This window comes from Dasypus novemcinctus, chromosome 24 (genome assembly GCF_030445035.2).
Source record: "Dasypus novemcinctus isolate mDasNov1 chromosome 24, mDasNov1.1.hap2, whole genome shotgun sequence".
NCBI lineage: Eukaryota > Metazoa > Chordata > Mammalia > Cingulata > Dasypodidae > Dasypus > Dasypus novemcinctus.
Window position 1 is genome coordinate 61,126,819 of NC_080696.1, and position 67,743 is coordinate 61,194,561.

Below are 67,743 nucleotides of genomic sequence, written 5' to 3' on the forward strand. Positions count from 1 at the left end.
AAATAGTGAGACACCCCATGGTTTATCCATGGGGTGGGGGGAGATGAGAGAAAGGAAGAGAGCGTGTGTGTTTCACCTTGAAAGCCTAATACCTGATTTTTAACATCATTCTTTCTTTTAGTAAATGTCCTGCTTCTAGGTGCTAAGTCCCTAGCATGTCACACCAAGGCCACCACAGGCCCTTCCTTCCTCCCTCCCTCCCTTCCTCCTTCCCTCTCTCTCTCTTTTACCTTTCATACCGGGGCCGGGGATTGAACCTGGGACTCCGTAAGTGGGAAGCCGACACTCAACCACTGAGCCACATCGGCTCCCCCGAGTTGCGTTTCTCACTGTTGGCCTGTTGCTTGTTTTGTTTTTAGGAGTCACCAGGGACCTGAACCTGGGACCTCCCAACTTGGAAGCAGGAGCTCAACAGCTTGAGCCACATCTGCTCCCCCGTCTTCTTTCTTAACAAGTGTTTCCCCTGAAAATTCTACCCCAGCATCTCCCTGCCAATACATCCATGAAAATAACTTATTTTCTGTGACTCTGTTCATAGTAAATGCTCAACTTAATTTATTATATAACTTTGAATGTTTCACCTATTAGGAACAAGAAGTTCCTAATTATTCTTACACTATCTGGTATGATTATAAAAATACCTAACCCCATGAATGCACTGGCTGAATTATGAACTTTGACTTACGATTATGTAACCTTTCTGATGACTCCTTTTTCCAAGCAGTCAGGTTCAAGTAAAAAGAAGTGTGTCTTGACTTCTGTCTCGGGTCCAGTATCTGCCTGTAGGACAAGTTTATCACCTTGTCTCTCTTGTTCTCAGCTTTGAAGGAACTGGGAAACACTGAGCACAACAGTTCATTTGATTAAATTGATTGATCTGACTGAAAAACAAGGCTGTACACTGGGAGCCAAGGATAAGACTGTTTTCCTGTCCTGTGCCACAAAAGGGAATTGTGACAATGGGCTTTAGCTGAAACTTACACCTGAAAGTTAAGGAACTGAGGAACTTGGTAAGGCAGAAAGAGAGAAGGGCAAAGGAGTTCCGTTACCATCAGTAAAGGTTAGGCATGAATCACGAGATCAGGTAGGAAACGAAGTAATAAAATAAGTGCATAATAGTGGGTTGCCAGGCAGACGGTGGGTAAAGCTGAAGTGACAATTGAAAGCAGCGTGGAGCCTGAGCAACAGAACAGAGTGGGTGAGACGGAAAAATAAAGAACGAAATAATGAAAGCCGACACAGAGGGGGAGAGCAAAGGAGCCTGTCACTTTGTCTTAGAAGAAATTAAGAAGCCAGACGAATTATAAGTGCACTTCCATTTGGAAATAGGATCAGACAGTCTGAGCCGGGTGCTCCTGGGTGGGCACGAGTGGGTTCTGGGGTCTGGTGAGTTGCCCACTCCAGCTCCTCGTGGAAACCATTGGAACCTGCCCGAGTTTGCAGGTGTCAATGAAATGTGGGGTGAGGTAAAGCCTAGGCTCCCACTGGGTCTCTGTGCCTGTCCTGTTTTGAAAGGGGGGATGTGGGCAGGTAAGGTGAAGCTAGCTGGGGTGTGCTGAGGGTCTGCGTCTGCCCGGCCCAGGGCTAACACGGGTGGTTCTCTTCTCAACCCTCTAGTACAGGCGAGGAAACCGAGGCCAGCAGCTTGGCCTTGGTCACACCCCCAGCAAGACCCCCGTGCTTCTACCCTCCCTGCGACTCCCTCCCCAGGGGCCCTGCCAGAACTACTGCAGAAATGGCTAACCTCCCAGGGAGGGCTGGGGGGCGGTTCCCAGGGGCAGCCAGGGCTTTTAGTGGACCCCTGGGCTCAGAGGCCCTCCGTTCCACTTGCCCGCTCATGCAGAAGAGGGACAGCCACTCTGGGCTTTTGTCTTCCCTGGCCTCTGCTCGCCTTTTTCTCTCCGTTGGCAAAGCCTCCACCAGGCTGTTAGTGCCCAGCCCGTGTATGGGCCTCCGGGTGGTGAGGGGCCAAACAGCACAGAGAACTCAGCCATGCTCAAACGCTGGCAGGGCCGGGCTGGTGCAGAGCTGGAGCTCAGAGGAGCTCAGCGTTCTTGAGGCAGCTCAGCAGAAAGAGCCGGGTATGGAGGGAGGCATGTGACCGTGCTGGGCCTCCGTGGCCTCTGCAAGGCGAGGCGAGATTCTGTCTCCTCTGGAAGGTTCTAGAAAGGAACCGTCCTTGAAAACGGATGCAAGCCTTGGGCCAGCACACTCAGAGCACATGGCTCTGCTTCATCTTGTAGAGGACCAGTTCAGAGACACACATTCCTTTTTCCTTCTGGCCTGAAACAAGACCTTGGGAAATGTCTTCAGGCTGAACACATGATGAGGGGTACTTTGCAAAACAAAGAAAATTTGTGTTTACGGTGCAGTCCTAGACATAGTTAAAATGTCATGAGAGTAATAGAAGGCATAATTTGTTTTCAGAAAATAATTTGATTATATCTTAATGCAAACCAAGTCAGATGAATTTCCTATTATTTTATAACCATATCATTTTTATAATACCATACCATTATAAAAATCATTTCACTGCAAGTGATGAACATGTCATTTCATTTTTATATATTAGCATATTATAATTTACCGCCATAAACTTTGTTCTTTGTTTCCCTTAATTTTTATCCTTTCAATATTGAAAAACTTTCCAGTATTTTCTAAAGTTTAGTGGCCCATTCAAGCTTCTATCATAGGCATTCTGCACTATAGCCATCTTTCTGCTGTCGTCTCTCTTCTTTGATGGTAAATTACCCTTGGATATCTAATGAATAAATGAATAAGTTAGTTAATAATGTCCAGAGGGGGCTTCCATTAAAGCAGGGTGCATTTGGGGTGCTCAACTGGCATTTGGGGACTGATGACCAACTACTCTAGGAGAAAAGACAAACTCAACCCCCCTGCCCCTCTCCTTCCTGACTCCTAAGAGTTTCATTGGCATGGCTATATAAGGGAGCAGAGCACGAGAAATTACTGTTTAACTTCCAAAAAATATCACTAATAGAAAATAACATTTTGGCCTCATGCTTTTATGCCCGTGATGACTCTTTGCATAGCACTGTGTTTTCAAAGAGACAAAGGGCAAAACAACTTTGCATACCTGCTGAGGCTACTGAGTCCCTCCCGAGTGCCACGCAGAAGCCGAGGCTATACCTGCCAGCAGATTTCACCCTGCAGACCCTCCCTAAGATGCACGTACAGGTCAGCAATCTGCAGCCAGGGGTGCTCTGGCATTTGGGACAGGACAGTGGTGTGCTGTTGTCCAACATTTTGCAGGACTTTGATGACCCTGATCACCACCTGTTAGAAGACAGTAGCACCCCCCTTCCAAAGAAGCCTACCCCAAATATCCAAAGGCAGCCCCTGGAGGTGGTGGTGAGAGTTCTACCCCTGCTTGAAAACATGGACAAGAAAGCAAGATTCTGCCAAGCGCTGAAGGTGATACCACCTGTCTATGTAGCTAAATGCCCACTTACATCTCTTGCATGGGTCACTGGTGAACTTATAAGCCACCTAATTTAGTGCTCTTCTGAGGCCTGGCAAGGCACCTGTTGGTTTGTTTGTTTTGTGTTTTAAATGAAGGATTTTTACAGAAATAGATTCCCAGTCTCAGGAAAAGAGAGAGGTAAAATACCGCAGACAGATAAATCACGCAACTAAATCCCGGAACCTTCTAGATGGTTTCTCTTCCACTGTCCTCAAGGTGACGTTTATTCCTAGGGAACGTTTCCATCCCCAGGGCTATGGCCCTGAGCTTGGTACATCCCGAAATCTGACACTGAGAGCACCCCGGGAGCCGGTCACTGCGGAGATGGGCTCACCTTACCCAAACCCACAAGTCTGACGTTGCGAACGGGAAAGCCAGCACCTTGGTTTGCGGGGAAGCCAGAGCTGTTCCGGGGACGAGCTCCCAGGTCCCTGCAGGGCCTTCGGAGACCACAGCGCGATCAGCTGGTGGCTCGAGACCCTGGGCTCGGAGCTCAGGGGTTGCTGAAACGGAACGTGCTTGTTCCCTAGGCAGTTTCCTGAGCGCCTGCTGTGGTCTAAGAACCGTTTTCAGTGCTAGGGATGTTGCTGTGACCAAGACAGACAAGGTTTTTGTCCAGCACAGAGCTCGCATTCTAGCCTGGGAGTCTGGCATTAAACAAGTGGACGAGTGAATAGGTTAATGTCAAATAGCAATCAGTGTCAGGTTGGACACGCGGCAGGGTGACAGTGTCAGTGGGCACTGGGAAATGCTGACAGCTGAATGACAACAGGGCTCAGTCCCTCCAGAAAGCAGGAAGAGAGCACGGGAAGGAGGCAGCAGGGGTAAAGGCCCTGAGGTGAGGCCAGCTGTGGCTCAAAGACAGGGCCAAGTTTAACTCTCAAAAGGGAAACTTGCTTTGAAGTTCTGAGGGGCTCCTGGTAGCCCCCATGTGCCGACCACAACATGGAGGCTGAGGGTGAAGGTGCAGCAAGTGGGATAAGTTTAAAAGACAAGAGTGGCCTAGATTTTTCAGGATTCTCCTGATTGCTCTACGTCCCTTCCCACTTGTACCTCATGCCCTGCAAGCAGTCGGTGCAAAGTCTGGCCTCCTGGATTGTACTTCAGGTACCTGTAAATCAAGGTCCAAGGCGTGGCAGAAAGAGGAGCAGAGCAGCGGCAGTCAAACCTGCAACAAATAAACTGCTGTTTTAAAATGCAGATTTCTGCAGCCAGACACCACAGGCCTCCAAGGTCTCTAATTTGCCAGGATGGCCTGTTCAGGCCTCAATTTCCCAGAGAGAGTTAGATTTCATCTTTGACTTTTGCTATTTTTTTTAAGAAACAACATATGTCACATGAAACTTTTTTTGACTTGACAATACCTGGAATAATTAGATACATAAAGAACAATGAAAAGCGAAGTGTTGCTAAGTATATTTTGAGCAGTTATTATCCACCATCAGTGCCTTTCAAATGTCACCAGAGCCTTTGTGGAGTGTTCGTCTGTTTGTAGTGAAGGAAAAACTTTCTTGCTGCTCTTCTCCAAAGTAGTTGGGAACATTTTAAATCTCTGTATTGAACTATGGCAAGTCACTCCGAAATTAAAGTGTTCAAAACCTTTATTTTGAGAAGCCTGAGCCGTGTCCATCAAAGCAGCTGCTGAGAACACGCGTCGTTTTCCAGTACTTACTGAGAGCTCTCGTCTGCAAATGTCAGATGTGCTCTCATTTAAATAATTTGACAGCTCACAAGAAGACACCTGATGAGTGTTGCGTTCAGTTGTTAAAAGTACAACAAAGAAAAGTCCAAAAAGTTTTTCCCAAAGACTTTATTAATAATTTTCAGAGGTACTTTACATGTGGTTGCCTGCTGAGTGCACTTACTTCATTCCCCCTTCTCTTCTCCTCCTCTCTCTCTTCAATATAAATGGAGGCTGTGAAGATAATTTTAGCCTAAAGGACACTTAGGATTTTCACCCAAAAGGGAAAAAAGCAAAGCCCAAGAGTGCACAGATAGCCTTCACACAATGAATATGTATGAAGAAACATCTGAACACAGAACTACTTGATAGAAATGTTCAAATTCATGTTTTATTATTATTATTTTCGGCATCAGGGGCTGCACCTGGAACCTCAGATGTGGGAAGCTGGTGCTCAACCACTGAGCCACAGCTGCTTCCTGAATTCGTGTATTTTTAAAACCAGTTTTGACCCAAAGCACCTGAACTTTTAATTTACCACTATCCCGCAGCTCATTGAAAAGTCCGGTGGCCCTTTTTGTGGCTTATCCCATTTTGTAAAGAAGCATGTCACGCTTGGGTGCTCCCAGACTTTATCCTGGGGCTAGAAGTTGGGTTTTGCCCAATAGAAATGAGCAGGGATCCTTGAAGGGCCGCTCCCGGCCTGTCATCTTTTTCTCCTTGACAGGACTTTGCAGGTGCAGTGAGATCGCCAGTGGCCTTTTTCATTTTGCAGGGTTCAGGCTGGGCAAGTGCAGAGGGTCGGGAAAGGCCGCCAGGGACAGGAGGGGTGAGAATCCTCGCAGACTGCCTGGTGGACACTGGAACGTGGGCATCTGCTGCTCGTGACCCCAGCTGCCCCCCAGCCTGAGATTCAGCCCGTCTGCCTCGGCTTCCCCTTTGAGCCCCTGTGGCTTTACCTTTCATTAGCTCTACCCCTGGGCGAAGAGGAGGGGCCCGACTTCCATGAATAGCCCAGGGAGCGGAAGCCCCACCAAAGTGTCCGGAAAGGATCCGTGTGACATTCTCACTGAGGACCGGCCCCCAGCCCCGTAGGATCAGGGGCTCCAGCCGCCTCCCCTCCTCTTGTGAATGGGGTGGGGGTCTAAGGAAACACTTTGGAAACTTGACTGGCCCCTCCCCTGGCTTCAGGGCCTGCGTCTCAGAGCGGGAGGCCGCCTCGGCTGGACAAAGTGGAGCCCAGACGGATGAGTCACCTCACACGTCAGCGACGGAGCTGCGGAGCGCAGTGGGGTTGGGGGGGGGGGGGGGAAGGCGTCACGGGCTGCCCTGTCTCCTCCCGCCAGGTTTAAATGAACTTCTTTAGATGTTCCCTTTAGTTAACAGTGATGGATGGAGCGAAGATCTTATTAATAAAAATTAGGTCCCCCGCTCGGGAATGGACTTTTGTTCGTGCCTCAGCACTTAGCACAGAGCAAATGAAAAAAGGATATTTTCAGCGGCTTGAAATTGGAATGAGCGGGGCCAGGTGGAAAATGAGTCCAGCCATTTATCACAGCTGTCAAGGCGAGTCTCCCCCCGGAAGCGTTTACCAATATTCACAAGGAGCCTGGAGGCCTCCTTCCACCGTAACTCAGAGGATTCCAGAAGGGCTCGGGCTGGGTGGTGGACCTGTTTCATTGAACCTGCGTGCGTCTTGTGGCTCTTGATGCGCACGATTATGAGGATGCGCTGCGGGACTTCCAGAAAACTCATCCACGCAGCTCCCAGAAATGCCTGCTTGGGCCGGCTTCGAGCGAGCCCGACGCGTGCTCTGGGTGGCTGATGAGGGCGGGGGATGACAGTGTCAGGCGTGAAAAATGAGCCGGCCGCTCCACGCTCGTCGTCGCATAAATCTGAGTCAAGGAAATGAGAGAGAAGAGTAGACAGGAAAGCGCGTGGAAAAAGTTAAATAAAAGCCTGCAGGGAGAGGGCTGTTGCCGGGACCTCGGGGGCTTCTTAGCGGGAGGTGCATCTCGGCCCAGGGCTGGCTCTGGGCAGAACTGGTCTTCCTAGCTAGGATTATTTAGCAGACACCTCCTGTGCCCCTACTATGTGCTGAGCATGCCAGGAGGCCCTTGACCCTGACTCTGGCTATGCCTTCTCTGCCTCTTCTCACCCCTGCCCAGCGCCCTGGGGGAGCCAGTGGTTAAATAAATAAATAAAAGAATGTGCACCCACGAAGAGCTGTGCTCTTCTCTCCCTCCGAGCATTCGTGAGTGTTTCCTCAATTGTGCCGGGCGCTCTTTTAAGTATGTTCTCTTGGGTTACCCAGGCTAATTGCCATAACGAGCCTCTGGAGCAGGTCCTGTGATTATCCTCGCTTTACAGGCGAGGACACTGAGGAAGAGGAGAGGGTTTGTCTAAGGCCGAGATACCAACTGGAGTCTGCCACCAGCGTCCGTGCCTGGAGCTCCTTCCTGCCCCCAAAAAGCCTACTGCGGGCCCAGTCTGTGGATCAAAGTATTGAGCCAATCCTATATTTCTGAGCACCTGGCTGGCCCGATAGGATCGCCTGCTCAGGGAGCTGATTGCCCAAACGCCGCAACCTCGCTCCATCAGTCGGCGGTGTTACTTAGAGAGAGAGTCCCAAAGGGCTGGTGAGCTGGGTCCTGCCGGGTCAGCTCGGGATAAGGAAGAGAGGAACTCAGAAAGGGGCCTCTTGCATCACAGCTCCTGAGCCATGCCAGGGAAAGACGCTTGCATAACCTGGACGGCTTTAGACACAACAGTTCCACGTAGGACCTGCTGCCCAGAACTCCCCTTGGCGAAACGTACAGACTTAGCCTCCCGCGTTTGCGAAGGCAGAGCCCCCTCTCCTGCACTTCCCACTGTCCTTTCTGAAACGCCGACTTCCTACAGAGATGGTGGCTGGCCATTCCCGGCAGCCAGTGCAGTTTTCTCACCCCCGCGACAACTGTCCTCTTTCTTTTAGCATCCAACACCAATATGAAAGCTCCTTTCCTCCTCTACGTTTATCTGGCTTGCTTGCCCCCAGAGAGCAATGCAGGCCAGTTCTGGGGTGGGGGCTCGTTGGCTGGCATCTCTTTTTATCAGAATTGGTGATCGTTTCTGAGAAAAATATGTTTTTCTGTGTGCTGAGACTGGCTTTCCTTCTGCGTCAGGGTATGAGAGAACAGCACTCCAGAGTGGCTCAATTTTCACATATTCCAACTTAGGAAGCTTTCAGGTTTCCAGCTAACCGAGATGTTCCGGTTCCTGACAAGATTTGCTTGCCGGATCCTCACCCTTGGTGATCTGTCCCCGAATCTCGAAAGTGTGAAGTCTGCCCCCCACCCCCCACCGAAGAGGAGCTGGCCAAGTGAGTTAGGCTTACTGAGTTTTAGGAATTATCCCCAGCATGGACCAGCGAAGATATTTTTGTTCTGAGCCACAACATTACAACAGCGAATGGAACAATTTGCACAATTACCTGGGAGCACAGGGGAAAGGATTGCAAGCGCTTGGTTCCCTAGCAATTATCGTCATTTCCAATAGCGTTAACTGCGCCCCAAAGTGAATCCATTTTCTCCCTGCAAAATGGTGCGTTGGTTTGTTTTTGTGGTAACTATGCAATTAGTTCTTTTTGCCTGACTTGCCTGGTGTTGCTGTCTCTTCTCAGCAAATGTGTTCAGCAGCACATTTGTTCTCACTCCGTCTGCTGCAAACTCTCGGAAAATGGACCCATTCCTCTGTCGCATCTGAAGTCACGGGTGCTTTGAGTTGAAAGGGCTGTCGTGGCTGAGCGATGAGGAACCGAGGTGAAAACAAGTAACTCACCCAAGTACACTCGGTGATGGGCAGCTTCAGCATAGAGCCATCTGTCCCTCTGCCAGTTCTTCCGTGGGTCTGTCCAGAGTCCCACAGAGATGGCACCAGCATTTTAAGAGACCAGATGGAGCCACGTCATGTGACTAGAGCCCTCAACCCTCAAAGTCAGAGACAAACAAGGTTTCAGATTCAGTGGGAATGGTGGAAGCTGCGAGATTTCAGTAAAAATCCTGGTATGCTACCCGAAGGAGAGAATTGGGGCAGGATTGTAAGATGTGGGGAAAAGCTGGGTTTTTACTTGTGTTTTCTCTTCTGTTGAGTCACTGTCCCCGTCCACCTATCGGAGCTGTCGGCCTGCATTCGCAGCCTTATTCCTTCAACTGTCCATTTTAACATGCATGTGCAGCCTAAAAGCAAAGGCCTTCTGAACCGCCAACAAGAATAGGGCTTAGCAAAGGCGGTGCCGTCACCCATCCAAACTAGATGCGCAGGAAGGAAGGCGACCCCAGACCCACCTGGACTTCGGAATCGATGGTGGCAAACGTGCCCAGTGATAAAGCAACTGGACTTGACAGATGGAAAGTGCCTTAGAGCATAGCTCACCCCCAAAGTACAGGTGAGGAGAGGAGACCCAGATGGGCTCTGGTGGGGCTGGGACCAGACCGAGCCAGGTCCCCGGCTTCTTAGGTTGGTGTGGGCCGGGTACTTAGGATGCTCTTCAGCTGCAAACCACCGCCAACCCAACTCAGATGGCTTAGGCAAGCAGGAGCTTCGCTATTGCCCATTGCAAGAAGGATGCCCTGACTCTGAGGGCGATTCTTCATCTTTGCCCTGTGCCGCAGCCCCCGTGTAAGTTCACTGTCAGGACCACGTGGGCGGTAGAGGTGACACTGCTCTCTGAAGGACAAAATCATTCACAGAGATGGATGTGGCCTGGAGCCGCTGGGGCGTGGAATGTCGAACTCCAAGTCCTGCTTATTTCTCCAAGGCCAGAGCAGCTTTATGCTTCTTCGTGAACTGATGGAGAAAACTCCCAAGAAAATAGACGAGAGTTTATGGATTCGCTGTTTGCATGGGTCAGTGATGACTGAAGCGGGAGATAATTAGCCCTCTAAAAGGTTCTAACACCTGGATATTAGCAATTATTCAACGTCTTGTGCGTAAATCTTTGCAGCAAAAATCATGCTTCATTAACATGCACCAAACAAAGCGGTTTGAATCTACATTCGTTTTTATTTCTTCATTGTGGAAAAAAATAAGCAAATAAATAAAATCATACCCCTCCTGGGGAAGGAGGATATACACTGGAGTGTCCGCTGCTCCGTGGACTTTCAGCCCCAGATTATTGCCCTAAGGCCCTGTGAGGCTGAGCTGGGAAGTAGAAAGGATTCTGTTGGGTAGTAGGGGCTGGGGGTAGATCGGGGTCCTGCCTGGACCTTAGATTGGGCTCTGCCCCAACCGCGTGACCTTGGAGAAGCCCCCCTCCCCTGCCTGGCACTCACACAGAGCTGTTGCGCCTGCATCTTCAAAGCTAAAAGGCCGGACAACATCATCCCTTAGAACCCTTTCAATAATATGTTTCTAAGGCGCCAAAATATTCAACTGTGTGAAAATACCTTCCAGACTGTGCACTGGGATTTCCCCATAGATTGTAGAATGTCTAAATATTTGTCCCTAACAAACACAGTCGGGGCGGATGACCTGGAAGGCCTGGGCCGATGCTTCCGTGTGGTCCCAGCACGGCCGGGCGGTGTTTCCTTGCTGCTGGACACTTCCACGTGGGGCCAATCGGGTGTCTGTGGAGGAGCGTCTCTGGCCATCGAGACCCGGTTTGACTTGGCGCTTGTAACTTTGACCAAGACTGGGGGTTCACACTGTTTGTCACTTCTAGAAAAACCACGGTTCCTTTTTCATTTGCCTGGTGATTTCCACCCTCACCGAGGGGTGTCTCTGTAGCCCCTTCCCGGGGGAGGGGGAGGAGGCACCGTTCCCATCACTCCAATCAGTGGCCGAGGAGTGGGGAGAGCAGGGCCTCACAGCCAAGAGGCTTGCTTGGGAAATGGCATCCTTGCCCTCTTTGGGCCTTAGTTGTTTTCATCTCTACAATGAAAGGATAGGGCAGGGCTGGTGGATTTCCAACATTTTCGGGCTGTGCAAATTCCTTAGACAGACAGAACTCCCCTGTGGAACCCTCCTGTGCACAGGAGTGAAGCCAGAGGGGCAGTGGCTGCAGAGGGCCCTGTGCACCCTTGTCCACCTTCCCCAGCCCTTCCCTACCAGGAGACTCAGCATCCCTTGGGCCCTCGGAGCAGGCTTGGGAGCCAGTGGTCCTGACGCTAGATGCCCTCCAAGCACTAATGCTGGTGGCCTTTGGAACTTGGGATCTTTTATTGGCCTCCAGGTAAACAAGAAACACAATGTACACTGCAGCCGCGGCTCCTCAGGATCCTCCTGCTCCGTGGGCCCCACCCAGGTTCATGACTTTCTCTTCCATTGCTCACCTGGAATAGAGCCAGTCCCCATTCCCGTGCCTTACCTGTTCACACTTTTTTTTTTAGGCGGTACCGGGTATTGAACCCAGGACCTTGTACATGGAAAAGAGGCACTCAGCCACTGAGCTACACTGCTTTCCAGTGAGAATTTGTGTTTTCGTTTATTTTGGGGAGGTATCTGGGACCAAATCCGGGACCTCGTACATGGGAAACAGGCGCTCAACCTGCTTTTTAAAAGATTTATTTATTTATTTGTTTGTTTATCCCCCATCCCCATTGTCCATTCTCTGTATGTTCTTCTGTGTCTGCTTGTATTTTCATTAGGGAGCTTTGGGAACCGATCCTCGGACCTTCCAGAGTCGGAGAGAGGTGATCATTCTCTTGTGCCACCTCAGCTCCCTGTTCTGCTATGTCTTCTTGTCTCCCCTTTGTGTCTCTTGTTGTGTCATCTTGCTGTGCCAGCTCTCCGTGTCGGCCAGCAGTCCTGCACGGGGTGGCATTCCTGCGTGGGACAGCACTCCCCCGTGGGCTGGCACTCCGTGTGGGCCAGCTCGGCACACGGGCCAGCTTGCCATCACCAGAAGGCCCTGGGCATTGAACCCTGGACGTCCCATATGGTAAACGGGAGCCCAACTCCTTGAGCCACATCCGTTTCCCTGCTCACACCTTTAGGATCTTAACAGAGCCTGCCCATTTTCCTTCTGGACCGCTCCCTCCCCAGGGGTATTCCCAAGGCTTTGTGAAACCTTGTTCATTCCCTCCATCAGAATGCTTCAGAACACAGCTGAGTCTGTGACCCGACACAGGTGCAAAAGGAGCCCAGTCCCTGCTGCGGGGACTTCTTTGCTGATAAGAGCTTGGGAAAAATTTGTGGTGGGCAGAACCCTGGCCTGGAGAGGGCATCAGCCCCAGGTTTGACACTCCCCTTGTGTCCTTGGGGTGACTGCAGAGGCACAGTAATGAAGGAACTCACGAACTGCACAGCTCTGTGGCCCTGTCTGTCGTCATCGTTGATCACAGTCTGGAAGCAGAACGCAACGCCTGACCCTCCTGCAGAGCGGGAACTATCGATCTGCTGATGGACTACGCACCGTCTCTTCTTTGACGGGATCCTCCCGGGGGTCTGATGATCAATCAGGTTGTCTGGCATTTGGCCGCCTCGCCAACGCCAGCTCACGTCCTTAAGGATGTTGGCTCTTCAAGTGCTTAGTGCTATCCTGTCCAGGGCTGGCCATGTCATTCGCAGGGCCTGGGGCAACGCGAAAATGCAGGGCCTCTTGTTTAAAAGGAAGGAGAAGACGTTTTCACTCTTTCCACGGTCTCCCTCTGCCTGTCCCAGTGTTTTTTATTTGTGACTTGATGTTAATTCCTTCGGGTGTGGGGGTACTTGCGGGACAAGTGTGGACCCTCACAATTGCCCAAGCCTGACCCTGATCCTCCCCGCACCTTGCCCAGGCCACCATCAGGGACAGAGGGTGACAGCGGTCACTGGGCAGGGAGAGGGCAGCCGAGAACCCCGTCCCAAGGAGGTGGGAAGGCAGCAGGGGCAGAACCGTACATGAGCTGAGGCACCTGCTCCATTGCCCCATTGACATACTTACAGAGCACGGACTTAAAGGAAAAATTAAGGATATCAAGACAGTGCCTACAGAGCATTCAAACTCATGAAGCTGGCCTTGGGGATGGGTGTGCAGTAGGCGTCTATTAGGTGCTTGATGACCGGGTATGTAGGAGGTGCCCATTAGGTGCTTGATGACCAGGAGCTGGGGGTATATAGAGGAAATGAAGGTCAAGGGCTCCCAGTTTCTAGAGGAATGTCTGTGAAATGGCAATAGAAACCACTCAGGTGGTGTTTGTTGACTGAATGAATGTGATGGTTCCGAGCCTCAGCTTCCTGCCCTGTACGATGGGGAAGATACTAAAGACACTCACCTTAGAGGACACTGCATGGCACATCCCATTCCTGGCACGCTGCGAGGGCCCAGTATTGTTAGCGCCTTATCCCCAGGGTGGGAGGCAATGTGGGCATTTAATACAGGTTTGTGCATGAGGATTCCTGGGGGAAACGAGACTTCAGCAAATTGTACTTAACAGTCCTCTTTAGGTTTTTTAAACCTGTGTGTTGCTTCAAGGATAGAGTTGGTGCAGACAGAGAAGGAGTGAAAAGAAATCCAATGGCACTTTAACAACCACGAAGAAACGTGTATGGAGCCTCAGGTAGGAGAAGGAAAGACGTTGCTTTTAGGTTTGAAACTGTATTTTTCAGGGTCCAGGTTTTCTTCTTTTATCCCCACAAGGGTCCCGTACGGGCTTGACTTCTTGTGTGCTTTTAAAAAGAGGAGCAGCCTTGGAGCTAAGGAAATAGTCTTTCAAGACACCTCTGAGGGGAGAGGAGGACCCCGCCATGGCCCCGCCCCCGCCCCTTTGTTACACAGGATTTCAGCTCAGCCCTCCACTGCACGAGGCGCGTGTCCTCGGCTCTGCTCTAAGCTGGTGCCTTAAATGGAGAAGAGGCTGGAGCCTTTGCCCAGGTGGGCCTCAATTGTCCACGGAGGGAGGGGGACGTTGCTTGCACTCTTGCCTCTGTGTCTGCAAAGTCCCACCTTCCATTTGTGCCATTCATTTCTTCCAGAGAACTCTGTACTTGCAGGTAAACTTGCAGCTCAGTGTTTGCTTTACCACATTTTTTATGAGGGCGGTTGAAAAGCAATTACACCACCCTTCCATGCTGTGAGTGTGAGCTATTGAAGGGCCAGGTAAATGTGAGCTATTGTAGGACCAGGTAAATAGACCAGGTAATTGTGAGCTATTGAAGGGCCAGGGAAGGGCGGCTCATCCTACTTTTGAGCTTGAACTAGTGGTTCCCTCCCAGGAGACTCAGAATATCAACACGATGCCTTCACAGGCAGCCTAAGGGATGCGGAGAAGTTTTGCACTCACACTTTTATCTTCAATCTACGTACCCTTGAGGGAATCCAGCTCTCTTACAGCTTCATCAGCAAAATGGGGCTCTCTCCCTGTCGGGTGAGATGAGGTGCGCAGGAGCCTGGGTGCCGTGTGGCCGTGTGGTTATGGTTGTACATTTGAATGGCTAATTTCCTGGCAGCAGAGGCTAAGAAAGTGGCCCTCAGTGCCCAGGCACTGCGTTGCTACTGGCTCTAGACACAGCGCAAGCTTAGATTGGCTAATGCAGCCACTAGTGATGGAGTCCATGACCTCAGTGGGAAATGACTTTACACTAAATGAAAACCTCTCCTACTGCAGTTACAATGAAAGACCCAACTGGTTGAATAAAAATCCCGAATAAGTGAAACACATCCGCGGAAATTGGTGCTACATGTCCATCTAAAGAGGCTACGGGCTGCTCCTCTAAGCACTCCTGATCTGAGAAGGACACTCACAGTGCCCTGCATTGGCCTCAGCTCCTTACGAAGCACAGGCATGGAATTATCTTAGCTGGTCATCCCTCACCCGGGGAGGAGGAGAGCCCCGCCGAGGTCTCACCCTGGCTAGACGGGCTCTCGCTGAGCGGGCTGGCTGGCTACGGGGCGCTGGGGCTGGGATCGGCTCTCCTGACTTCTCACCCAGTTGCTTCCTGACCTAAAGGAAGCCGCTTCCGCAGCTCGTTAAATCGGGCTGAAGGTCTGATGCCTTGCAAAGCAAATTCTTTATAACTGTTACAAAGGTCTCATTGCTCAAGTGTAATCTAGCAAAACCGCCAAGCCCCCTCCACTCCCCAAAGTCGGAGGTTTGCAAGGGTGGTGGAAAGCACCCAGTCAATGCCAGGACAAACGACGCTCAGCCTAGACATACTTGGAGTATCCCTGAAGGTTCCAGAAAAGACCAGGGTATCCCCTGAGGGGCAGTCAGATGTGGTGCTCCAGAGCCCAGCTTGCCTGTGTTCAAATCCTCTCTCTGCTGCCCACCAGCCAGGGGTCTGGGAGTAGCTACTGGATTGCTCTGTGCCTCAGTTTCCTTGTCTGTACTCAGGCCTGTTCATAGCCTCCACCTCAAAGGGAGGTGAGGGCCTCGTGAGTTAGTAAATGCAAAGCACTTGGAAGGAGGCTCAGCATTATTTATCAGCCCCTACTGAGCACCAGATCCTGTAGATACAGCTGTGGCCACCCCCGGCCCCAATCCCTGCCCTCTCGGAGTTTCTCCTTGGAGGTGGAGGGGGCTGCACGGGGAACTGCAGCAAAGCTATCAGCGCCCAGCGAGCCCAGATGCTGCAGAGCTTTGCCCCTGAGCGGCGTGTCCCCCTGCTTTAGGGCCCCCTCTCGGGGGTCCTTTGACTGTGGGTGGCACCTTGTCACCGCAGCGTTTTGCCAGCCAGCAGCTGTCACACACGCAGTGTGCGGTCAGCAGCCCTGGGGGGCCAGCTCGGGCCAGCCTTGTCCTCGACCCCACCTGCCTGCCGAGGAAAGGGCGATGTGTTTTGCATCAGCAGTGAACTGGGTCAAAGTTTAGTCAATCAGAAGTTGTGTAAGGACCCACGGCGGGTGGTCCAGGGGCCAGAGGTCTCCCAGCACCCATGACAGTTATCTGGTCAGTGATTGTCCCCTGGGGTTTGGTGTCCTGAGTCGGTCCAAAGTATAGCCGGCCGTGGCTGCGACCCAGCAACCTGCCCCTGACGTCAGAGACAAGCCTCCCGGGTGACATCCAGGGGCGGGGCCCTGCTCCGGCGCCCTATGTAAGGCCCGGAGGCTTCTGGCCACACCACGGCCTTCCCACCAGGAACACACGCTCACCAGTGGGCAGAACCAGGAAAGAAGCCCTGGGATCGCTCACCAGGATCTTCTACAGGGAAGAAAAGTAAGTAGAGCCTTCTTATCACATTTCTAAAAATTACAAAGATGACACCTCCTCATCTTCCTTTTTCCTTAGGAAAAGGGGCACGAGCAGCCAAACGGGGCCCGCCGACGCGGCTTGACGGTGCCCGCTGGCGCTCGGCTCAGGAAGCCCGTGTTGTCTATTTCAGAGAACCCCGGCGTCCGCGCCCCTGAACCCAGATCTGCAGAAATGCCTCCCCAGCTGCCAAACGGCCTGAGCGCCTCAGCCAAGGTTGTGCAGGGCAACCTGGATGGCCTGTCGCAGGCGGTGCGGGAGTTCGTGGAGAGCAGTGCCAAGCTGTGCCAGCCAGACCTCATCCACATCTGCGACGGCTCCGAGGTGGAGAGCCAGCGGCTGCTGGGCCTCATGGAGGCACAGGGCGTGACCAGGAGGCTGAGAAAGTATGACAACTGGTGAGTTCCGGCCCCGGCTCCCACCCCCGGGCTCTCGCCTCTCCCGTCTCCGTTGGTAGAAGATGTTGGGAAAAGGAGTTGAACGAGACCTTTCAGGGTGCTGTAGATACTTGAATAACTTTTGTAAAAAAATCAGAATCAAAGAAACTTTAATGTTATGCCATCAGGAGTGCAGCCCGAGCCCCCAGGAGGCGGCCTGTCCCACCGCTCCTGGCACACCAGATCACTGGTGAAAACCGAAGGGAGACGGTCCTCGTCCTAACAGATGAGCTCGAGGCCTCGCAGGCGTCCAGCTGCCTGTGTCCTCGTTGGCTCGGCCGTTGACGCTGCCTGAGCTCTCCAGTGCGTGCGGCTTCCTGCTGGGCGTGACGGCGAGCACGATGCTGAGGGGCCCTGGTCCACCCCTAGATGCCGCTGGCCGAGGGGCCCCTGGATATGGACACAGCAGAGAACGGCGTCCCCTCCCTCTCTACCCCTAACTCATGCGTACTTTATTTCTGCAGCTGGTTGGCGCTCACCGACCCCAGGGATGTGGCCAGGATCGAAAGCAAGACAGTCATCGTCACCCAGGAGCAGAGGGACACGGTGCCCATTCCCAAAGCTGGTCTCAGCCAGCTGGGGCGCTGGATGTCAGAGGAGGACTTTGAGAAAGCATTCAACGCCAGATTTCCAGGGTGCATGAAAGGTGAATAAACACTCAGCAATTGAGCAAAACATCAGCAAACCGTTCATGGTTGCATCTATCCTCATAGCAATTCTAAATAGCAGTGGAGACCCCCGAGGCCTCAGATGTGTTTAAAATTCCTTCTGTGAAATTGGTAACATATTGAAAATGCACATTTCCGTTCTGGTTTTACTGACCGTCTTATATGAACATGTCTATGCATTTAAAATGTCTTGCTGGAACCTAATTACATGTCATGAAAACTCTTTAAATTCACTTTCCAGTGGGCTCCTCTCAGCTGGGGGGCTGGCGGGAGACTGTGAGAGCAGGTGCACCTTGGAAAGCAAAGGCAGCGTTCTCTGCGGGTCTCGGGCTCTTCTCACCAGTGCCCGCTGCTCTGGCCCCCAGGTCGCACCATGTACGTCGTCCCGTTCAGCATGGGGCCGCTGGGCTCGCCGCTGTCCAAGATCGGCATCGAGCTGACCGACTCGCCCTACGTGGTGGCCAGCATGCGGATCATGACCCGGATGGGGACGCGGGTCCTGGACGCGCTGGGCGACGGGGAGTTCATCAAGTGCCTCCATTCCGTGGGCTGCCCTCTGCCTCTGACAAGTAAGCGTCTCCTTTCGAAAATCAAGAGAATCAAAAAGCCAGGCTGACCTTAAGCTGGGGACCCCCGAGCGGGGACCCCGCGGGCTCACGCGGGCCACGTCCTCTTTGGCAGAGCCGCTGGTGAACAACTGGGCCTGCAACCCGGAGCTGACGCTCATCGCCCACCTGCCCGACCGCAGGGAGATCATCTCCTTCGGGAGCGGGTACGGCGGGAACTCGCTCCTCGGGAAGAAGTGCTTCGCGCTCAGGATGGCCGGCCGGCTGGCCAAGGAGGAAGGATGGCTGGCGGAGCACATGCTGGTGAGGCGCCGGAAGTCTAACTGCGCTAGTTAGGGGGCCTCTCGGGGGGGACGCGGAGACTGGTTGGCAAAGACAAGTGGCGTTCCGGCTCCCGTCAGGTGCCCCCACCGTCACCCCCACGCATGCTGGGCAAGGAGAGACTGGGAAATCCCACCAGTCGGTCATCACGTGCAGAAGCCCGATCATGGGGGGGGGGGGTCCCGTAGAGTTCCCTTGGAATTCGTGGTTTAGAGACCATGACTCGGTGCCGACCCCTGCAGAAAGAGGCCTCAAGAGCCTACCCTTGGGGGCTTCTAGTCCCATTCCTAGACTGAAGGGCTGACCCCGGGGGGAGACGGGGACCCAGACCCTGATGAAGAACGCTCCCCCCGCCAGATCCTGGGTATCACCAACCCCGAGGGGGAGAAGAAGTACCTGGCGGCGGCGTTTCCCAGCGCCTGCGGGAAGACCAACCTCGCCATGATGGCGCCCACGCTGCCCGGCTGGAAGGTGGAGTGCGTCGGCGACGACATCGCCTGGATGAAATTTGACGAGCAAGGTAACTCCTCTCCGCCGGCTGTTGATACTAGTTGCACCGACGTGAGTTTCTGGCCTGTGAAATATGTTGACTTCTTCTCCATCCATAGTGATGGGGTGATTTTCTGTTCCGTTATTCAACTTTTTCAAATCCTCTGAAATATGTATTCTGTAAACATACTTTCATGCACTATTGAAGCTGGATTAAAATGGGACCATACATAGCTTTTCATTGACTGACATAAATTTGTTAAAATTGTATTGCTGGAAAACTAAGGAGGATAAAAAGAGTCGTAAAAGTGTCAGAGTTTAAGATAATGCTTTGGTGAAAAAAAAACGTGTGTTCTAGGGAGAGAGAACAATTTTGAGAAGTTGGTACAAAAGTTAACCCAGCAAGATGAAAGAAGTTATGTTATGCTTGGCTAAATGCTCACTTCTACTTCTCTGGCTTAAAACTTTCCAGGTAACTTAAGGGCTATCAACCCAGAAAATGGATTTTTTGGCGTTGCTCCTGGGACCTCTGTGAAGACAAACCCCAATGCCATCAAAACCATCCAGAGGAACACAATCTTCACCAACGTGGCCGAGACCAGCGACGGGGGCGTTTACTGGGAAGGTATCGACGAGCCTCTGGCCTCAGGTGTCACGCTCACTTCGTGGAAGAACAAGGAGTGGAGCTCAGGGGATGGTAAGGTCCCCCCAGAGGCCTCGTGCTGCAGGCGGCAGTGCCACCTGCTCGGGCCAGCCCTCAAGCAGCCTCTCGCATTCTTGTTGTTACAGGGGAACCCTGCGCCCACCCCAACTCGCGGTTCTGCACCCCCGCCAGCCAGTGCCCCATCATCGACCCTGCTTGGGAGTCTCCGGAAGGCGTCCCCATCGAGGGCATCATCTTCGGAGGCCGCAGACCCGCTGGTGAGCCACCCCTTTGTTTGGGCTGGGACCGTGAGTGTTTCCATGACCTGGTCAGAGGGTGTCAAAGATCAGGAGCTTCCTTGCCAAAAAGCCAGGATGACTGACCAGCTGAAGGGGGAAGCAACGATCTGGTCAACCCTCTGGTAACCTAGAACCTTTCCAGTCCTGGATCTAATGTAGCTTGACCAAGTTCGTTTTTTGTGGTGTGGCCACAATGGGGTAATTTTGACTCAGTGGTTTTCCACACTTTAGCTGCAAAATTAGCTGAATTAGAAAGAGGCTATTTTGCCGTGTCGTTCCAGTCTGTAAGATGACATTGCCAGCCTGAGAGTTGAAAGGTCAAAGTGCTTAAGAACCATTTCTTTGTTCCTGATAAAGGTGTCCCTCTTGTCTATGAAGCTCTTAACTGGCAGCATGGAGTATTTGTGGGGGCAGCCATGCGCTCGGAGGCCACAGCAGCTGCTGAGCACAAAGGTAAATCAAAGTCAAGGTTTGAAACGACAAAGAAAGGTGATTAGGGCCCTGTGTGTGTAGGTTTGGAGAGAGGGGGAAAGAAAAGGAAAGAACGCCAAGCTTGCTTAGCGCAGCATAAATGGTAGCCAGGATTGTGCTGGGAGACATCAGTTACCAATGGAGCCCCTCTCTGTTTAACAGGCAAAGTCATCATGCACGACCCCTTTGCCATGAGGCCCTTCTTTGGCTACAACTTTGGCAAATACCTGGCCCACTGGCTCAGCATGGCCCAGCGCCCAGCAGCCAAGCTGCCCAAGATCTTCCATGTCAACTGGTTCCGGAAGGACAAGGAAGGCAAATTCCTCTGGCCAGGCTTCGGGGAGAACTCCAGGGTGCTGGAGTGGATGTTCAAGCGGATCGACGGGGAGGACTGCGCCAGACTCACGCCCATCGGCTACGTCCCCGCGGAGGGCGCCTTGAACCTGGAGGGCCTGGGCAGCGTCGACGCAAAGGAGCTCTTCAGCATCTCCAAGGAGTTCTGGGAGGAGGAGGTGGAAGAGATCCAGAGGTACCTGGAGGAGCAGGTCAATGCCGACCTCCCGTACGAAATTGAGAGGGAGGTCCTAGCCCTGAAGCAAAGACTCAGCCAGATGTAATCAGATGCCAAGAACTTCCCCTTGAAAATCATCCCCTGTCCCATAGGTAAGATGCACTGGGGCCAAGAGAGGGCGGGGTTTCCTTGATTGGCCCCCCCCAGTATGAGAATGACCACAGCCTCGAGCATATCCTAAAGGCCCACTTTAATTGTTCAGACAAGAACCACAGACCGGGAGGGGAAATCTTAGCACGTCTCCAGCATTCCCTAGCCAAGGCATATTTTGGTCAATTTTTAGGACACTCAGACTTTTTGTTTTTGTTTTTCCACTTTAGCTGTATCAGTTAGCTGGAATGCACAGAAAAAAATACTTGAGCTCTATATGTGTATGTATCTGTCGTATTTGTGTGTGTGTGTCCATAGGTATTATTATCTAAAATATATTTAATACCTTTGAAAAAATCTCAGAAAAGATTGCCTCCCTGTTGTTGCTAGAGAGAAATGTTGCTTTATTACTAATACATGTGTTTAAATTATTTTTATATACCACAGTTCCTTACCTTTGTAGAACTTCAAATTGTTCCTTTACTGCTTCTTATAAAAATTACAAAATAAACTTTTATAGGAAAGATGGATTTGCGTTGCTTGCTTTTTCTTACTTGAATCACTGTATTAGTCAGGACTCTTTGGGGAAACAATCAGCAGGAGATATCTGTCAATAGCAAGAGATTTTCTAAGAGTCTCTCATGTGACCTTGGGGGTGCACAAGTCCAGGTTCCACAGGGAGGCTGCAACCAGGGTCTCCAATGAAAGGCCACTGAAGGTCATTGATGAGTTTCCAGGAGACGCTGGCAGTCCAAAGAAAGTCTCTCTGAATGCTGAAATCACTTCCCCTTTTAAGGCATTGAACTGATTGGATAAAGTGTCACTCACTGCTGACGGCAATCTCCCTGGTTGATGTGGATGTAACCAGCCATCTGTGCAGTAAACTCACTGATGACTGAAGCCCATAGACGTCCTCGTATTACAATCAGCCCAGTGCTTGCTTGACCAGACAACTGGGCACCATTACCCGGCCGAGTTGACACGTCAGCCTGACCGTCACAGCCACCAGAGGAAGAGGTCTCTGGTTAAACGTGTTGGGATCTGCAGGGCCATTCCTGGAGGAGAGGAGGGCTGAAGGAGGAGGGAGCAGACGGCAGGGGCTGCGGGGCGCCGTGCTCGGGTTAGTGACCACAGAGCCTGACGTGTGGGGATTCGTGATCCCGTGCTTCCCGACACCACGTGGGGCTGGGAGTGCTGTCGTTCACGGGAACGATGTCCCGAGGCTTTCACAGGCTTTTTCAATTAACTTTTCCTTGAGCCAAACTTCGCTCCACTGTCATCCACAGGGGAGCAGGGCAGAGCAGGAATTGAGCTCTGTCTGTATACCGAGCATCCTGTTGGGCTGTTGGGGTAAGAGATTGGGTGTGACTAGGCCCCAGCTGGGCCTCAAGGCCTGGCCAGGCCTCCTCGGCTCCCAGCATTTTACTGGGTGTTCCAGAACCATCCAAACGAACCATAAACCTGATACTGCACATTCATTCTGCAGATAAATGCTGCTTCTCTCCAGCTGTTTTCTCATTCCTGGGCCCAGGCGGCTCAACCGACTCCCGCCTCTGCCACGCCGGGGTGAGACACGCCTCAAGCTTCCTCCCTTCACAGCTCACAGACTCGCTCCTTCCCGTCAGCCCCTTCATTCCCTCAGCAGCTCCACCCGGAGAGGGCAGCCGAGATCCCTCTGGTTTGATAGGTGGGAAACTGAGGCCAGAGTGCCATCGGGCTGGGAAACAGAGGTTGGAGTCTCTTTCCCTTTAAGGAGCCGAGAGTGTGGCCCAGCTCTCCAGACAAATTGTCACATTCGAATACCAAAACCACCGGTGGGGAAAAAAACACTTAATGGAATTGAATGCTATCTGCTGTATTCATTTAAATCAGCGGCTTTCAAACTCGTTCCTTCTTTCAGCAGCAAAATACTTCCTTGAAATGGATTCTGACTCAGAAACCGAACGTGGAAAGAGACGGAAGAGGCGGCCCTCTGCTGGGGGGTGGGCGGGCATCGGGGGCCCAGGATGCCTCCTCCCCTTCTCCTCTCTAGGGACCTCCGAGGCAGTCCCCCTGGACCCTTGAGAGGGGCTGCCAGTGTATCGTTTGGGTGTCCTTGTTAAAATGCCAGGCTAGACCAGGCCTGGGATTGGCTAGGCCTTCAGCCGTGTTCACTGCCCCTGCAAAGGTGGCCATCCGGGGATGACCGTGTCGCTACCAGGCCCTGGAAGCCCGGGGCACAGCCTAGGGGAGGTGACTTATGCCAAATAGATTTCGGGGTCCGAAGGGACTCAACCCTCGTTCTCGGTTCCTGACTCAGTTTCCCCAAGCTGTCCCTCCTGAGGGTTCCATTGTGGTTTCTGTGCCGGGACCTCTGGTTGCCACGGTGAGGGCACTGTGACTTCACTTCCCCGGCGTTACCTCTGCCTGCCCTCGGACGCTGCGGGGCAGGCAGTCTCCCGGCCAGGGCCGTTTTGCAGGTGGCCCATGTGGTCTGGGACTGGGTGAGAGGCTCGTCATTCGGGGAGGTGGGGCTGGAGTGGGAACGAAGGCCCGAGTCTCCCGTGCCCAGCTCAGCCTCCTCTTGGCGCCACGCGGCCCCAAAACCAACACGAGGACTGACGTCGCCTGTTGGGATTCCACGTAGGCGCTGCCCCCTGACCTGGGCCAGTTCCCGGAGCCGTGCTGGCACCTGAGTTGAAGACCAGGGCACGTAGGAGCAAATATTGCACCAGGATGACAGGCCTGCCTCTGCCGCCCTTGGAGGGGACAGTGGGAGCTTGGTAGGTGGGCTGGGGGTGCGATGGGGGGATGGCTCGGGAGAGCACGGGTGTCAGGACCCGGAGACTCTTTCTTGTCCCTTCCTGGGCTCACCCTAACCCCGCAGCCCGGGGCCCTCGCCCCTCAGGGCCGCTCGTGGACTCTGCAGGAGCCTGGCAGGCTCTCCTGCCCACCTTCCTGCCAGTGGGCCTTGCCCTCTTTGCTGGCAGCTGCAGTAAGAGACCGCCAGGTGCGCCACAGACAGGCCAGGGCTGCTTGCCTGCTTCCCCCCAGCTGCCCTCCTGCCTTTCCCTGGGGATTGTGGCTCCTAAAGTAAACCCGGGCCTCGATTTCCCCATCCTTGCAACAAGGACAAGAGTAGCCCCTGCTGGGACTCAAGGGGGATGAAATGAAACAACTCAGCTCGGCATGGGCCCTGAGTCAGGGGGGCCGGGTGCGAGTCACGGCCCTGCCTCTTACTAGCACCGCAGGCCGTGGCAGAAATGCCAAGCCTCGTTCCCGCAACTGTGAAATGGGGGCAGTAGCCACACCTTCTCCTGGGAGTTGTTGAAAAGATCAGAGGAGACGACACAGGCCCCGGCGGTGCCTGGAGCGGGGCCGCCGTGGTCAGCTCTGTTCCTCGCCCTCCCAGGCAGCCGTCCCTCGAGCACCAGCTCTGACCGCAGGGTGGGAATCTGCCTCCGTGCAGCTGCACTCACTGGCTCTGCGTCCACTGCTCACTGCAAGACCAGGGATCGCCCGTGGGGCTGGAGAGAGGAGCCTGTCAGGAAGGCGGGCTCAGTTTCCCCTTCTTGTGTGGCAAGCCCCCTCCCCTAGGTCAGCCGGCCTCAACCTTCTCCGGCATTTTAGGAAAAGGTCCTGAGTTTGTGCCCAATGCCTCGAATGTGAAGAAATATTTCCTGGGAACAGACGTGGATAGGCACCCAGGTTTAGGACCAGGATGCTATTATGGGATGGTTCCTGATGGCCTAAAAATAGGGAGCAACCCAAACGCCCAGCAGCAGGGGTCGTATCAGTAAGCGATTGTCCCTCCAAGCGTAGACGACTAGACAGTTGTTTAAAATGACCCCACTGAAGAGAATTTATTGGCATGCAATATTTTCTACTCACTGTCACGTGAAAAAGATAAATAATAAGTGTACTGAGTATTTGTATATCTACGTCTAGAGAAAAACTCTGAAAAAAATAAAATATCCCAAAATGAGAGCAGTGATGATTTCTGGGAACAAGGTGGTTTTTAAAAATTCTCCTTTTGACTTATTCATGTCTCCTGCTTTACCTACGACGATTGCGTGTTGCCTGTGAAACTAGAACAAACGTAGATAACCATGATCGGTTTTCGCCGGCTGCATTGTGCCCTGCCACCTCGCCCGGGCACCAGTCACCCCCAAGAGCTGGTGCTGAGGCTCTGCGGGAGCAGAGCAGGGGCCAAGGGGGGCTCTACTCGTGGGGAGGGGCACCCCTGACTGCCCACCGGTCAGTTGGCAAAGGCGGAACTCTTCCGGGCGGCTTGGAGCCTGGGGGAAGGGGCCGGGAACGCGTGGGCATCGTGCTTCGTGTCGGTGCCCGGGCCTCACGGAGGCGGCCGAGGACCGCCAGGCCCCAGCTCCCAGAACGGGGTGGGGGGGATGGGTGGGCAGGAGGACAGACCCTCATCACAGACTGTGGTCATTTGCTCAGCTCCCGCTGGGCGCCCAGAAACCAAACCCCGTTTTGGGTCCTGAGGGCACGACGATGGAATGGTGAGCCATCCTCCCAAGAAAGCAAGAGGGTCGCATCGGGTGGTGAAGAGCGGGACATCTCTGCTGTCGCTGCGAGGGGCAGAGAGTGAGTCGGGGGGGGGAGCTGTGCTGGCTGAGGCCGCAAGACCAGAGTGGACGGGTGACCGGCCCCCAGGCCCACGAGGGGCGCACATCCCACGTGGTGGGGCTGGAGGTGGAGAGCGGGCACTGCTCCACGCGGGCTGGTGAAGAGGCGCTGCCAAGCCCGGCCCCCTCCCCGGGCTCCCCAGACCTCCCTCGTGGCTGGCTCCGGAACCTTCTCCAAGTGATGGCTGCCTCCCTCGGTCGTTAGCTAATTTGAGTGTCACTCCTGCCTGCTGTCCGCATACCCCAATGCCTTGATGCCACACGAGTCCCCAACCGTCCAACCCCCACCCAACTGCTGCCAGCTGGGGGGCTTGCAGGGGGAGGGGATGCCCCGAATTGAGGAAACCCTGCGGCAACCTGACCTGGCCCCGGGCGGACCCAGATAAAGTTTCCCCTACTGGCGGGAGCGGGAGCTTGAGTCGGGAATGAGTTTCTGACGGAGTGAAAATAAAGTGGCTTTTTCTGCTTTTCTGAAGTTTGGCCTCGGTTTCCCACTCACACGGGAAGCTCAACCCCAGGGGAAGTTTTGCCTCGGGAGAAGTTCGAAGGCCACCTCCCAGGCCCACCGCGCAGGTCTCGGGATCTGCATGGGGCTCGCTAGGGACGCCGTCCTGGTGACTCAGGGCGCCCGCACGCCATCAGGGCCCTGCCCTCGGCAGCGGGACAAAGTCCCGAGGCGGCTTTTGCACCGCGGAGCTTGGACTTAGGGTATGCGCCGAGCAACGACCATGCCATGTGGTCCACAGTTGGGCCTGCGAAGCAGCCGAGGCGGGGCCAAGCAAGCGTTCGCCCGGCGGGCACCTGCCCGGGGCTCCGGCCGGCTCCTGGGGGCGCGTGGCCCTCCACCTGCTCGCACAGCCCGGGCCCCGCCGAGTCGTGCGGCCTTGGTAGTGGGGTATGCAAATGCGTGGCTGTGCGCCAGGCACGCCGCCTGCCAGCGTGATGGCAGAACTCTTCTCCAGGCGAAGCAATTTGCGGCAAAATATGCTGTAAATATTTGTTCAGCTCAGGAAAATGACTTTAATTGCATAATTAAACTCGTAGATGCTGCTTCCGGACGAAACGGCTGGGGAGGAGGGTTGAGCCGCAGCTGTCCTCCGGGGCTCCTCGAATCTGCTCCGGTCCCTGCCTTCCCGCCGCGCCGCGGCAGTTTTGACAGCCATCGGGGAGGATGGGGGAGAGGAGCCGGGAGGTCCTGTTGGGAAGAGAAAAAGGTCCCCAGCCTCAGGAGACCACCCCCGAGGGGACCCCAGGGCCCTGGGAGAGGACTCAGCTCTGCACTTGCCAAATGTTCTCACGCCCTCTCCACCTGCACACGTTCCTGCCCCATCCACAACTGGAGCAAATGATCAGTTCACTTTGGTGAGAAAAAAATACAGTCAATGAAAGAAATTTGCTTTAAAAGAAACATCGTACCGTGACTGTAAATGGAGCGCCAGCCTCGCTTGCTGGGGGGCCCGTGGTAGACGCGAGGCTGGGTGAAGGACACTGGTGACGGTGACAGAAGGCAGCTATTCCACGATTCCAGGCAGACGAGATGCCCAGCACAGGCGACTCTGTGAAGGTGGGAAGTAGACGGATGAGCGGACGCCAGGGCAGGGGCAGGGAAATGGGGAAGCATTGCTAATAGGTTCAGGCTTTCTTTTGGGGTGATGGAAATGCCCTAACCTTAGGAAGGGAGCCAAGTGTGCCGAATGCTGGGCATGTGTCTCCCCAAATCACCCTAAGCGCCGTAAAAATCATCCTGCCGGCTACTAGCAGGGAAACTGAGGCTTCAGAGGGGAGAGACCTGCGAAAGTCTCACGGCCAGCAGGTGGCAGCGCTGGGACCACCAGAAGCCTCGGCTCCCAGGCTGCTGGAATCCGGGGTCAGGACCCTGACCTGGAGCCCGTCCTCACCTCGCAGAGGGAAGAACCCCAGAGTCAGGAGACCGGGGGCCTCGCCCCAGGCCAGCTGGGAATCAGGGAGCCCCACACAAACCAGCGAGGACCGCTGGAGGCAGCGCTGGGCTCCCAGCTCCCCCAGGGGAGCATCCCAGGGCGGGAGGGGGCAGTTTCTCCCGCTCCCCTCCCTAGAGCTCTGGGCTACAAAATAACAGCTGTGGATATTGCTGTAGCCCCTAAACTCCCTGGGGAGCCTCAGTTTCCCCAATGTTAAAACAAGGGGCCCTGCTTTGCCCCCTGGAAATTTTCCACTTCCAACCTGCCTTGGGGTTGGAGCCCCGAGCCTTGTCAAGGGACCCAGTAAAGAACTGGGGTTTCGTGAGCCCAGGCCCAGGTGTCCCGGCACGGCAGCAGGTGCGCCCATCCGTGCAGAATGATGTCCACGGCGTGAAGGGCACCTTCTTTTCCCCAGTCCTGAAACTGCACCCCTGGGGACGCCTCCCCACGCCACCGTCTGCCCCTCTCGATGACACCAGCCACCTGCTGAGCTCTCCCAATCTCAGGACGCAGGGCAACAGGCTCGACGTCACAGGCACGTGCCCAGGTGCCCTCAGGCCCTGCGTCCCGGCCCCAAACCCCGTCCTCCCTTGGACTGCCAAGGACAGGTGGGGCCACCCAACCTGCTGCCGTGGTTTTGTCTTTGGGGACGTGAGTTAGCCGCTTAGCCCAGACAACGGGATCGGCGGCAGCTTCAAGAGAAGCTCCAGCCTCCCGGGAGGAAGGCGAGGCTCAGTCCTGGTCCTCTCAGCCAGAGCTCCGTCGCCACGAAGCACCCCCGGAAAGGCGGCCGCAGCCCGGGTGACTCAAGCCGCAGCTGCTTCCCCCTTACGTAAAGCAGCGCCTGGAGCCATTACCCCGGAGGAGATGAAATTTACATTTTGAATTAACTCGGATCATCAGAATGCTTCCTCTCGACCTAGGGAAATTAAACACGGAGTTGGAGGGAGCTGTGGGCTGGAGAGGTAGGGGCTCAGCCAAGCATGCCAGATTGGCTTTTTCTTTTTTTTTTTTTTCAACAGGCTGCAGGCAAAAGGGGACGGGAGGACACTGCCGCAGCCAGCCTCGAGAGCTGGGGAAATGGAAAGTTGAGATAACTTTCTTTTTCTTTGGGCACGATAAATCTGCCTGGCAGAATTAAATTTGGATCTGATTTCCTCCATCTCTTCCTTCCCTAACAATGGTTATTTATTGAGCACTTACTACGTGCCTGGCACTGAGCTAAATACTTTATAGATAAGGCGGGTGTGGATTTGTCTTCCCTGGCCCCGCCTCCTTTCTGTCCCTCCACCCGCACCCTTAGCAGGGAGGGAGTCTTTCACGGAAGAAGAGACAGAGGTCTTATTAACAAGAGCTGCTGAATTATGCTAGAAAGTTTTGTTTGCCTTTCAGAGGCACCACTCACAAATCAGGGCCCCTAGAGCCTCTTAGTCGAAGATCCCCAGTGGAAAACCTGCTGCCCCTCCAGGGTCGATGCGAAGGGCACCCCCTGGAGCTGTGCGGTGCACCCCTTCTCCCCGGCCCCCAACTGTTTCAAGTCAGAATAAGCCTTATCGGCTGGCAAGAGGACTCCGTGGCAGGAGGGAGGCACCTGCACTTTCCTTTGGCCTCTGGGTATGCCTGGGGACAACTCCTCGTGAGATTTTATTCTTCTTGGAAATCGATGGGATTGGGATGTTTTATGCAGAGCGACCTTTTGTGTCACCTGCACCTCCCAGCCACTCCCTCGGGAGGGTCCCTTCTCTGCTGGGTCCCCCTGACTCCCATAAGCTGGGTTATAACTCAAGCTGTTAAGACTCACATCCAGAAACAAGGCGGACCACAGAGGGTTAAACCTCCTTGTCCCGTGGGCGTTGGTTCCAGCAGAGGAGGCGGGTGCCCTGGGGTCCCTTGAACCCGGGGAGCAGTTACTGGGTGCTCAAGTCACCTGCTGGGTACAGCAGGGTCAGTGTTTCCTGTAGCCGAGCTAGAGACAACGTGCTCGGGTTTTCACTGAGGGGGCGGGAAGTGCCCTGCCGTTCCCAGTTGGGCAACGCACCCCAAGGATGGCAGGTTTCCAAGACCCATCGGTCACTTTCCAGGGGACTGTTACTGCACACCCTCTGCGCTGGCGCGGAGAGTCGGCCCGAGGCCTTAGATGTGCTGACCAGGACGGTCCTTCCGAATGAATTGGCCCCGCGGGAGGGCCTGTCCTTTTCCCGGGTCACGAGCCTCAAGTTGTCAGGAGCAGTGTTTCCTGCAGGCGGGACTCCACAGGTTCCTTTTCTGCCCCGTTAGGAACTGCTGGGTGGCCAGCCTCAGGGTCCTCACAGAGTTTCAGAGGCAGGGGAGGAGTAGCCGAGGAAGGCTTCTCAGAGGAAGAGACATTTGAGCAGTGTCCATAAAGTCAAGTCAAATTTGGAAAGGTCAAGATCAAAAAAGGGCCAAGGATAGGAATTCTGGGAGGCCTTAAGGGGCGTGAGCAAGAAACAGGGTGGTCCAGGGCTGGAGCGTGTTTGAGAAGCGAGGCCGTGGCTGTGTGCGTTGAGTGGATGGATGAGAACGTGGAAGGGCGAAGGGCTGGCTGGCAGGCGGGGTGGCGGGCCAGAGTCAAGGGTGTGGGTGTGGGAAGGCAGGTGACAAAAAGCCCACCCGTGACGCTGAGCCGGGATTTGTTGTTGGATGAGGAGGCAAGGAAGCTTGCTGGTGATGGGGGCACCCAGGGAAAGAGAAGACCAGGGGAGTGTGTGGCCTCTGCCTCGGGAGTGGAGGCTGGTGGTGTCCTCTAACTGGGGAGGTGGGACCAGGGCCACCGGTGAGGACATGCCCCACACTTGGCTATCTCAGCACCCAAGGTGCCCCCGGATGCGACTCCAGCCATCGGGGATCTTGAACAACCTAAAAACCCAGAAAACAGGTCGAAGTGCCAGGAGTTTGACCGAACTCAGAAAAAGCAGCTCTCGGAGGTCATTTCGTAATGGCCATTTCCATCCCTGCTGACCCATTGAAAGCAAAGTGGTGGAGGGAACAGACCACCTCCCGGGGTCTTGCTTCCCGCCAGGGAGAAATCGACATCTTTTATGGTTTCAGTCCTAAGTGCTAGCCTGCTGTTAGGCTACAAAATTCAGCATCTGAAAAGTTCCAAGCTAATTTTCAGGGGGAAATGAGAGGAGAAGTGGCTTTTAAAACACAGAGAATCTTGTGTTTCAGAACTTGGTTGCCACGGAAACTCTTTCTCCAATTCTTCCTTGCCACCGCGTTATAAATTAGGCCCCCTAACTGGAGGGTAATTAGAGCGATCGGTGGCAGTGCTGCCAGAGGCAGCTGGGGAACGCAACCCGGCTTCAGAGCACACGCTCCCCTCGGCCTGGGGACACTTGGCCCATGACTGCCTGTGGGGTCTTGAATGCACCTCTGGAGGAGAAGGAAACGGCCAACAGCGGCGTGCTGTGCGCCATGAAAGGCTAAGCCAGCGGTGCCTGAAAGGAGCACTTAAATGTCACGTTGCCGCCCTGCGGGTTTGCAAAGGGTGAGAAGCTCGGAGAGTCAGTTAAAGAGCCGAGTGAAGGCTGCGGCGCGGCTGCCGGGGGCCTTGCTCTAGGGGGTGCTGGAATTGGCAGGAGCTGGAGTCGTTATCTCCCTCTTCCTGCCCGAAGCCACTTAGCATTTAGTGTGCAGTCCCAGCCATCCAGCAACCCATCTGCCCATCCATCTGTCCATCTGTTCATTCATCTAATGGTCCACTTGAACATCCATCCACCCATCATCCATCCATCTCTCCAAATCTCCATCCACCCAACCACACGCACACACAGTTGGATGGACACAGGGTCGGGTGGCTGGGTGGCTGGGTGGGCGAGTCGCACACCTACACACGCTCATGAGTCCGCTCACCCGCGCACCCATCCAGCTGCCCATCCGGCCACCTAGTCTGCAAGCGTTTACTGAGCACCTACTGCGAATGACGATAGCATCCACCTCCTGAGTGCTTTCAGTGCACCCAGCCCTTTCCAGAGATCTCCTTAAACCCTCCCCTCAAGGCTGTGATGTGTTAATACTGTCCCCAGAAGAGACAGTAGGGAAGTGGGATCTTACAGTTAGAAAAGGTAGGAGCTGGGGCGGGATCCCCTGTCTACACCCTGGCCATAGGCGTCAGTGTCACCAGCTGGTCAGCATGGACCATGGACGGCAGAGAGGGGGACTGGAAGGAAGAAGGGAGCGGGGGGGACAGGGGGGCTGCCCTCCTTCACCTGCCCCACAGGGTAAAAACTGCCAGCATGGCCAGGGGCCTGTGCCAAGGCGAAAAGTCCATGGGTCAGAAACCTCGCTTCGTGGCAGGGGCTGAGCCCCCGAGAAGTTTTTCTCAGAAGCCGAGCCCTTTCCCCCACTGAGCTTTGGTCCACTTCGGCAGGAAGTGCCCAGTAAACAGGCCCGTGCCCCCGGCCTGGGGCCGTTGCCCTCCTCGTCGCCTTCGCCTCCTCTCAAAGCGCCCCCTCCCAGAACTGTGCTGGTGGTTGCTGGTCTCCTGGACCCCCAGACTCCCACATCCAGGGGGTCTGGGTCAATACAAGGGGGAGGGGATGTGCTCACAGAGCACGCCCCATGGCCGGGTGCTGTGCCGGGGGCTCGAGTGGACCCTGCCAACATCCTGTGGGGGGTTGTGGAGGAAGAGACTGAGGTTCAGAGCGGTGAGATCGCTTTCCCCAGGCCACCCAGTTCGTTGGCAAGGAACAGAGTCTTGTCCTGAACCCGCCACCAACAGACGCGCTTCCCACGGTGGAGAGGAGCGGGGCTGAGCATGCTTTGGGCTCGGTGAGCAGCTGTGTGACCTTGGGCTAGCTGCTCAGCCTCCCTGGACCTCCAGTCCCCGTTGTGGGGTTGGAGCGCTCAGAGCAGGGGCGCGCGGCCCGTACGCCGCGGCGTGAAGCTCCTCGGGCAGGAGAGCGCTGCCGTGGCACGCGCGGGTGTGAGCGTGGCAGCGCCACCACTGCGGGGTCCAGAAGCCAAGCCAAGCGCAGCACCCGAGAGAGGGGAGGGGCTGTGGCCCCGAAACGGACCTCGGTCAGCACCGCCATCATTCAGAGGCGGGAAGGGCCCCCGAAGCCGCGGTGGCAGCAAATTGCTGTCCCAGGAGGCCGGCCACGTGGCAGAGTCAGGTGTGAGCAGGGACCTGGGGAAGGGGGCTGTGGTGCATCCTTCAGGCCCCTCTTACGGGCAGAGCCTGGGGACACACGCTGTGACCTGCAGGCACTGGTGAGCCACCGCAGCCAGGGACGGTGTCACCTGATCCCCTCCCTCCCCAGGTGCCAGCCCCAGGCCCAGCGTCCAGCTGACATCTGCTGGTGACCGTCAGAACTGACACGACGGTGGCCCCCATAGGAGGAGGGGCTGCCCCTGCCAGTCCCCAAGCCGTCCTCAGAGGCGGCGAGGACCCCCGTGCCCTGCCTACGGGGCAGGGGCGGGAGCTGGGGTCGGACCCCAGGCGTTTGTCCTGAGGGCCGCCCCCCTTCTCCACCTCCCCGACCACCTGCTGGCCTGGACGGAAGAGCCTTGCCAGGGTCACCAACGCGCCTGGCGGGTGAAGCTGGCGCAGCCCCGGCCTGCCTATCTAGCGTTGTCTCTGCGGCCGGCACGGCGGGGCCTGGGGCACGCGCGCAAGCGGGAGACACCCCCGGGCTTTGCAGAGCTGAGCTTCTGCCCCCAGCCCCTGCCCAAGAATCTGCCCCACAAACCCATTGAAGTGGCTCTTGGAACCCCGAGTCAAACACCGTAACACTTGCTTCTTCCAGGATAAAAACAACATCTACACCCTCCTGAGTGCCCCCAGCTGCCCAGGTGCCCGCCCTCTCTCCCAGTTTCTCCTTGCATCCTCCCCAGAGCCCTCAAGGGCTGCCTTCCACCCTTCTGAGGATGAGAAAACTGGGGCATTCGCTGAGGGCACCCCATCTCTCTCGTCCCTTCAAGCATCTCCTGATCGCCCCCAGCAGCGGCAAGTGTCCTCTCCACGCACACCAGCTGGCCCGTCCATCCTGCTTAGACCCCTCCTTGGAGAGCCCATGGAGGCGGAGGGGGCACTGTGCCCCCCCGCTCCAGTCTACACCTAGGGAAACTGAGGCACAGAGCTGGGCAGGGGCTGATCTGCGGGCTCCCAGTCTCTCCCTGGCTGCAGGCAGCCAGGGAGAGGCATCCAAGGTCACGCGGAGCCGCCGCCACTGCGGCAAGACGACGATGGCGTTCTGCCTTCAAGTCAGGTCCTCTCCATCACGACGCGCCGCCGAGGGGCGGGCGGGCGTGGGGGGCGGCGGGGCCTCTTTAATTCATGAGTTACTGGCAGAAGCACCGTCTCGGGGGAAGATTGATGGCCGCTGCAGGTATTGGTGGGCGGATTCATAAAGCTGTCTGCGGCCGTAAATCAGATGAATATTCACGGCCCGCGCGGGAGCAGCTCCAGCGGGCGATGAAAGATGGATGTGGCCGCGGGGAGGCGGGGGCCGTGGCCTCAGGAGCCCCCAGCCCGGCTCGAGGTCCTCTCCGCTCGCACAGAGCTCCTGCCTGCGAAGCCTGGGCCGCTGGAAAGGGAGAGGAGAGGGGATTGGGCACCCCAAAGGCGCCTGCAGACCCCGTTTCAACAGCACTTCAACATGCCCAAGTCACGCTCAGTGGAACACGCGGGTCTGAGGTGTCATGTGTGATGAGGTTTGACAAAGGCGCACACCTGTGTGTACCCAACGCCCAGCGCAAGTTCCAGAACATTCCATCACCCTGGAAGTTCCTTCCCTATGAATCCTCCTGGCCCCAGTCCTCACGGTCTCGCTAGATAAGAGACCAGGACTTGCTTTCTCCACGATGGCCGTGGGACCATGGGGTAGACACAGACCCGTGCAGTGTGTGCCTTCGCATCGGCCTCCTCTTGCTCGACAGCGGCTTGGTCCACGGGGCTGCAGCTCAGCAGCTCATACCTAGACTCCCCTGTGCAGTGTGCGCGGGTCCCTGGAGGAGCTGCCACCTCCCGTTCAGGCCTACTGGGCTGTCTCCAGTTGGGTCTGTTTTGAACAAGGCTGCCGTGAGCCTTTCCTGGACTGGCCGCCTGGGCACTTTCTCTTGGGAAGTGGAACCTACCTGCAGCTGCCAGGCCCTGGGGCAGGTGCAGGGGCCCTAAGGCAGGTGCAGGGGTCCTGGGGCAGGTGCAGGGGCCCTGAGGCAGGTGCAGGGGCCCTGGGGCAGGTACAGGGGCCTTAGGGCAGGTGCAGGGGTCCTGGAGCAGGTGCATGGGCCCTGGGGCAGGTGCAGGGACCCTGGGGCAGGTGCAGGGGCCCTAGGGCAGGGGCTTGGGTGATGCTGTAAGAAATGGCCTCACAGACTCCCTGGGGCTGGACCACTTTGCCCCCCTGCCAGCAGCGGGTGAGTGTTCGGGGAGCCTGCATTCTCGTGACATCCACGCTGCGGGGTTTCCACGGCAGCTCATCGGGAGACCCCTTTTTCTAATTCGCAGGCTACCGGTCCTCAAGAAGGGCAGCCGATGGGGAGGGCCGGATCTCTAGGATCTTCCCTCCAAGAGGGGTAAAGCTTTTTTGTGGGATACGACCTCTCTTTCTTTTTTTTGTAAGGAGTTACCAGAGATTGAACCTAAGACCTTGTACGTGGGAAGCAGGTGCTCAGACGCTGAGCTACATCTGCTCCCCATGCCCTCTCGTAAACCCTCCCATGGTGTCCCAGCTCCTCTCAGTGCCTCTGTGCCTTCGTCTCAGGCCACCGCCCCACCTCTTAGCTGCACTCCAGCCTGCTGGCCTTGAGTCAGGCTCCACCCCAGGACGTTCGCACAGGCTGCTCCTTCTGCCTCCATCACTCTTTGCATGGCCATTTCCTACTCATCTCTAAGACTCGGCTCAGATGTCACCTTCTCATGAGGCCCTTGCCGGACCATCCACCTAGAGCACCTTCCCCAAAGCAGGCCCCAAACCTCACCCTGGAGCAGAGAGGCAAACTGGGGTGGGGGAGACAGAGGGAGGTGAGAGAAGGATGTCACTCCTGCCGTGCCATGCCAGCACCTCTGCTGCAGAGGGGCCCCGAGCAGGCTGCTGCCAAGGGCAGCTCCCTGTGCCCTCGGGAAGACCTTGTGCTGGGGCTCTGGTGAACTTGCTCTGTGACCCCGGGTGGGGCCCTTGCCCTCTCTGGGCTTCGGTCCCCAGATAACCACGGCGTTGAGCTATGTGGTGGCTGTTTTTCCTGTCTACGCATGTGGGTAGATCAGAGAGAAGCCCTGGCTGCGCCTGAACCTGGAGGGTGATCAGGTCAAGAGGCCTCCCTAGAGACACCTGCCTTCTCTCTCTCCGCCCCTCTGCCTCCTCTGCGGCTGCACTGTCTCCCTCTGCTCCATTCCTGAGACCCCGAGAATGCCAAGGCTGCCTTCAAGTCTGCGGGGACCCTACAGATGAGGAAAGGGGCGCTCGGCAAGGTCAGGCACTCGCTCAAGGTCATGCCGCGGGTGAGGGGCAGAGAAGGGCCCAGAGCCCGCGGCAGAGGAGCGCGGAGCGGGCAGGGGCCCTCCTGGCGGGCGAGCGCTGGGCTGCTGGGTGGACTGCGCCCCTCCTGCTTGCCTCCTTCCTCCTCTGGAGAACACTTCCCACTTCCCAACGCGGGCAAGAGGAGTGTCTTTCGTGAACCTGGACTTGCCTGCTGGGGTGGCGAATGCTCCGTGAGCGCAGGAACCTGCAGACGTTACTGTGCCCGAGAACTCGCCCACCCTGCCGGGTTTCCCGCAAATCTGGGCCCCCCTCCCTCCTGGTTCAAGGCCAGCCCAGACTCCCAGATCCCAGAGGTCAAAGCTGCCCCCCCTCCCCCAGGGTGGGAGCACCCAAGACCCCCAGAACTTCATCCCTTTGCACCTCCTTCCGCCCCGGGCCGGGCTGTGGAGGGGTGATTTGATCTCCCCTGTGCCCGGGGAGCTCTGCCCCTCTCCCTCCAGCCAAGGGCACGTCAGAGGCCCTGCGGGAAGGGAACTGCCCCCCGGGGTGACGGCCAGCATGACTGGCCCGATTTCTACACACAGATCTTGGTGCCCCCCCATTAAACTCTCAAATCAACTCCAATGAACCCCCTAAAAGGCAGCCGCCTCTGATTTTCTGCTATTGGGGAAAAGTTTTCCCTCCGACTGCTCAAGTTCGAGCAAGAACCTTAGCAACAAGGGCCCGTCTCCCGGGCAGGCGTGTGCGTCATGGAAAACTTGGAAGGCGGTGATTGGCCCAGCTCTGCTGCAGCGAGTCGGGTCCCTGAACGCTAGAAAAACAACCTAATGTATTCCTGTCTGCAGCTCCGAGCCAAAGCTCATTTCGTGTCCTGTGTTTCCATTTCCTGAGGATTAATAAGTGTGGAGGGGACGCGGGCTTCGTGCTGCATATTTATTTAGTCAATACACACATCAATTTAGCAAATTAGAGATTGCAAGCCATTTCTAAGCAGGGCTGTAAAAATAATAGCTGTACTTCCAACTCGTAACGGATTCTGGCGTGGGGGGCGGCGACTCCGTGCCCAGCGCTTCATCAGCCGGACGCTCGGGTCTCCTTGAACTTTGGTGGACGTCGCAGGCACGGGGGGCCCGTTCTAGACGGACACGCCCGCCCGGGCTGCAGGCCGAGGGGTCTGGGGGGCGATTAAGGAACACAGAGAGGGGAGCGGGCTTTGGGCAGAGCGGACCCGGACCCCCCACTCTGACTGCTCCTCCCAGCTGTTGGCGCTGCCGGGCGGGGTCCCTCGGGCTGTGGACATCGGGGGCCGGGTGACTCTCCGGGGCCGGCGGCTGTGCTGTGCATCGTGGGATGTTTACCAGCATCTCTGGCCTCTGCGCTTTAGAGGGCGGCAGCACAGCCCCAGGAGTGACCATCCAAAATGTCTCCAGGCATTATCAAGTGTCCCTGGGCGGGCAAAGTCACCCCCATTGAGAATGCCCAGCATAGGGCGAGCTCACTCTCTCTGGGGCCCACTTTCTTCACAGAGACCCAGGTTCTTGTGAGAGAGACTTCCAGCCACGGCCCAGTGAGGAGGCTGCAGCTCAGAGAGGTGCAGTGACTTGCCCAGGGATGCACAGCTGACTGGTGGCCAAGCTGGAGTGTGCAAGCCGTTTCCTGATTCTTGGGCTGGCCCATGGCCCCTCCTCATCCCTCCAGCGGCAGTCTAAATGTCACCTCCTCAGAAAGGTCCTCCTGGACTTCCCCCGGCGAGGGCGGGTCTTCAGCCTCTTGGCTCCCACCACTCTTGCTCATGGGGCTGTCGTTGTCCTTTTTTTTTTTTTCCACACTTTTGAAATTAAAGTTAATAGAACACAAAGAACGTTACATTAAAAAACATAAAATAATTAAAAACATCAGAGGTTCACATAGACCCCACTCCCCACTACCCCATCCCCTCATTTTTGTAAATTGTATTATTTTGAAGATATATCATCAACATGGTGTTTGGGTGTCAGCCCCCCTGGGTCGTGGGCCCCTGTCTTGTTTCTTGCCCTTTCCCCAGGGCCTGGCACACGGTGGGTGAATCAAAGAATAATAAAATGGCTCATGGGGAAAGGGAAGTGAGGCAGAACTCCAGCTGCTCCCCACCGTCCATTCTCCCCACATTCCTTAGTAGGGAATTTTCAGCTAGGGTCGTGGATGAGTGACAAAGTGTTGGTCAACAAGACATGAGTAGAAATCTTGCATGTGGCCCTCTGTTAAGTGCCTTTATAGGGAGAGGGAGAGAGCAAGCCCCACCTCGCTTCTTTCCACTTCCAATGGTTGGGATGGGGACACGATGGCTGGAATACAGCAGCTACCTTGGGCTATAAGGTGAGAGTTCTGTTAGGGATGGAGGGGTAACAACGTAGAAAAGACCTGACCTTCAGTGATTTCTGGATGGTACCTTCCTCCCTCCGAAATTCTATTACATGAGGGTGGAATGATTTGTTTAAGCTGCTCTAACCCTGGGTCTCTGTCCCATGCAACAAACTGAATCCTAACTATGCTCTAGTCTTTTGGGAGTGCCCAGGAAAGAGAAGAGAGCAGGTATTGTCAATCCTGTCCAGGCTGTTTTTGGGCTGAGGGGTGCTGTAGGGCCCTGCACTTAGAAGGAGTTCCCACTCCCACGGCTGAGGCTGGTCCTCCTGCGGCCGAGGTCAGAGGACCATAGTGGACCCCGTGAAAGGTTTAGAACTGAGGCAGAGAGAATCCAAGGAAGGGACAGAGCTGGGAGTCAAGGCCTAGAACCCCACTCGTGAGCAGGGCTTTCTTGGATGGCACTGCTGCCTCTGCAAGCCCAGCCCATTCGTTCATTCATTCATTCATTCATTCCGCCAACGCCCTCTCTCTGCTTGCTGGAGGTTGGGGATAGGGTGGTAAACAGTAGGACTCCTGGAATTCTGGGTGGGACAATGAGCAGGGAAGCAGACACTAAGATGGAGGTTATGGAGTGAGAAATGCCAGGGTGACGAGATGGAGAGTGGCCATGTGGGGCCGTGTGCGTGCCTGCTGAGCAGAGGCCCAAGGAAGGGAAGAGCACGGCCTGGGGAGAGTTGGGGGAACGGTGCTCCCGGCAGAGGGAACAGCCAGTGCAAAGCCTCCCGGCCGGAGGTGTAACAGGCACGTGAGAAGGAGGTTGGGACGGGCGTCAGCCTAGAAGCGGATTCTGCTAGGTGCCAGCGGGCCCTTGGAAAGTAATTATCACAGGAGCTGGGGCCACCAATCACCTGCCACGCCCTTGGCATGCCGAAGCAGGTGCCTCAGTACCTGCTTGTGCACCTGGCACTCGCGCAGGTGCCAGCACCTCTGACCCTTGGCTCGAGGGCTTTCTCGGACCCCTGGAGCCACTCAGCATGCAGGTGGGGTGGGCTGGAAGAGCTGTGGGGCTGGTACCCCCAGGAGCACGCGTGCCCCCGTGATGGCAAGGCTGGCGGATGGAATACGGCAGCTCCATCAGCCCTGGAAAAGCTTCATTCAGTCTATACTGGCTCCCAGAGGCCCCTGGTGGCAGCGAGCCCATTTCCCACAGGGACAACCTACTTTGCAGAGGCCCCTGTGCTGGCTTCCTACCCCGCCCCCCTTTCCAGGCCCCACAGCCCCCTCCCCTACCATGTTTCATCAGCTGCTTCTGGGGGAACCCCACCCAAGGAAGGGAATCAGCTCGCTTAATCCTCAGAAGCCCCAGAAGGAAGATACTGCTATTGCTCCCACTTCACAGATTAGAAAACAGAACCGAGGCACAGAGAAGTTAAGCCATTTGCTCAAGGACGCACAGCAGAGGCAGGGCTTGAGCTCGGGCAGTCTGGCTTTTCACACCCTGCTCTGGGGCCGAGTTGGCATTTGGCGCTGATCTTGGCTTGAGGTCAGCAGAGGGCTCCGCGACGAGCCGTGCGCAGTTGTCTGGGTGTGCTTCCCTGCGCCAGGGCGGGCAGCCCCCGGACTTGCCACCGAGGCAGAGGCAGGGCCCAGCCCAGACCCGCCAAGTCAGAAAGTCTGGGGCGGGGCCCGGGGTCCCCTGCAGGAGGCGCCGATGCCCACGCAGGTGGAGAACCACTGCTCCGGAAGGTTTCCTCCAGGTGCCGTGCGCAGACTGGGCTGGAGCCCCGAGTGGAGAACCCGCTTTCTGGACAGAGGAAGATGGCAGGAGAGCAGGCTCCTTGGAACTGAAACCCCATCGGCAGCAAGAGCTCATCTCTCTCTTCCTTCCAGAATAATCCACAGGGTGGACAGTTCCCTCCACTCTGCCTGAGGTCACCTCAGCCGTGCGGGAGGAAGACGGTGCACCCAAATCCCAGGCATCTGCAAGCACTCAGCAGCCCTGGGGTTGCATGAGGACTGTTTCCTTGGGGTCTGCAGATGGCACACAAACTGCGGGATTGGTTTTGTTTTGTTTTTTTGGCATGTTGAGGCATTTTTATTTTAAGGTCATCTTTTCTAAAGGCATATCTAAGCACCAATCCAGGATCTTCCTTTATAGGGCATGAGACAGAATATTTTATTTACATTGGATTTTCTCATTTTCAGGAACGCCCATTGATTCCTTTTTGTTCTTTAAAAAAATTTTTTTTATTAAATTGTCTTTCTTTTAAAAAGATACATAAACCACAATAAATGTTACATTAAAAAACTAAGAGAGCTAGGGATGGGAGGATGGGTAATACTGACCAAGAAATTGGGGGGGGGGGCAACATATGAACATAGGAGATTGTCAGGTATTTGGTTCAGAGTATAATGCTGAGAAAACCTTTTAAAAAATGTAATAAGGAAGGTTACCTGTTTAAGATGCTTAAAGGGGATAATCGGACGCAGGATAGGCTCCTAGGGAATATGTGAATGCTCATTTTGCCATAGTGGGTTATATCATTGGATAGAGACCCATATAATGGGAGTGAAGCTATACCCACATCCTGGGGAGGACTGAGGCCCTCAAATAGAGGGAACTGTATCTCTCAAGAGCAAGGGTGGCTCCCAGGGCATTAGGGCAGTTGAGAATGTCAAGCTCTCAACACTGTTGCAAGTATCTCTGAACATGGACCTTCAAGCAATGAAGATTGACTGTCACTGTGGGCCCTAAGGGCAGGGGGAAAGAGGTATTGAATGCATGGAAACAATGTAACTGTGTGGGCAACAGAAGTGTTCCACGAGACTATGCAAGAATGGATATAAGACATATCAATTACACCAAAAATATATAGGGGCTGATAGGCTAAAAGGTAAATCATAATGTACAACCTAAGATAACTAAAAATTTAGAAAATTGTATAGTCTAAAATATAAACCACAACGTAAACCCAAATGTTACCTTGTTTGAAAACTATTGTCTCCATGTCTGTACATCAGTTTCAGTAAATATAATATGAATATGTAAAAAGATTATTGCTGTGGAAGGGAAAAGGGTTTTATGTTGGATATAGGGGAGTAATGTATATTGTATATATGAATGACTATGATCTAAAACTTTTTGTGAAGATAAGCTTAGTAATTAGGGAAAAAAAGAAAAAGGACGTAGAGACTGAGGAAAAGATGGAAGTAGTTGCCTTACCAATTTGCATACAGGGCAGTGATGGAAGGCAAAACATCAAAAACAAAGCTTTTGCATTTTTAAATTTTTTGATACCCCTATTTATTTTTACCTTAATTTTTCTAAATTAATATGTATTCTATATCTAACCTTTAAACTCATCGCTATATTCCATTTTACTATTAATGGAACCTGGCAATATATTAGGCTTCACTTTTGAAGAAGTTTTGGATCATAGAGAGGTTCAACAATGGCAGGGGAGGAATACTGGTGTGGGATGTTATTGACAGGGGACACATGGTTGGCAGGGAGTTCTCCAGGGCATATATCCAGAGTACATAAAAATGTTTGGATATTTTCATAGTGGATAAAATTAAAAACAACAACTGAGGTAGTGCTAAGTTCCTAGCCAGGGGAGCTCTATCACAGTCCCTAAAAGAACAGCAACAATCCCCCAAGTGCAACGGCAAAGACCAAAAAAGAAGGAAGGTCCAAGAATGAGCCCTTGATACTAATGACTATGCTTGTGAGCCTGTGCACCTGAAACAAGAACAAGGCCTAGAGCTGCAGGGTGCCTCAGAGTTACCTCCTGAGAGCCTCCGTGTTGCTCAAATGTGGCCACTCTCTAAGCCAAACTCAGCATGTAAATACGTTGCCTTACCCCCAGAGTGGGACATGACTCCCAAGGATGAGCCTCCCTGGTGCTGAGGGATTACCACCAAGTACCAGCTGATGATGTAACTAGAAAATGACTTTGAATAAAAGGGTCAACTCAGACCAGCAGAATATCTCAGTCTACATATAATACCAGGAGTTAAAAATGCTTTTTGACCTGAATAGAAGGGGGAAATGGAAGGGACAAATGAGTTTATATGGCTATGAGTCTCCAAAAAGAGCCAGAAGGTTATCAGAGGGGTTGCCCTTATGCACACCTCAGCAGAGTCCCAAAGACAGATAAAGTAGATACAACCCCAGGTATTGGTCCTTCTGAGGGCTACAGAGACCCACAGGTTCTATGGTCATGGCAGATGGAGTTCAGTGCCATGTCAGTTGGCCCTACTTTGGAGTTTGTGTTTCTGTGTGATGGAGCTGGACTCAGATGTGATCTTTGTTCACAAGCCTCTCCTGTTACTTTTACCGAACCTGTAGTTGGTGCTGGGGTTTAGTGTATACCCAGGGGACCTGAATCTCTGGACTGACCATGTGATAGCCAGGCCCTGAGCCGCAACAGACTTGCAGCTCCTACACTCTGGTTTATTGGACTTACCCCACTCAGCTAACATGGAGTTGAAGAAGGTCAACCACCACACCAGGGAGCCAAGAGTGCCTACAACTGAAAGCAGGAGAATTGCATCCAGCATCCATGTGGAATCTAAGCCCCCTCTTGATATAGATGTGGAGTGGACACAACCATTCTAAGGTCCACAGGATGGAGGAATAGAGTATGGATTAGAGTGGACTTACTGATATTCTATTCATGAACTATTATGATTAGTAACTGAAGAAAATGTGGCATTGGTGTGGAGAAAGTGGCCATGGTGGCTGCTAGGGGTAAGGAGCGGGAGGAAGAGATGAGATGTGGAAGCATTTTCGGGACTTGGAGTTGTCCTGGGGGGTGCTGCAGGGACAGTTGCTGACATTGTATGTCGTCCCATGGCCCACTGGGTGGACTGTGGGAGAGTGTGGGCTATGATGTGGACCATTGACCATGAGGTGCAGCGGTGCTCAGAGATGTATTCACCAAATGCAATGAATGTCTCATGATGATGGAGGAGATGGTTGTTATGGGGGAAGGAGTGGGGTGAGGGGGGGGTATATGGGGACCTCATATTTGTTTAATGTAATATTAAAAAAATAAATAAATACAAAAAAACAAAAACAAAAAATTAAGAGGTCCCACATACCCCTCCCCCCCCCAATCAACGACCTCCCTCATCACTGCGGCACATTCGTTGCCTTTGGTGAAGCCATTCTGGAGCTCTGCTGCGCCGCACCCATTTTTAAAGTCAGCCGCCGGCTCTTGGTTGGGAGCGGCCTCTGCCGCCCACCAGACCTGCCAGGCTGGGACGGTGCTGGCGTCCACGTTTGAGGGACACTCACCGCTCCAGAGCTCCAGCACGCACCTGTGCGCACAGCCGTCGACGCATGTTAAAGCGATTGCTCTTTCCTGAGCCTTGGGGTCAGGAGATCTGGGCCAGGCTCCTCGGGCAGCAGGGGGGGGCCAGGGGGCAGTGCCCCCCCAGGTTGTGGGCAGAGCCGCTGGCGCCTGCTCGCCTTGGCTCCCTCCACAGGCCACAGGCCACAGGCCACAGGGCGGGACTTGGGAGCCAGCCCACCCTTCCTGCCTCCCCGTCCACGTCAGGGCAGGCCTCGCCCCCTGCCAGCGCCCAGCTGCGCCCTCCCGTGTCTCAGAGCCACCTTGCTTCCGGAAGGTGCACGGCCGGCAGGGGACACAAGCCGAAAGTCAAGGTAGCAGCTCCTCAGAGACCACCCCACCCTACGTCCGAGGGTGGACACCCCCTCACCCGGGCCGCTTCGCCCCCGTCCTGTCCACTCTGCCGGTGGCACCTCCACCTGTTCACGTGCTGAGGCCACACCTCTAGGGGGCGCCGTGGGTCCCTCCTCCCTCACCACCAACCTCCGTCCACCTTCAGGTCTGCCGGCTCGGCCTCTGGATGGACCTGAACTCGGCCCCTTCTTCCCACCCCCTCCACTGCCCCCTCGGTCCGCAGCCACCACCTCTCCCTGAAGCCCCTATGGACGGAGACCCGCTCGCCAGCTCCAGCCCCGTCTGCGTGCGGCACCTGGAAGGGACCTTCCGGAGCAGTGGTTCTGCACCTGCAGTGGGCACAGAGCCTCCTGCAGGGGACGCTGGGCCCCACCCAGACCTTCTGACTCGGCTTGCAGGGGCTGCCCATTCTGGGTGTCCCGTGTCCACTGAGGGACTGGAGGTCTTGGGACCCAGAGGGGGGTGGCGCTGTCAGGACTCAGCCTCCCCTACTGGCCTGAGCAATTCTGCTCCGGCCCCAACTCGCTCAGCCAAGCCAAACCGTTTGGGGGTCCCCACTGCTCCTCTTTAGGAGGTGCTTTGGGGGCATCTGCTGTTGCCAAGGAGGCCCTTTGAAAAGTGGTCTCCTCTCCAGCCCAGGTAATTTACCCTGGGACCCCTTCCAACCACGAGCACACTCCCCCCCACTGATAAATGTGGATTTCTCCATCTTGTCACACGTACATGGATGCTTTAGCAACTGACCACCAGGGCCCAGGGAAGCATCTAGATTCGCTCCTTAACTGCTCCTCAGCCTTCAGCCTTTTCTCATCTGGTGTCCCTTGTCCACACTCTGCACTTGGTGTAGGTGCAAAACCACAGACTCACCACTGAGGTCAGGCAGGGCCCTTGTGAAATAACCAGCACCTGCCCCGCCCCATCGGCCGGGCGCTCTGCTGCTCGCTGGACCTGGACGACTCCTCCAACCCCCAGGTCTAGCCAGCCTTGGAGAGCATGCAGACCCCACCCAGTCGGGGCAGGTGGTCTGACAAGGGGGCGCTCTCTCCCTCTTGATTTCTCCCAAGGTTGGGGAGCTCCCTCCCTTCTTCCCAGCCAGCTGTGGAATCTCTCTGCCTGGCAGTGCCAACGGCCAGCAAGTCCCACTCCCAGTCCCCCGGGCTGTGGTCTACACCCACAGAAGTACCTCTGGTGCCTCGCCGTGCTAAGGCCCAGAAGTGCCCCCTTAAATCCTGCTCTCCTGTGGGTGGCTCGGTGATTTTTGCCGAAGCCTGTCCCCGAGACAGAGCCGGGCTTTTAAGGAGGCGTTTGGGCTTTAAGCTCCAGGACCCCTGATGTCACCCACGGGAGGCAGGAAGGGAGAAGAAGCAAGAAGAGGAGTGAGGGTGCCCACCTCGTGGGCCCTGCCTTGCTCTGTGGACCCCGCCAGGCCCCCGGGTGGCCTCAGGGGTTGGAGGGCGGTGTTTGCCGCCTCTGGGTAGTGGTAAAGCTCCCCGTGCACCCAGCAGGTTCCACGCGCCCTCCGTACCAGCCCACGGGCTCTTGCCAGCAGCCGTGCAGCCCTGGGCCAGCTCCCCACCCCCACGCCTGCCCCCACCTGTGGGATGTGTGGGAAGTAAAGGAGCTGGTGCATGGGAAGGGCTAGCCTGGGACTGGCACCTGGTGATGGAATGCAGGCCGCATTCGCCACAGTTAGAGATGGGGAAACTGAGGCCAAAGCGGGCACTGGAGCTGGGATTCACACTTGAGTCTCCTGAGCCCTGGTCCAATGTTCTTGGAGGATTTGAACCCTGGACATTCACCCTGATCCTGGAAAGCATCTAGGGGTTCAGATCAGTACCGAGGACAGTAAATACGAGAGTGCGTGTGACGAGCCCGTTGTCCCATTGTACCGATAGGAGGTTACGAGGATTCGAAGTCAGGCCTCCCAATCCCCACAGCATGAGGACTTAACAACCACACAGTACTGCCATATACTGCTTCCTCCCCCGCAGGCAGAAAGGGCTGTCTCCACCACAGGGCAGGCCCCTGAAGCTCATGGACCAGGCATGGGTGGCCAGGGGAGTCATGGGGAGGCCCACGGCCCTGTGGCCGCCCTGCCTGGCTCCAAGCCTGCAGGGCCACTGTCCAGCTGCACAGCCTGGCCATTCCTTGGCTCTCCTGGGCCTCGGCTTCCTGAGTTCAATTTCTGTGCCCATTTTGCAGAGGAGAATCGTGGCGGAGCTGGGAGCGAGCCCAGGGTGGTGCCCGCGTGGGCTCGGTGCCTCCTCCCGGCCGCCCCTGCAAAGCTCTTGGCACAGGCGGGCACACAGCGGGCTCGTGCCAGGCCCCCTCACCGGGCAGGCTGTGCTGTCTGGGGCCTGGTTCCAGGGCGAGGGCTGCCGCTCAGTGCTGGCCAGCCGCCGAGGCAGGGGACAGCTGTCCTCGGGGACCCCGGCCCACTGGACACTGCCTGGGGGCAGCCCCTTCCCAGAGATGCCTCCAGCTTCAAAACCAACCAAGAAACCAGGCCGGCCAGCGATGCGGAGTGAGCCTGAAGGAAACCCCAGTGACCCCCCTTCCTTGGACGCCCTCAGCCTCGCGGGGGGCAGGTCACTGCTCTGGCCGCTCCCCTTTGCCACCTGCCTCCTCACCTGGCGAGGGCACGGCAGGTCCTTGTTTTTCTCACCTGAAATCCTGGGCACTTGGAGCGAGACCGGACGGGGCCAGGCTGCTCCCTGCTGACCCAAGCCAGCGCCTCGGAGCGCGCGGAAGCTTCCAGCAGCGGGGCCAGCCCAAGCCGGCTGCGTTAATCATTCCCGTTGATGTGGGTCTCTGCTCAACAAATTTTCTAAGCCACAGGGGGGCCTGGCCCAGCGTGCTGTCCACCCGTGACCCTTCCAATGGGGGTGTCTTGGGGGCTCATCCAAGGAAGGGAAGGGGCAGTGTGTGAGAGGCCTGAGGCCCACGGGACGCTGGAGGGGACCCTGCTGGGGCCGGGCCACCTGCCCTCCTCACGCTCCGTCCAGCGCGGCAGCGATGGGGTGAGACTAGATGAGAAACGGGGCTGGGGAGACGGAGCCCGTGGTGCAGGGCCCGGCCTCTGGGGCCCCGGGCGCCCCCGGGGGGTGCTGGACAAAACACGGGGAAGAAAGTAAATGTGTAGTGAAAGGATGGATAAGAAGTAAGGGGTCACATCCACCGACAGTCTACCAGGCACCAGGGGTGAGCCGGGCCCAGCCATCCCCTGCTTGGCTGACGCGCGCCCCGCCGGGGCCCTCGGGCAGCGGTGGGTGGCAAGGCTCAAGCAGTGAGCAGCAGGGCAGGGTGTGACACGGGTGTCCAGCTCCAGGCCTGCACCTGGCTCCTTGCCTACCTCTAAGGCAGGCGTGGGGCGGACCTTCGGCTGGAGAGGGACAAGGAGGACATGTCCTGCCCTCAGAGACCCGGTCCACTGGCCAGTTTCCCCCAGTGAGGAGTGGGGGGTGGTCGGGGGACCCTCGGGGATGTGCAGACCCCAGGGCCAGGAGCGAGACCCGGACGGCAGCTTGAGTGGGGGTCGTTGCCGGGAGGAGGGCCGCAGGGCAGGGGGCGCGTGGTCACGAGGGCCGAGCGGGGACGCAGCCAGGCAGCACCGGCTCTGCTCCGGGGGCCTGGGCACCCCCCTCCCCCTGCTGCTCCCTCTCTCCTCCGCTCTCACAGGGACCCCGTCGGCTCCAGACCCCCGTCGGCCCTGCAGGGCTGCCCCAGCCCCGGGGCCCCCCCACGCCAGGCTTGACCATCACCGGCCTGGCCGCCGGGGCCCAATCCCGGCTTTCCCGGGATCTGGCTGCAGCTCAAAGACGGAGCCCCCGTGGGGCCATCCTCAGACACCCCGCCTTCCTCGGGGTCAGTGAAGCCCCCGGAAGAGGGAACCGGAGACACGAAGAGGGAGTTCCGAGGAGGGGAGCAGTGGTACGCAGGGCACAGAGGCCCGCGGTCCTAGGAACTGGGTGGGGGCAGTCGTGTCCAGAGAGCAGAGCTCCCGCAGGAGCAGGGGACGAGGCAGAGGGCCAGGGAACCAGGGGACTGGGGGGCTAGGGGGCTGGGGGGCTAAGGAACCAGGGGTCAGGGGGCCCGGGGGTTGGGGGGCTGAGGGGCGGGGGGGGGGCTGGGGAGCCGGAGGTCTGGGGAGCCAGGGCGCTGAGGGGCCAGGGGGCCGGGGGCTGGGGGGCTGGGAGGCAGGGGGGGCCGGGGGGCCAGGGGGCTGGGGGTCTGGGAGGCTGGCGGGGCCGGGGGGCTAGGGGCTGAGGGGCTGGGGAGCTCGGGGGCTAAGGGGCCAGGGATCAGGGGGCCTGGGGAGTTGGGGGGCTTAGGAGCCGGGGGGCTGGGGGACTGAGGGGCTGGGGAGCTCGGGGGCTAAGGGGCCAGGGGTCAGGGGGCCCAGGGAGTTGGGGGGCTTAGGGGCCAGGGGCCTGGGGGGCTGAGGGGCTGGGGAGCTCGGGCGCTAAGGGGCCAGGGGGCTGGGGACCTGGGGGGTTGGGGGGCTTAGGGGCCTGGGGGTCTGGGGAGCCGGGGGGCTGGGGAGCCGGGGGGGCTGGGGAGCCAGGGGGCAAGGGGAGCCAGGGGGCTGGGGAGCTGACCCCGATCCTGGGGCCACTGAGGTTTGGGGGGTGAGGGAGGGACAGGGCTGGGGTCACATTTCCCAAGGTCCCCTGGCTGCTGGGTGCAGAAGGGCTGGAGGGGGGGAAGAGAGAACTCCAAGGGGCCCCAGGGAGGCTGCTGCGGCCCCCAAAGTGCCAGCTGGGGCTGCACCAGGCGCCGCTCTGGAAAGGGGGAGGGCGGTGGCCTGAGGATTTTAGCAAGTGGGCTGCGCAGGGCCCTCGCCAGGGAGACCTCTCCAGGGTGAGAAGGGCCTGGGGACCCTGGCCTGGGCCTGGGGGGCTGCGGGCAGGCTGGGGGGGGCGGCTCTTGTGTGCAGGCAGGGGGGGGGGCCGGGGGCGAGGGCAGCCGCTGCTTGGTCTGGGCTCCAAGGGCCTCGAATATCAGCAGGGAAGGGCGGCAAGGGGGATGGCCATCACAGGGGGCTGGAATCGGGGGTGCTTTGGGCGTCGCTCCCCCATCCCCGTCCCCCCCGTCGCCGGCAGAAGGGCCTCCCACAGGCCTAGGCCCTGTCCAGGCGCTCGCAGTCCCCTTAAGTGCCCCCGGCCTGGAGCCAGAGCGAGCCAGAAAAATCAATGCTTAACCCGGCCACGCCAAGAGGGCCATCGGTCACCACGTCAGCGCTTGGACCCGCGCACACCCCAGCCCGAGCAAGGTCCCTGCCCAAAGTCCCCCGCGGGCCAGTGGGGCTTGGGTCCCAGCCCGGGCTCAGAGCCTGCACCGTGGCCTCCAAGTGGGGGGGCCCTGGGCAGTCAAGGCCCTGCTGGGCCCGGCAATGAGGGCACCGAGACGAAGGGCCCAGCCGCCACCCTAGGAGCTCACCGCTCAGGGAAACAGGGACACCCACCAAGGCCCGCTCAGGCCTCCACACCAGGCATGAGGCGGGGTCTCTGAGGATCCCTTGTTGCAGATGAGGAGACGAGGCGGGGGCTGCCCCAGCCCGCAGGGGCGGGGCGGGAGGTGGAGACAGGGTGCTGCGCTGGGCCGCCCCTCTTCCCACTGGCCGTGGCCCCCCGCGGGGGAGCGGGCCTCTCCTGGGAGCCCACACTGCTGCAGGCTGACCCCTGCCTGCCCTATGGCAACGCGGCCCCCTCTGCCCCAGCTGCCCATGCACACTGAGGTCTGGGCCCACAGACCCCCCGCCCAGCCCCCGCGAGGTGGGCACAGACAGGGGTCTGGACACAGAGAGGACACACGCTTGCCTGGGGCTGTCTGGCCGTGGAGGGAGTTGATAGGACAGAGAGCAATTTCTTCCCGGGAAAAGACTAGGCAGGCTTCCTGGTGGAGGTGGAGGTTGGGTGGGACCTTAGCAGTTGAATGTGCAACGGGCAGTTGAGGGAGGACTTTCAGGAGGAGGTGCCCAAGCAGAGGAGCGGGGCTAGGAAAGGATGTCCCCGACTGTGGGGGCCAGGTCTGAGAGGCGGGCAGTGAAGACACCCCAGTGGGCCCCGCCTCAAAAGGCCTGGAGTGACAGGCTAATCGTCTGGGCTTCCAGATTCCGCCCGCACTAGAATTTCCTGGGAAGTTTGTTCATTTGTTCATTCATTCATTCATTCAGGAAATACGTAGTGAGCGCCTACCTGTGGGTCAGACGCGGTGCCCAGGGCTGGGGAGACAATGAAGAGCGCCTGATGTGAGCCCTGCGGACCCGGTGGAGCTGAGAGTGCAGCGCCGGGAGAGAGCTAGTAATTAAAAGAACAAGGCAATAAAGTGATTGCAGATTACTGTGGGCGCTGGGAAGGAAAGGGAATAGGAGGTGTGACAAAGTGCCCGGGGAGGGTGTCTCTGAGGAGCAGACATTTGAACCGGAGCCCCACAGATGAGCCAGAAGAGACGGGGAACGGAAGCTGCAGGAGCTCATGTGCAAAGATCCCGGGGCAGGTCACGTGTGCCCTCAAGGCAGGCACGGCTGGGCTCAGGGAGGGAGCTGGAACAGGGTCAGGGGACGAAGCCCAGGGGACCAGGGGGCCTGCGGAGATTGGTGCAGAGCCCGGAGGCTCAAGTTCTGGTGCGATCTACATGAAATGCAGATTCTTAGGCCCTTCCCAGATCTGCTGGGTTGAAATCTGCGGGGGGCAGAGCCTGGGAATCTGCCTGTGCAGACACACGGGTGCTTGGGAATTTTCTGGGCAGTGAGATGCCGTCGTGCAGGAAGGGATGGCGAGAGGCAGGGAGATGCAGAGAGAAAATCAGAGGCAGGCTAGAGGCGAGAGCTCTCCAGGCCGCAGGCTCGGACCCGGGGGAGAGGGGCTCAGAGACCGCTGGGATGGGCCCAGGCCAGGCGGACCGCAAGGCACCTGAAGGTCACTCCAAGGACATGCATCGCTGGGCAGAGGGACCAGATGAACCGAGGGGCCACTTACACTCTGCAGGGGAGGTGCGGGGTCAGGGGTCCACAGAGATGGGGGAGAGCAGGAAGGCACAGAATCCAAAGCTCAGGTCCCGGAAGGTCTCTTGGGAGCCGGCTCAGCCCAGGGCGTCCTGGCCGAGTTGAACTTGACCCGGCGGCAGGGCTGGAGGGCGCAGCCCCTCAGCCCGTCTGCTCCGTGAACGCAGAGTCCGGCCTCAGCAAAAGCAGACCAGGGGCGCCACCTGGTGGTCAGAGCCTCCTCCGCGGCCGGCTCTGTCGCTGTCAGGGTCTGCGTGTCCTCGGCGCCGTCCGGGCTCCCAGGGGGCTGGGGGGCCTGTCCTTGCAGGTCGCTTTTCATTTTGAACATGTTTGCAATTACTCAGCTAAAACCTGTACCTTGCGGATAAAATAGAAAACTCAGAATAAGCCAGAAGAAAACCAATCATCCAGACTCTCACCGCCTTTCTTAAAGTTTGCCCTGATTTTCTTCCAGACTCTTCCCCGACGCCTCCAGAAACTTTTTAATTTAAAAAGCGAATCCTCCTCCACGTCGGGTTTTGCCACCTGCCTGGCTGGCTTCCCACGTGCCCTGGACCGGGCTCTCTTTCCATTTATGGAAACTGCCTCCCCGACACAGTGGAGGCAGCTGCGGGGGAGCTTTGGGTGAGGCTGGAGGCTGATTGCGCTGAGCACGCTTAGGTGGCATTGTCAGGAGCAAAGTGCGTCTTCTAGAGTTCTGGGTGTTGTTTCTTTCCTTGAAGACAAGGGAAACCTCGAAGTCCTCGGGGCCGAGGTGGAAATGGGTTCTAACAAACGCTTGTTTGGAGACAAAGTCCTGGGACGGAAGCCACCCGCCTCCAAGGGTAGGCGGCGATTGCCCAGGACTGCCCAGGCCCCGGCTCCTAACTGCCCCCGAGGGGCTGGCCGCGTGGGCCTGCGGCCGGTCAGCCTGGATGGGAGCTTGGGTGCTGAGTTCGCCTCTCTGAACCTCTGTTTCCTCATCTGTGCAATGGGCAAAGCCCAATCTCCACCTTCCATGGCGTCGTGAGGGTTAAGGGGGCCTGGTGAGTGGCCCGCCCTTGGGAAGCCCCAGCCCACCCTGCCATCAGGGGCCCATCCCTGAGGGGGGTGAGGACTCCTGCAGCCTCGGGACCTGTGTTCAAATCTGCACTCACGGCTGTGGGGCTGCGGGAAACTCTGCGGCCACGGGGTCCTTTACTGCTCACGCAGGGAGGTTGTGCCGGCTCTGAGCAGCCACGGAGGGGACGGGGTCACGGCACATTGTGGAATCGTCCCTGAGCAGGTCACGCTCATGCTCTCTTTGTGGCCATGGGTGTGCCAGACCCTGGGACACGGCGATGACGAAGCTCACTGATGTCCTCCGAGTGCTCAGCATGCCAGATGCTCTTCCAGGGCTTTCCGCAGATCCTCTTCTCCAAGCCCGCCTATTGCAGACGGGGAAACCGAGGCTCAGGAGAGTGACAATGCTTCGAAAGGCCCCCGGCTGGTAAGGGGCTGAACCCTGAAGGGCCCGGACCTGGCTGCCACTCGGGAGGTGCCGCTGGGGTGAGGGGCGTTCTTTCCTGGGTCAGTGACCCCCGACCACCTGGGCCGGGATGGGGGAGGCAACGCCCAGTGTGGCCGTGGTGTCGCGCGTGCGTGAGACGTGGGAGGGGCTGCAGCCCACCTCCCTCCCGAGCATGGGGAAGCTGAGGCCAGGCAGGTGGGGGGAGCAGGTGGTCCCTCGGAACACAGCATGGCTGAGTGGGGGGAGCCGCTGCCACCGGGCCTGGAGCAGGGCCAGCCACGGGGCTGCGCGGCTTTGGACCCCTCTCTGGGCCAATTGTCAGAGCACAACTGGGGGCGATGCCAGGAGATAGAGGGGCTGGGGAGGAGAGGCAGGGGAGGCTCTGGGAGCTCAGGATGGGGGTGTAGGGGGTGCAGTTATCCCGTGTACCCCGTTTCATCCCGAGCACCACCGTCGAGGGAGGCACGAGTGGACCTGGAGGCCGAGGGAGGCCGGGCATCTGCTCCAGCCCCCAGGGGAAAGTGCTGGGTTTTGAATTGGGTGGGGGGTCTGTGGCCACCCCGGGGGCGTGCGCCTGTGGGCTGACTGTGCTCAGACAGGGTGGCTGTGTTTGGGCTCCAACCCCATCTTTTTTGGGGGCTCCAAGCCCATCTTGCCCCTCCCGGGCTGGAGGCGTCCCCCGCGGTGATGCTTGGGCTTCTTCACCCAGAGTTTTCCTCCAAGTTGTGCTGACCCGCTCTGTCCTCTGAGTTTAATCCTAGTGGGCTGGTCACTGGCTGTGTGGCCTTGGGAAAGGAGCATAGCCTCCCTGTGCCTCAGTTTCCCCACCTCCTAGGATGGGGTAATAATCCCTTCTACACGGAGGTAACAGCGGGATGAACTGAGTCACTGCATGTAGGAGCTCAAGAGGCATCAGCCCGTCCAGGGGCTCGTCCAGGGCCCGCTGCGCGCCCCTGCGGGAGCCAGGCCGGGACTTCCAGGGTGGGCCCCATGAGGAAGGGAAACGGGCCCCTCAGGCGCTAGGTTTGCCCCCATCCCGACATTGGGGTGCTGGAATTGGGGGGCAGAGTGGGACCTTAGCTGGAATTGGGGGGCAGAGTGGGACCTGTCCATGGACAGGTTTAGGGGTCGCGCACCTGCCCCCAGCACCACTGGGAAAATGCGTTACTGGTCACTTTGGTGGGGAGGGATGGGAGGGGGCGTCAGAAGCCCCCTCCTCCCGAGTGCCAAGCCCCGCCCCAGGCCGGGGAGCTGCTGCTTTGCAGCCTGGAAAGTGCCGCAGCCACGCGCGGCAGGGCCGTCCACGGCCGCCAGAGGGCGCTCGGCTCAAGGCTGTGAAAGCGCTGAGCGCGGGCGGCGGGGCCCGGGCGGAGGCCGGCCAGGACCCCCGGCGCGGGGCGCCCCCTGCCCGCAGGCCGCCTCCCGCCACCGAGGACGGGTGCCGGGCAGGGAGCGTAGCCCGGCCCCACGCTCCCGCAGCGCTGGCGGGCGGCGGGGGTCCAGCCGTGGCCGCCGTCCGCCAGGTGTCCCCGGGGGGCACGGCCATCCCTGCGGGGCTGCCACTCGGGGTCACGGGGGAGCCTCTAACAACTCCCGCCCGCGGCCCCCTCCGGTCGGGCCGGGGAGGACCTGGGCATCAGCATTTGTTAAATGCTCCCAGCATGCATCGCCTCGTCGGGCCTCGCAGTGAGCTCAAGGAAGGTGCTCGCTCCCTTTTTACAGAGGAGGAAACTGAGGCTCAGCGGGGCTGGGCCACGACCCGGGCTGCAGGCGGAGCCACCCGCGCGCACGTGTCCTCGAGGCGCCACAGCGGCATCGCCCGCCGCAGACCTCTCCAGCCTGGCGCGGGTGGCGTTTCAGGGGCGTCATTCGTTGCTGGGGATGTCGCGCCGTAGGATGTCGCGCAGGGGGGCGGCCTGGATAACGGCCCCCCAAGGGTGTGCACGAGTTGCCAATCCTGGAACCTGTGAGCTCTCGGGCAAAAGGGGCGTTGCCGATGGGGTGAACGTGAGGCTTTGCGATGCGGAGCTGGTGCTGAGGTCCCGGGTGGACCCCATGCATCGCCGGCGGAAGGGGCCAGAGAGCGCGCGCGCCCGGCCTTTGCTGCCCTGCCGGCCGTGGGGACGGAGGACAGAAGGAGACCAGGGAGCAAGGAAGGAGGCCGCCTCCAGAGGCCGCAAAGGGCGCGAAAGCGATTCTCCCCGCAGGGTTCCGGGAGGAGCCAGCCGGCCCGCACCTTGCCTCTAGCCCGGGGTCCCACTCTGGCCTGCTGACCCCTGGAAAGGTAAAAGACTAGATCGGTGCTGTCTTGAGCCACTGCCCTACTGGCCATTGATTTCGGCCCCAAGAGGACGCTCGAGCAGGAGGCGTCCCTGGCCGCCCCCGCCAGGTGCCAGCGCGCCCTCCGCGGCGGAGGCAGGAGCGCCGCGGCCCGTCCCTGCGCGCAGCCACCGCGCCGAAGGCCCTCCGGGGTCCTCTCCCAGCCCTGAGCGGGGGCTTGGCCTCGTCGGCTCCGCCCTGCAGGGGGGACGGCCAAGCCCGGCGGGGGCGCGCGCAGGGGCCTGGGGGCGACCCACGGGTGCGGAGGCCCCTCCAGAATTCCAGACCGGGGTGCTCCCGGCACCTCCCGCCAGCAGGTGGCGCTGGGTCTGCTCCCCGGGGCCCCCCCACCCCGCGCCTTGTGGGGGGGGGGGGCTCTGCAGCCCCTGGCGAGGGCGGCCAGACCCCTGCTCCCCGCCTGCCACCCCTGCTCCCGGGGCCTCTTCTCCTTCCTGCTGCGGGAAAACCCGTGGGGTTGATCAGACAAGAGAGCGGAGGCCAAAGCATCCTGGGAGGGGCTGGGGCAGGTGAGGGGAGCTGACCCCAAAAAGCGGGACCTGGCAGAGAGAGCCAGGCTGCGTGTGGAGTCCCAACGCGCTGCTTCTTCAGCAGTGGGTTCAGGAGATTTGGCCGGGAAGCCCAATGGCCTGGGTTCGAATCCTGTCTCTGTTCCTTAGGCCACTGCCTAACCTTCCTGGGCCTCGGTTTACCCTCTGGGCAATGGGCTCCCCAAAACTCCCCTGGAGCAGCCGCACTATGCGGCATACCCCGGCTGATTTCACAGAACCTCTGGCAGGAGGAGCATTTTCACAGGACACAAAATGCCGCTGCAGCCCACCAGGCCCCGCCGCCGTGGGCCGAGGCACAGGTCTCTTCCATCACCGCGAGGGCCCGTGGATGCACCCAGGCAGCCCGGGCAGTGGGTCTGTCACCAGGGCTGGACACACAGCTCTGTATCTGGAAAGCTCAGCTCTGGGCTCAGGCTCTACGGGGCAGCTGGGTGGCCTTAGAACCATCCTATTTACCCTCCCTGCACCTCAGTTCCCTCATCTTCTTAACGGGGGGGTTTGGCGGACACTTAAAAAATGCCCTGTGCTTAGTAGGTCATGAGTCTAACCGTCTTAATCCCATGGGCATGGACCCCTTCCACCTTTATTTTTATTTATTTATTCATTTATTTTTTTAAACATTTATTTTTTATTTATTTCTCTCCCCTCCCTCCTCCCCCAGTTGTCTGCTCTCTGTGTCCATTCGCTGTGTGTTCTTCTGTGTCCGCTGCTTGTATTCTTGTCAGCGGCACGGGAATCTGTGTTTCTTTTTGTTGCGTCATCTTGCTGTGTCAGCTCTCCGTGTGTGTGGCGCCATTCCTGGGCAGGCTGCGCTTTTTTCACATTGGGCAGCTCTCCTTACGGGGTGCACTCCTTGCGCATGGGGTTCCCCTACACAGGGGACACCCCTGCGTGGCACGGCACTCCTTGCGCGCATCAGCACTGCATGGGCCAGCTCCACACGGGTCAGGGAAGCCCGGGGTTTGAACCCTGGACCTCCCGTGTGGTAGACGGACGCTCTATCCATTGAGCCAAATCTGCTTCCCCCCTTTCACCTTTAGGAGTGGTCGTTATAACTTGAAGGGATTGACTTCAGCTAATGCCGCTCATCCCTATGGCCAATTGGAGATGGTGAATCCTGAGGCAGTTCAGGGGTTACTTTGGTCTCCTGTGGGAATGTGAGGTCTGGAACCACAGCAGCTACTTGATCACCAGTAGGACAGAAGTTGGAGTAGCAGGAAAGTCTCTGCCTGAGGAAGGTGATGCTGTGGGAAGGCCAAACTAAGAGATGGAAGGAAAAGCTCAAACCAAACTGTTTGAGCTTCTAGATGAGATCTTACCTGAAGTCTACTTTTGGTTACAAAAGCCAAAAAACACCTTTAAAAAAAACCAAACACCTATTGCTAATTTTTCATTCAAAAGCTCAATAGACCTACAACGTGTTCATCTATAGTTCTTTGTACAAGTACAAACATATTTGAAACGCGTCTATTTAATTTCCCCTCTTGAAATTTCACCCCCACATTCATCCCGCCTCCCATTCCAGCCTGTTCCAGTCGCTTTTTCATTTCCCTGCACAACTTTAAGCCTTGAACTTTTCCCACTCTCCATGCTGTTTTTGTTTTGTTTGTTTTCTCCATGTGACCCTTGTTTTAGGAGGGGGTGTCCCTCCATCTCCTCCTGAGAGGGGCGTGGAAGGAGAATCTTTGAGCCATTTTACTGGAAAATGTCCTTATCGACACTCTCCCTTGATGAGTTTGCAGGGGCATAGGACAGCAAAGCCAGGGCGAAAGCATTTTCCCAGAGAATTTGGAAAGCGCTTTCCTCCACCTGCCACTGACCAGCCTCTGTCGTTTGGACCCCAGCATCCTTTTTTGTATATAAGCCATTTTTTGTTTCATCTCTGAAGGCTTTTAGAATCTTTTCTTGATTCTTGTTTTCTGAAATCTCATCATACCAGCTTCCTTGGTTGGAATCTTTTACTCACTGCTCTAAGTGCAGGAGACTTTTCCCGTCTGCAGGCTCAGGGGCTCCCGTTCTGGGGGGATATTTGCAGTGTTCCTTTGATCGCTATACCTTCTGCTGTTTCCAAACTCTCTTTTTATGAGATTTAGGGCTTACTTGATTGATCCTTTAATTTTCACCTCCTTCTCCATTATTGTCCATTTGAAAAAGAAATCTATGTACTGAGAAACTTTTCTCAACTTTTTCTTCCAACCTTCTAGTGCTTTTTTTAAAAAAATAGGTTTCATACTTAAATATCAGGAAGCTTGTCCTTGTTCTCCTAAACTACCCTCTTTTTTTGTCATTCTCGTCATCTGGGCGCCTCCTCTCCCCCTTGGAGGGTGTTAATGGTGTAGATTTTGAAGCTTTCTGCCTTTTCCTGCGTTTTCTCTAGTCCCTTCTGACTCCTCTTTTCTGTGTTTGCTTTTTGTCTGATGTCTATATTGGAAACTTGTCTCAAATGTCCAGTGAACATATCCCTTTTTTTTTAATAAAAAAGCCGATCTGAGTGGGGCTCTCTGTCATACTTACCACTGTAAGGCCACACGTGCCTGTGGGTGGCATCTCGTCCCTGAATACCCCGTGGAGGAGGCCGAGGAGAAGTTCTTGGTGTTCGGAGTAGAGACGACGACACAGGGAGGGTTAGGGCGCCGGCCCACCCGTAAGGCTGCCAGCCCTCCCCGGCCTGACCCCCCAGGGTCCCCGGGACAGGCCTCGGGCTCTTCAGCCACCGCGCTAGCCCTGGGTGGCTCAACCCCGTGCTCCTCCATCTTCTCTAAAGAAAGCCCATCTCGGGAAGCAGGTGTGGCTCAGGTGATGGGGCCTCCGCCCACCATATGGAGGGCCCGGGTTCAAACCCTGGGGCCTCCTGGTAAAAAAGGAAAAAAAGAGAGAGAGAGAAAGTGTGCCTGTGCGGAGAGCCATTGCCGGTGCAAGTGAGTCATGCAGCTAGATGATGACACAACAAAAGAGAGACAAGGGGAGAGTCAAGGTGAAGTGCAGCAGAGACCAGGAACTGAGGTGGCACAACTGACAGGGAAGCTCTTTCCTCATCAGAGGTCCCCAGAATAGAATCCCGGTGAATCCTAGAGGAGAAAAAATGAGACAAGAGGACAAAAAGAGAAGATCACATAGCAAATGGACCCAGATAGCAGGGCGGGGGTAGGGGGTAGGGGAGAAAAAGAAAAGAAAGCCCATCTGGGAAGCAGATGTGGCTCAAGCAATTGGGCTCCCATCTACCACATGGGAGGTCCCAGATTCAGTTCTCGGAGGCTCCTAAAAAAGACAAACAAGACAGTGAGCTGACACGATGGGCTGGCACAGCAAGCTGATGTAACAAAATGACACAACAAGAGACACAAGGAGGAAAACATAATGAGATTACAACAAAGAACAGAGCAGAGGTGGCTCAAGAGATTAGGTGCCCCCTTCCCATACAGGAGGTCCCTGGTTTGGTTCCTGGTGCCTCCTAAAAGGAAGATGAGCACACAATAAACAGACACAGCAAATGCAAATGAGGGAGTGGGGAGAAAGAAAGAAAAACAGTAAATCTTAAAAAAGAAGAAAGAAAGCCCATCTGGGTTTGGGGACTCCTGGGAAGAACAGGCGCCCCACCCCCAACCTCTTGACGTAGACTCCTGACTTGTGCAATGCAGCGTCTCTCCCTGCTGTTCTGACAACAGCTCCACTCCTTTTGCAAACACATTTCCTGTGCTTCCCACACAGGTGGACCTGCCTCCCCCCTCCCCCCACATTAACCAACGAGAGTGCTCCTTTCCCCCCCGACTGGTTCAAGGAGCAGCAGGTGGCCCATGCTCGGCCAGCCGGAATCCTCCCTGGGACGTCCGCCAGCTCGATTTGAAGAATTCTCTTTGTGCTGGGTGGCTCAGCTATTATGCCGTAAGCCTTGGGGGCTGGCAGCAATGTGGAGAGGGTCTCTCAGAGCAACGGACAGACATTTATATTGGAAACCCTTGAAAATAACACTGAGCCCCTGGATCCAGCCATTCCTGAAAGAGTATCCCTTGACTGCCCAGTTATACGAGAAAATACATTCCACTTATTGTTTAAGCCAGGAGGAGCTAAATTTCTGTTGCTTGCAGCCAAAACACTCCTGGCTCTCTCCCTAGACCCTCTTCCTAGTCTAAGCCTCCACTTTTGGCTGTCTGCTCAAGCCCCACAGGCGAGGTGTCCCATCTGGGCTCGCCCTGGGAGGAAGAGAGCAAGAGGGAGGAGAGAAGAGACCCGCGTTTGTGAGCAGGTTGTGGCGTTTTGGAAAAGTCATCGTGCATATGCCAACACCTGACCCCCCATCCAACTCGGGGGGCTGCCAGGTCCGTTTGCACATGTCATGGCAGAAGGGGGGTGGGCGAGCGAGTGAGTGGAGAACTGGGGCATGGCGGGGCTTGATCATGTTCTGCTTTTCATGCGAGCCAGTTAATTTCCCTCTGGAAGCACCAGCGTTGACCTCCACTTCCAGCCCCCACTGACAGCCAGCAGCGCTTTGTCAGCATGTTTATGATAAATTAATTACACAAGGACAGAAAGGCTCACTGGAAAATGAACATTCGGCTTGGGGCGTGGGGGTGGGAGCTGCGCTGAGCGCCGGGAGAGCGTTTCGAGCCCGCTGACACGGAGCCTGCTGGCCACAGGCCCCGGGCGAGCTTTGGGGCAAGCCGGGGGTGGCAGCTCACCGCGGCGGGGGGCCGGCGACCCAGGAGCAGGGGGCCCAGCCCAGTGTCCAGCCATCCTTAGCCCTGGTGGCTCGTGTGTGCACCCCGAGTAGCTCAGGAGGGGATGGAGTGGGGGTCCCAGATCACCATGGTAACTTGGCCCGCAGGAGGGCCGGGCGATTCCGTCCACGGGATGGGGACCCCGACCCCCACCCCTTGATGGATCTGGCTACCCCGTGGCCTGACCTGCCAGGTCCTCTGGAATCTGCACGCACACTGGGCCCTGCTGAGAGCCGAGGGTCAAGGCCAGTCTGCCACGCCACACGGCCTGGCCCGGAGAGGGCAAAGCTCCTGCGTGTGGGCACGTGGGCGTGCACACGTGAGCGTGCAAACAGACGGAGGAAGCGCTGTTCCGCCGCTCCTGGTGGGCCCCACCTCTCCGTGTCCTTCTCCAACTTCCTTTAGGCGTCCAAAATCACTCCCACCATCCCCCAAGCGCCCCCTCCCCACCCCTTTCTGAGGGTGCTCTTCCTGGCACCCGCCACCCCGGCCTCTATGGAGCAAGTGTCCCCAGATGATGGCAGGAGAAGTCCCAGATGCGCAGGCGGCCAATGACCCGGCAGTTCAGCTAGGAAATCCCAAGAGACCCAGGCCAGGCGGGAAGGTTCTAGAAAGGTCTGGTGGTTGGGCAGCCCCGTGGGCCTTGAGAAGAGGGTGAGGCAGCAGTGGTGGAAGGAGGCGTGAGGCAGGGTCTGTGACCCTGGGGGGAGCCCCATGAGCGACCCCCTCCTCTCAGCACCGAGGACGCGGAGGGCCCCCCCGAGCCCGTCCCCAGGCTGGGCCGGCCCCACACGCCGACTCTCGCGGCCACACGTCGGGAAGCAGAGAGGCCACGAGGCATTTATGGCAGCAGACGCGCGGCTCAAGGCCTCCTAGGGCCCCCCGGCCCCCGGCGTCCCTGGGGTCCTGGCTGCATGGCCGCTGTCTCCTGCAGCTGCGGGGTCCCTGCTCCCAAGAGTCACAGCGTCCAGCCGGTGGCTGAGTGGGCAGACGTCGCTGGGGGCAGCCCGACGGGTGTCGCCGGAGGAGTCACGCGGGTGTGGCGCAGCTTCAGAGCCAGGAGCTGGGGAAGAGAGGAGTCATCAAGGGAGACCTGAGCCGCGCAGCTCCAAGAATCCAAACGCCGGGGCGGGGGGCATTCTGTTAGGGAGGGGTTGAGGCTGCGGGTCCCCACAGCACGGGCCTGCCCAGGGGACTGGCCGAGTGTCCCCGTCCCCCAGGCCCCGTCCTCTCCCGCTTCCCCCAGAGCCCCCGAGCATTGAGGGGGGACTTGGATTGTGTATCAACCCATGTGGCTCCTGCTTGAGCCCCTCCCAGGGCTCCCCAGCACACCTGGAAGAAGATCCAGAGTTTTCCACGGCGCTCCAGGCCCTGGGAGACGCCACCCCCAAGCACCAGGTCCACCCTCGTGCCCACCAGGCTCCGTGACTCAGCTTGTCAGCTGTCCCCGCCTGGGTCCGAGGGGCCTGAGCGTCCCAGTCCCTGCTCTGCCGGCCCCTCCGGCCCTCCAGCCGCAGCTTGGAGGCCGCCTCCTCCAGGGGGCCTTCCTGGGCTCAGCCCTGCCGCCCACCCCTCCCCAGGCTCTGTCGCTTTGCTCGGCTCTGGGCTTCCTCCGACGGGACCGTGGTGACGGGCCGCCTGCCTCTACATCTCCATTCCCTACTGGGACATAACCTCCCGGGTTTGTCCACTGTGTCCACGGCTGTACCTCCAGGGAGGAACACAGCGCCCCGCACTTAGTAGGTGCTAAGGAAGAACCGACTGAGGCAGCGAGTGAATGACCGAGCGCCTTCTTCCTAATATCTGAAAGACGGAAGAGGTGGAAGGGGGCAGAAGGGCTTCCCGTGGGAACGCTGGGTGGGCTGGTGACGACGCATCGTGCCCAAGAAGGTTCCGAGCAGGGCAGCTTCATGGGTGCCCCGGGGGGCCCACGCTCGATTGGGGGCTCTGTTGTCGCTGTCTTGAAATTCTCAACAGGGTCCCGCATTCCCATTTCCCGCCAGGCCTTGTGAAGCGGGCAGGTGGGCCTGTGCGAGTGTGGCAGCCCCAAGACGGAGGGGGCAGGCCGAGCGGCTCAGCGTGTGGACGCCGGGCACGGGCTGGCACGCTCGAGCACTGCAGTCTCTGCTAAGCCGTTTCCTCCAAACCCAGGCCTCACCGCTCTCAGGTGAGGCCCCATGTGGCCTCTGAGTAAGAAGTTAGGAACGTCTAGGAGAGGCAGGCGCTAGAGACGTAGGGCGAAGACCTGGCCAGCTGTCGGGACGGCTCAGGACAAATTCGGGAGCATTCGCCATTAAAAAAAAAAGTCAGTTGCATTGCATCGTGTTTCTCTCCAGAAAGAGCAATCTCTGTCAATCGGGGTTTCTTTCTAATCTTTGGTGGGACTGAGTTGTGACATCTTATTCCAAATCGCAGAAATCCTAGGGGCTGAAATCCTCTTTCTGTTCCTCGGGAGGCAGCAATCTTCATCGTGCCCTCTCCTGCTCGGAACCTCTCTGTGGCTCCCCACGACCTTAGGGTAATGTCCGAAGTCCTCGGGGCAGCCTGGAGGAGCGCGGCGGCCCCTGCCCCTCCCGTGGTGCCCCGCCACTGCCTGGGCCGTCCTGTCCCCAGCTGCACCGTCTCCCCGCCTTGCTTTGGGAACGGTGCCCGATGCTCCCTGCTGGGCCAGCCTCGTCCCCCTCTTCCTCCCGTCAGACCCCCGCCCAGGCGACGTCCCCAGCCTCCAGGCCCTGAGAGCGCAGAGGGGGGCGTGTGTTGTAAAGGGGAGCTGCCAGTCCCTTCTGTCCCCTCTTCTGTCTCCTTTCTGGAGCCTCGAGCCACCGACAGGGACAGAGCCCGAGGGACGGCCAAGCACCAAGGCCGAAGGAAGAAGGGAGCGGGGTCTGGGGGTGACTTCCAGGGGCAGCCTGGAGCCCCGCTTGCGGGGACGTGAGAGACGGCGCTTTGAGCAGGCGGGAGCCCTGCGCAGTGACGGTGACATATGATGATGGTGACAGAGGTGACGGTGGCGCGCGCTCCCTCGTGGGCGCGGGGCTGTGTGCGTGGCCTGGGTTTCTCAACCCTCGAGGCACGAACTATTGTTGGCCCCTCATTTTACAAAGGAGCCCCCCGCCCCAGCTCGTGCTCTTTGCTGTCCCCTGCCTGCGCCTGGGTCCTGGGAAAGAGGCGACGCGTGAACGAATGAATGAACGAATGAACGGGCATGCGGGAGAGGGGTTGCGAGAAGACACAGGGGAGCAGCGTGGCCCGGGGCTCACCTGGGTCCTCCCCTGCCTCTCCGGGGTGGCCCCTGCTGTCTGCCAGCCGGGTGACTCCACCAGGGCCTGCCACCCCGGGGCGCACGGTCATTCTGTTGCTGTTGCCGATGGCCGTGTCCTCGATGAGGCACGACTTGATGTGGACTTGCTGGGCCGCGTCGCCCTCCGGCTGGGGTCCCGGCTTGGGCGTGTGCACCTCAAACGAGGCCTCTGGGCCGGTGGCGGCTGTCACTGCGGGTCAGCGGGGGTGGGGTCAGCGGCCGGAAGGGGGCCCCGCAGACCCCCGCCTGAGCTTCCCGCCAGGGGTCCCAGCTGGCCTCGTCAAGGTCCAGGGGGTCCCTGCCGCCCTCTGCCTCTGCCCACCTGCCCACCTGCCAGCCATGTCCTCTGCCCATCTGCCCACCTGCCCACCTGCTGGCCATGCCTTCTGCCTCTGCCCACCTGCCCACCACACCCTCTGCCCATCTGCCCAGCTGTTGGCCACACCCTCTGCCCATCTGCCCACCTGGTGGCCACGCTCTCTGCCTCTGCCCACCTGCCCACCTCTCAGCCATACCTTCTGCCCACCTGCCCACTTCTTGGCCATGCCTTCTGCCTCTGCCCACCTGCCCACCTGACGGCCATACTCTCTGCCCACCTGCCCACCTGTCGGCCATGCCTTTGGCTCTGCCCACCTGCCTACCTGCCAGCCATGCCCTCTGCCTCTGCCCACCTGCCCACCTGTTGGCCACACCCTCTGCCCACCTGCCGGCCATGCCCTTGGCCTCTGCCCACCTGCTGGCCATGCCCTCTGCCTCTGCCCACGGGCTCTGCAGCTCCTGTCCCACCTTCCCCTGCAGCCCACCCAGGGAACCTCGTCTGGAGTCCCCTCCCTCCACCCCCAACTCACCGCCCCCACCCGTGGCCCTTCCCCCCCGGTCCTCTCACTCCCAGGAACTGCCCCCTGGGTCACCCGTGTTGCTAACCCCTTGGGCGCTTCTGGAGCCTTCCCTGGCTCCTCCGCCCCCTCCCCACCCCTTTTCAGCCCCTTGCCTGCCCCTCTCCACCCACCCCTGGACTGCACAGAGCCTGGTGGAGCCCCCCAACATAGGCTGGCACGGGCCCCCCATGCTCTGTGGACCCCGCCAGTCCACCGGCCCAGCCCTGCTCCTCAGGGGAGGCCGGGCCCCTTCCCAAGGAGGAAACCGAGGCTCCCCTGGTGGGTCGGGGGAACGGGGACGTGGGCGCCCGCCGAGAACGCCCCACGGCCCTCCTGGGAGGTGCAGCCTCCTGCTGCAAGGGAAGGAATTTCCCGCCACTGCTCTGTCCCCAAAGACTGGCTCAAGTGTCTGCCCATGTGGGGTGGGGTCTGGCTACCCAGTCCCGTACCTGGGGGGCTGCCTGAGGGGATGACCACGGGGTCCTCGGCTGGGACTCTGAGCACACTCATCTCGTTGTCGTGTCCCAGCTGCACCCGTTTCAGCACGGACCTCTCCACGTGGATGTCCTGGGGCCCCCAGGTGCCGGCCGGGGGCCTCTGCGCCGAGGCATCGTCGGGGGCGGGGGAGTGGAGAGGCAGGGAAGCCGCGGGGCCTGGTGGGGAGCAGCAGGTCCTCCTGGAGGCGCCCCCAGGCTTCCCCGCGCCCCCCCCCAAGTCCTGGGGGACCGGGAGACGGGCCTGATCCCGTCCCTGCCACCCGAGGGTTGGAGCCGATTATTTCAGCCCCGGGACTGGACAGCGGACAGACCCACGGAGGAGTCAGCCCCGGGGTCCGTGGCCAGGGCTTGGGGCAAGGGGGTGGCCGGGGCCCCACAGCGGGCACAGCCCCTCTGAGCTCGCCAGGGCCAGCGTCTGCCCGGGTGCCGGGGACAGTGGCGCAGCAGGTCCACCAGCGGCTACTGCGCCATTTACCAGTTAAGGATGTAGAATTTTAACTAAGTCGAGTCGTAAAACGAGGCGGGCCATTTGAAGAACAGCGTTACGGGAATAACTGGACGTAGGTGTGAACAAAACTGGGCAGGGGGTGCTCGCAGGACTAGAGTTTGGGAACAGTGGCCTGGGTTCCAGAGCAAACCTCCTCACGCCACGGCTGGGGAACGAGGCCCGGGGCGGGCTGGCGCGGGGAGGGCCCCCGCGTGGCGCTCGTGTTCTCATGCCCGGGCACCGGGGCTGGAAGGAGAGACCGCCCGCAGAGGAGGCGCTCGTTCTTCAGGACTGTGTGCTTCGAAACTAGAGCACCCCGATTGTAAGATGCATCTTGATTTCCAAGATGTTCAAATGTGTAAAAAAGCGCATATCTCAAAAACGAATAGAATGGTGCAATAATCCCCTTGTGTCATCACACGGAGGGAGAGCGATTGAGCTGTTTCTCTGGAAAAACACTGGGTGCCATTGAAAATGAGGCCAAAGGGGTTGGGTGAAGGGAAAGCAGGGGAGGTTTGATCAAGGCACAAGCGACGTCTGCGTTCCCAGGGTGATGAACCTGAGCAGGCCACGAAGGTCGTCCTGGGAGCTGGGAAGGCCGCCCTTTCCTCTTGGAGGGCTGGGCCCCCCCAGGCGGAACAGTGACCCCCCAAAGGGCCCCTTCGCTGGGGGGCAGAGGACTTACCACTCTCGCCTGAGGCCACTAGTGTCTTTATGACGTTCCCGTGTCCGATCTGTGTGGCTTCTGAGTGTGCGATGGAAATGTTGCTGTTGGGTCCGTTCTGGCAGATCATGTTGATGGGACTTTGCTGGTAAATAATTGCGGTGGATTGAGGTTTACCTCCAGAATCTCCTGCAAAATATCCATTTGTCCCCTCCTGGGGGTCAGGGGTTCCAAATTCCAGGGGGTGGAGGGGGAGCTTGTTAAAACAGATTCCCAGGCCCCCACCCTGGACCCAGAGCCAGGGCGTCCCCCAAACACCGCCGGCAATGCTCGGACGGCCCGCCGCGCAGCCCACCCCCCGGGCCCTCTGCCACCCCCTGGACGGGAGGGCTGCAAGGAGCCTCGGATGGCTCTCCACCCCACGGCTCTGCAGTCTAACCACTGCGCCCCAGGGCCCCTTCTCCCGGCAGCAGCGCTTCTAAGACGCGGTCCGCAGGCCTGGACGGGCCCCTGGGTGCGTTTTGTGGGGCTCACACACTTTCAGGGCTTTGCACTTATCCCCAGGGTTTAAGCCTGGCTGCTGTCCCACGTCATCATTCATCCCTCACAACAGCCCCGAGATGCTGAGACCCACCTGGGCACCGGGAGTCGGGGGCCGAGGGCGGCACCTGCCAGGGAGGTGCTGACCCTAAGGGCCACATGCTGACCCCGAGAGCCCTTCCTCCAGAACACATATATTTATTAAAAATTACATTTTAGGGGAACAGATGCGGCTCAACCAATTGGGTTCCCGTCTACCAGATGCCCAGGGCTTCCTGGTGAGGACAAACTGGCCCATGTGGAGTCCCGGCCCATGTGGAAATGCCACCCTGCGCAGGAGTGCTGCCCTATGTGGGAATGCCACCCAGCACAGGAAAGCTGCCCCGTGCAGGAGGGCTGGCCATGGACAGCTGGCGCAGCAAGGTGACGCAACAAGAGACACAGAGGAGAGACAATAAGAAGACGTAGCAGAACAGGGAGCTAAGGTGGCACAAGAAAATGATCACCTCTCTCCCACTCTGGAGGGTCCCAGGATCGGCTCCCGGAGCCACCCAGTGAGAATACAAGCAGGCACAGAAGAACACACAGCGAGTGGACACAGACAGCAGACAACGGGGGGAACAGGAGGAACCGGGGGAGGAGAAATAAATAAAAGAAAAGAAAAAATGGACAAAGGATGTGAATAGATATTTTTTTAAAAATTACACTTTACAACCGTGTTGGTATAAACACAAAGGTGACCCAGGCTCAGTTCATTGCTTGACATTCATGGTTATGCTGCGGTTCACTTTTTTTTTCTTATGGTTTTAAAAGAAATTAAAATTAACGGATTTTTCCTGGGCCCTCCAGGTACCGTGGGCTCGAGCCCTGGGCCCGCTCCCTCCAAGCCCGTCATTGGCTTCTCTTCTGGCAACTTCGGAATCTCCAAGGAGGGGAAAGGACCGCTGAGCTCGTTGTGAGCCCCCCCCCCCCGGGCTGAGAAGGCTGGAGCGGGCCCTCCCCTCCACCCCGCCCCTTGCCGCCTGCACTCCAGCCCTCCAGCCACGCCTGCGGGAAGCCCTCCGTGGTTGCTCCTGCCGGCACGTCCCTCCCTTCCCGAGCTGCTTCGCTGCCCTCGAGCCCTGCCCGAGCAGCGGCAGGGGCTGGGGAAGAAGAGGCTGCTGCCCTCAGTGGGGCGCCCGGCGACAACCAAATGTGGGGCATCACGGGGTCTCTAGCGGCCCTCGGCAGGGCCAGAGGGGTCCGGGTGTGGGTGGCAGGAGAGGGCCTACCTGGTCGATAGACGGTCCAGGACTTTGAGTTCTGGTCGAGGCTCAGGAGGTGCCGGCTCCTCATCGCGTACAAG

The 67,743-nt window shown here is 57.6% G+C and overlaps 2 protein-coding genes, 3 long non-coding RNA genes and 1 other non-coding gene across 7 annotated transcripts in view; 2 read left to right on the forward strand and 4 right to left on the reverse strand.

Moving 5' to 3' along the window:
• The window catches only part of LOC131275803 (uncharacterized), a 2,375-nt gene extending 1,455 nt beyond the window's left edge, over positions 1 to 920 (forward strand). Inside the window, exon 3 of the long non-coding RNA XR_009183276.2 lies at positions 360 to 920. This is a non-coding gene — a long non-coding RNA (uncharacterized lncRNA). The remainder of the gene's footprint in view (positions 1 to 359) is intronic.
• Positions 921 to 12,943: 12,023 nt separating this feature from the next.
• Positions 12,944 to 21,395, forward strand: PCK1 (phosphoenolpyruvate carboxykinase 1). The gene is made up of 10 exons (XM_004468027.4): positions 12,944 to 16,279; positions 16,446 to 16,710; positions 17,214 to 17,395; positions 17,783 to 17,986; positions 18,099 to 18,286; positions 18,662 to 18,824; positions 19,266 to 19,490; positions 19,583 to 19,714; positions 20,093 to 20,188; positions 20,369 to 21,395. Exons 2-10 carry the CDS (start codon positions 16,487 to 16,489, stop codon positions 20,821 to 20,823), a joined length of 1,869 nt encoding a protein of 622 aa, XP_004468084.1. The 5' UTR covers positions 12,944 to 16,279; positions 16,446 to 16,486; the 3' UTR covers positions 20,824 to 21,395.
• Positions 21,396 to 26,486: 5,091 nt separating this feature from the next.
• LOC139437538 (uncharacterized) lies at positions 26,487 to 29,477 on the reverse strand. The gene is made up of 3 exons (XR_011647400.1): positions 29,237 to 29,477; positions 26,912 to 27,051; positions 26,487 to 26,690 (listed from the first exon to the last, which is right to left on the reverse strand). It is a non-coding gene; the product is annotated as an uncharacterized lncRNA (long non-coding RNA).
• A 7,321-nt stretch (positions 29,478 to 36,798) lies between these two features.
• On the reverse strand, positions 36,799 to 51,243 carry LOC139437539 (uncharacterized). Of its 2 annotated transcripts, XR_011647402.1 has the most exons (3): positions 50,914 to 51,243; positions 50,131 to 50,232; positions 36,799 to 37,707 (listed from the first exon to the last, which is right to left on the reverse strand). It is a non-coding gene; the product is annotated as an uncharacterized lncRNA (long non-coding RNA). The 2 variants fall into 2 exon arrangements; XR_011647401.1 differs by lacking the exons at positions 50,131 to 50,232; positions 50,914 to 51,243 and adding an exon at positions 46,599 to 47,037.
• Positions 51,244 to 56,263: 5,020 nt separating this feature from the next.
• Positions 56,264 to 56,341, reverse strand: TRNAG-ACC (transfer RNA glycine (anticodon ACC)). The gene has a single exon. It is a non-coding gene; the product is annotated as a tRNA-Gly (tRNA).
• A 3,457-nt stretch (positions 56,342 to 59,798) lies between these two features.
• Positions 59,799 to 67,743, reverse strand: part of ZBP1 (Z-DNA binding protein 1) — a 12,266-nt gene continuing 4,321 nt past the window's right edge. Inside the window, exons 4-8 of the mRNA XM_004468028.5 lie at positions 67,670 to 67,743; positions 65,880 to 66,047; positions 64,660 to 64,863; positions 63,292 to 63,522; positions 59,799 to 61,094 (exon numbers count right to left, since the gene is read on the reverse strand). The exon at positions 67,670 to 67,743 is cut by the window's right edge and continues 100 nt beyond it. Of these exons, the coding sequence (XP_004468085.1) occupies positions 60,904 to 61,094; positions 63,292 to 63,522; positions 64,660 to 64,863; positions 65,880 to 66,047; positions 67,670 to 67,743 (868 nt within the window). The 3' untranslated portion in view covers positions 59,799 to 60,903. The remainder of the gene's footprint in view (positions 61,095 to 63,291; positions 63,523 to 64,659; positions 64,864 to 65,879; positions 66,048 to 67,669) is intronic.

Coding starts and splice junctions, on each gene's coding strand:
- PCK1 (XM_004468027.4), top strand. CDS start 16,487: ATGCCTCCCCAGCTGCCAAACGGCCTGAGCGCCTCAGCCAAGGTTGTG. Junction 18,825..19,265: donor GATGAAATTTGACGAGCAAG/GTAACTCCTCTC, acceptor AAAACTTTCCAG/GTAACTTAAGGGCTATCAAC. Junction 20,189..20,368: donor AGCAGCTGCTGAGCACAAAG/GTAAATCAAAGT, acceptor TCTGTTTAACAG/GCAAAGTCATCATGCACGAC.